General features: G+C 44.4%; 3 protein-coding genes across 4 annotated transcripts in view; 2 read left to right on the top strand and 1 right to left on the bottom strand.

Annotated features, from left to right (window-relative positions):
* The first annotated feature begins 3,367 nt into the window (after positions 1-3,367).
* On the top strand, positions 3,368-16,253 carry TALDO1 (transaldolase 1). Its single transcript, XM_084631413.1, has 8 exons — positions 3,368-3,604; positions 10,968-11,091; positions 11,995-12,102; positions 12,915-13,046; positions 13,373-13,548; positions 13,719-13,916; positions 15,187-15,332; positions 16,138-16,253. The coding sequence occupies exons 1-8, from the start codon at positions 3,508-3,510 to the stop codon at positions 16,168-16,170; spliced, it is 1,014 nt and encodes a 337-aa protein (XP_084487539.1). The 5' UTR covers positions 3,368-3,507; the 3' UTR covers positions 16,171-16,253.
* A 7,542-nt stretch (positions 16,254-23,795) lies between these two features.
* On the top strand, positions 23,796-54,962 carry LOC311521522 (uncharacterized protein). Its single transcript, XM_084629850.1, has 14 exons — positions 23,796-24,307; positions 26,771-26,949; positions 32,717-32,875; positions 34,698-34,836; positions 38,112-38,307; positions 41,073-41,214; positions 42,587-42,748; positions 42,881-42,918; positions 43,898-43,924; positions 45,093-45,259; positions 45,969-46,357; positions 47,643-47,742; positions 48,521-48,689; positions 50,413-54,962. Exons 1-14 carry the CDS (start codon positions 24,167-24,169, stop codon positions 50,535-50,537), a joined length of 2,133 nt encoding a protein of 710 aa, XP_084485976.1. The 5' UTR covers positions 23,796-24,166; the 3' UTR covers positions 50,538-54,962.
* Positions 54,963-59,998: 5,036 nt separating this feature from the next.
* The window catches only part of GATD1 (glutamine amidotransferase class 1 domain containing 1), a 14,117-nt gene continuing 2,919 nt past the window's right edge, over positions 59,999-71,196 (bottom strand). For both annotated transcript variants that reach the window (XM_084629851.1, XM_084629852.1), the window contains exons 3-8: positions 68,479-68,584; positions 66,872-66,979; positions 66,106-66,200; positions 63,494-63,587; positions 61,507-61,618; positions 59,999-60,183 (exon numbers count right to left, since the gene is read on the bottom strand). In XM_084629851.1, the coding sequence (XP_084485977.1) occupies positions 60,174-60,183; positions 61,507-61,618; positions 63,494-63,587; positions 66,106-66,200; positions 66,872-66,979; positions 68,479-68,584 (525 nt within the window). In that variant the 3' untranslated portion in view covers positions 59,999-60,173. The remainder of the gene's footprint in view (positions 60,184-61,506; positions 61,619-63,493; positions 63,588-66,105; positions 66,201-66,871; positions 66,980-68,478; positions 68,585-71,196) is intronic.

Raw genomic sequence — 71,196 nt, forward strand, 5'->3', positions numbered from 1 at the left:
ACCGTGAACAGGTCCTTTAATCATCTAACAGAGAGTAGCAACATGTCTAAAAATGGGTGAATTTTGTTAAAATTAGTGGGCATACTGGCAGCTATTCTTAGCGTCTCTTTGTTTGGAGGGATGCAAAACCCCCAGAGTGGTCCAGTGCACAGTACCAAGGGATCCACAAGCAGGGCAAATACATCCCTGCCTACAGTTGTGAAGGGGGAAAATGGGCATGTTGAATGTCTTGGGCCAGCAGGTACAGCCTGAATCTCGCTTCATAGGTACTAAACAAATAAATGCAGCCCACATACATCGTACACCTATCTTTTTGTTCAATATGCAGCCTGCTCCAGCATGAGGGGGGAAAAAAAAGCAACTACATCTGCATTGTGGCAATGCTCCAAACGCACAGAGCCAGACAGAAAGGGCCAGCTGTAAACGGGGAAGACGCCTTAAACAGGCCTTCCCTACAATCTGCCTCCTTTCACCATGCCAGTTCACTCAGTACCTGAAGTTACCAGACACACAGGTAAAGTTGGCTTGGGCAGTTGAGTGCACCTGTTATTAACAGCATAAAGAAGTACTTGTGGCACCTTAGAGACTAACCAATTTATCTGAGCATAAGCTTTCGTGAGCTACAGCTCATTTCATCGGATGCATAAAGTGGAAAATGCAGTGAGGATGTTTTACACACACAGACCATGAAAAAATGGGTGTTTATCACTTCAAAAGGTTTTCTCTCCCCCCACCCCACTCTCCTGCTGGTAATAGCTTATCTAAAGTGATCACTTTCCTTACAATGTGTATGATAATCAAGGTTGGCCATTTTAGCACAAATCCAGGGTTTAACAAGAACATCTGAGGAACAGTGCGGGTGAGGGGGTAGGAAAAAACAAGGGGAAATAGGTTACCTTGCATAATGACTTAGCCACTCCCAGTCTCTATTCAAGCCTAAGTTAATTGTATCCAATTTGCAAATGAATTCCAATTCAGCAGTCTCTCGATGGAGTCTGGTTTTGAAGCTTTTCTGTTGTAATATCGCAACTTTCATGTCTGTAATCGCGTGACCAGAGAGATTGAAGTGTTCTCCGACCGGTTTATGAATGTTATTAACTTAGGCTTGAATAGAGACTGGGAGTGGCTAAGTCATTATGCAAGGTAACCTATTTCCCCTTGTTTTTTCCTACCCCCTCACCCGCACTGTTCCTCAGATGTTCTTGTTAAACCCTGGATTTGTGCTGGAAATGGCCCACCTTGATTATCATACACATTGTAAGGAGAGTGATCACTTTAGATAAGCTATTACCAGCAGGAGAGTGGGGTGGGGGGAGAGAAAACCTTTTGTAGTGGTAAACACCCATTTTTTTCACAGTTTGTGTATATAAAAAGATCTTCTGTACTTTCCACAGTATGCATCCGATGAAGTGAGCTGCAGCTCTCGAAAGCTTTCGCTCAAATAAATTGGTTAGTCTCTAAAGTGCCACAAGTACTCCTTTTCTTTTTGTGAATACAGACTAACACAGCTGCTAAAACAGCATAGTAACTCTGGGTCTTTATTCTTTCCCCATACATCCCCTAAAGCATTAGCTACCCACTAACATGGGCGTACCAGCATTCTCCCAGCAACAGGGCAAGGGGTGCTATCTTCCCCAACGAAGTGGCATCTTGTCCTGTCCTATAAAAGGGCATCCAAACACCCTGGTTCCACGGAAGGGAGAAGTACCACCTTTCCCTCCACATCAATGGGAAGCCAAACTCCCCATTTCTCTATGGAGAGGAGCATCTGCTTTCACACCTCAGTAAAACAGAGAGGGTTTGTAACACTCACCACCACCTGCCTTTAGTATAAGTCCTGTCCATGACTGCGGTGGATCAGCTTCCTGAAACCACAAGCCTCTGGCAGTACAAGCACTGCCTTCCAGGCCTCCCTCTTGCTGCACAGGTAGCGATAAGCACACCCCACCCAACGAAAAGTACGCCCCAGCCCCCAAGTCCTTGGAGCATTCCTGGCAGCATCCAGCCCCTTATCCACTGAACACTCACAAAATTGCCAGCCCTGCTGTTCCCAAAGGAACAGTGCAGACCAGTTTGTAAGATTCAACTCGGGATCACCACTTAACGCCACAGCACAGTGTTGTATTTATAATGAAAAGAAAGAGTAAGTTTATTGTCAAAGAATAGCGATCCAAGTGATTGCAGGAATATTGGAAACAAAGGATTACCTCTACAACAAAGTCATAACACGCTTTCTAGAGACTAACAAGCGATCCTCCTGGCTAAAGGATCTCATTTCACGCAGAGTTCTTCCCAAAATTTTCCACCAACGCTGGCTGAGGCCCCCCCCTTCTTTCATGAAGTAAACTTACTGTTTACTTCCCAGGGCCATGGGTTACAACCTTTTTTCATTTGCAGACCCCCCCCTAAAATTTTTTTTCAGATAGAGGTGCAGAGCCCGTTGGAAATCTTAGGTTTCAGAGTAACAGCCCTGTTCGTCTGTCTTCGCAAAAAGAAAAGGAGGACTTGTGGCACCTTAGAGACTAACCAATTTATTTGAGCACAAGCTTTCGTGAGCTACAGCTCACTTCATCGGAGGCATACTCAAATAAATTGGTTAGTCTCTAAGGTGCCACAAGTCCTCCTTTTCTTTTTGGAAATCTTAGACATAGACTGCGGGATCCACAGGTTGAAAACCATACTGTCGCCAGGGTGTCTTCTTTGTCCCCCCCACTACATGAAACCTTCTGACGCCCATCTCAAGCTCGGGTTTCCCCCCTCGGTTAGTTCTTCCTGTTCCCTCTTTGAAGTTTCCACAGCCCTTCATCCGCGCCCAGGTCGGGCTGGCGCGCAGAGCCCCATTGCGAAACGCGCAATCCTGAATGTCCACGTCAACAGCCCGCCAGGGGAACCTTCCTCGTCTGACAGGAAACCTGCTTCCCCGCGTCCCCGCTGACCGGGGCCTAGCCCCGGCCCAACAACAAGGGACCTTTCGGGGCAGCTCCGCCACTGCCCGCGCCCTAGCCGCGGGGGCAGAGGAGCCGGAACCACCCAGGCCCTGCGCGCCGCTGTGACCGGCTGCGTCCTCCCCTGGGGGGTGGGGTGTCTCTCCCCGCGCTCCGCCCCCACAGCAGGGGAGAAGTCCCCCGTCCCCCCCCGGAGCTGAGGCGATCAGTCACCAGGCTCGCGCTCAGGCGCCTTCAGGAAGTATTAACTCCCACACGCCACCTACTCACCCAATCAGAGGCCTTCTTCTGCCACCCCCGTCCTGATTGGCTAGCTCCCTCTCGCCTCGCTGTTGATTGGCTGTCGCCTTCTCCCCCCACGGCCGTGATTGGCTGTCAGGGAAGGAGGCGCGCGCCGCCGCAGGAGTCGCTTTTGCCCACCGCGCCGGTCTCGCGCTTCGTGGGTCCCGCCTCCTGCCCCTGGCGCTGCTGTTGTGCGTCTGCTGCTGCTGCGGCGAGCGCGCGCGGGGCGGCCCCTCGGCAGGTATATAAAGGGTCTCTGGGCCAGCGCCCCCAACGGATTATGTCCGTGTCCCCCGTGAAGCGGCCGAAGATGGAGTCGGCGCTGGAGCAGCTCAAGCAGCACACCACGGTGGTCGCGGACACCGGCGACTTCCACGGTGAGGTCACACCCCGCCCCCCCGAGGCATGAGGGGCCCGTTACCCCCGTTAGGGTAGGGGGCGGTCCCAGTCCCCCGTGGCTGCTTCCCTCCCGCCACTCCCAGGGACAGTGGGCGAGGCCGCCCCACCCCCCCACCGGTCACGCGCGCGCGCAGGGGGTGTGGGGGAGGGGAGCCCGGAGTTCTGGCGGGCTCGGCTCTGGTGAGGCGGCTGCTGCAGGGGTCTGAGCGCTGGGCGGGACGTGCGGGCTCCCCGGCTCGCTGTAACCCCTGGGTGCCGCCGCCCTTCCCGCAGCAGGCGGCTGGGGGCCCGGTCCTTCCTCTGCGGCCGCGGGCGGCTGCCGCCCGCCCTGTAAGGGCCGAGCCCTCCGGCTCATTCCCTCCCCCGTTCCCCGGGGGGAAGGGGGGCGGCTTTGCCACTCAGCTCGCGGGGTCCAGCAGCAGCAGGGCAGGGGATACCTCCCGGCGTGGGGGTGGGGAAGCTGCTTGTAAGGGGAAGCAAGGTCTGGCCACTTGCTGCTAACGTCCTCTTCCTTGCAGTGACTTCCTGTTCGGTGAAGTGTAACCGTGCTAGCGAGCTCTGGGGCCTTCGTGGGTGGGCTCAGTGTTTCCCACATACACGAACCTCCCCACGTGTTAACTGAGAAAAACGTGAATGAAACACTGTGAACGTTCACCATGGGAGATAATCTGTAGTGGGAATTATCCATTCCCTGATGGAAGGGAAGAGTTAGGATTGGCTATATCTACACTACCATTTATGGTAGCAGAACGTATGTTGCTCAGGGGTCTGAATATCCCACTTCCCTGAGCAACGTAAGTTACACCCGCATAAGTGGTAGCCTGCACAGCGCTATGTAAGCGGGAGCGCTTCTACTTCTGGCATAGCTACTACAGTACTGCTACTTTTTTGGGGTGGATTAATTATGTCACTGGGAGCAGCTACACAAGAGATCTTACAGTATTGGTACAGCAGTGCCACTGGGAGCTCTCTAGAGTAGACAGCCTAAGTATTTTGGTTTAAGGTAGAGGTGGGCAAACTACGGCCCGTGGGCCACATCTGGCCTGCTGGACCATCCTGCCTGGCCTGGGAGGCTAGCCCCCGGCTCCTCCCCTGCTGTCTGTCTCAGCCCCCCCACCCCACCCCCAGCCTCAGCTCACTGTGCTGCCAGCGCTCTGGGTGGTGGTGCTGCAAGCTCCTGCCAGGTGGCATGGCTGCCAGTCCTGCCGCTCTGAGCGGCATGGAAAGGGGGTGGGGGGGGGTTGGATCAGGGGCAAGCGGTCCTGGGTGGGGGGCAGCAGTCAGGGGACAGGGAGCAAGGGGTGGTTGGATGGGGCAGAGGTCGTGAGGAGGGGAGCAGTCAGGGGATGAGGAACAGGGGAGGTTGGCTAGGTGTGGGAGTCCCGGGGTGCCTGTCAAGGGGCAGGGGTGTGGATAGGGGTCTAGGCAGTCAGAGACGGGGGGGTGGTGGTGGAGGTGGGGTCCTGGGAGGGGGCAGTCAGGGGAGGGGGCCAGGTTGTTTGGGGAGGCAGAGCCTTCCTTACCTGGCCCTCCATACAGTTTCGGAACCCCCATGTGGCCCGCAGACCAGGGCTGGGCAAATTTTGGCCTAAATTGTAATCTACTTGGAGAACATAACCTTGTAATAAAAAGAAACCCCTTTGTTAAACTTGGCTAAGAGTTATTTGCCTAAAGCTGTTTTGTCACTTGTGTGCTGTTATGAAAGACTGAAACGTCCCAGTTGCTTAATGTGGGATTGCACCTATTGAGGGGTGGTGAGTCTGCAGATGGAGAGAATAAGTGCCTTCTGCAAATTGTGGTCAGTCTTGCAGGACACAGTGGGATCCTATGGTTATATGGAAGTGCAGTTTGCTAGTACAGAGAAGAGCTGGACTCAACACAAGAACACTGAATAAAACTATATAAATGCATCAAGAACTGAAAAGACTTCAAGAGGAGAGAGGCTGGTATTGTGGTGAAGGCCCACTAGCAGGAATCACATACATAATACCATCTTTTCTACACACTTCCTTTGTGACTCACTTGGGAAGTCAGCTGTCCTATGATTCAGTTGCTTCAGGTATAAAATGAGGATAATATCTGTCTCATGTTGATTAGTTTTGTAAAATAATTCTAGCTCTCTGGATGGAAGGGACCATAGAAATCCAAAGTAGTAATATGAAATTGTTAGCCTGGCATGTGTGGGTACATGTGGAAATGTGGCCTCACTGCAATAACCTGTGTAATGCGCCTATAAACAAATGTATAAGTATGACCTACCAGCACTGACTTTTGAACTGAGATCTTGAAAAATTGTTTGCATTATTAAAATCTAAGGATGGTTGTTTCAAAGTGCATGAAACTATTGTAGCCCTACTCTTCTAGTTACTGTTATTACCAGAACTCTTGAGTGCACCTATATTGATAATGGAAACAAGTGAAGGGCTCCGAGCTAGCATTTATTACCATCAACAAGTATATGTACCATAAATCTTGTTTAAATTATCCATTTGGGAAACTAATGGCCCTTGGTACTCTTAACACCCTGATTCTGATTCAAATATTTCATCCTGATCAAATCAGGGTTTGGTAAATTCACTGGAAATAAATTTTACTCAGATGGTTTTTTTTTTAATGTCTTGTATAGTTTTCTCATGGTGAAGCAAAACAGTTGAGAGGCACAGAGTAGTTAATGTAAGAGGAATTTTTGTTTACTTTAGCATGAAAATGAGTAAGCCCTTTTGCAAAAAGAAAAGGAGTACTTGTGGCACCTTAGAGACTGACTAATTTATTAGAGCATAAGCTTTCGTGAGCTACAGCTCACTTCATCGGATGCATATCGTGGAAACTGCAGCAGACTTTATATATACACAGAGAATATGAACCAATACCTCCTCCCACCCCACTGTCCTGCTGGTAATAGCTTATCTAAAGTGATCATCAGGTGGGCCATTTCCAGCACAAATCCAGGTTCTCTCACCCTCCACCCCCCCACACAAATTCACTCACTCACAAATACTCACCAACAACCACATACCACACAACAGAACCACTAACCCAGGAACTTATCCTTGCAACAAAGCCCGTTGCCAATTGTGCCCACATATCTATTCAGGGGACACCATCACAGGGCCTAATAACATCAGCCACACTATCAGAGGCTCGTTCACCTGCACATCCACCAATGTGATATATGCCATCATGTGCCAGCAATGCCCCTCTGCCATGTACATTGGTCAAACTGGACAGTCTCTACGTAAAAGAATAAATGGACACAAATCAGATGTCAAGAATTATAACATTCATAAACCAGTCGGAGAACACTTCAATCTCTCTGGTCACGCAATCACAGACATGAAGGTCGCTAACTTAAAACAAAAAAACTTGAAATCCAGACTCCAGCGAGAAACTGCTGAATTGGAATTCATTTGCAAATTGGATACTATTAATTTAGGCTTAAATAGAGACTGGGAGTGGCTAAGTCATTATGCAAGGTAGCCTGTTTCCTCTTGTTTTTTCCTACCCCCCCCCCCCCCCCCAGATGTTCTGGTTTAACTTGGATTTAAACTTGAAGAGTGGTCAGTTTGGATGAGCTATTACCAGCAGGAGAGTGAGTTTGTGTGTGTATGGGGGTGGGGGGGATGTGAGAGAACCTGGATTTGTGCTGGAAATGGCCCACCTGATGATCACTTTAGATAAGCTATTACCAGCAGGACAGTGGGGTGGGAGGAGGTATTGGTTCATATTCTCTGTGTATATATAAAGTCTGCTGCAGTTTCCACGATATGCATCTGATGAAGTGAGCTGTAGCTCACGAAAGCTTATGCTCTAATAAATTGGTTAGTCTCTAAGGTGCCACAAGTACTCCTTTTCTTTTTGCGAATACAGACTAACACGGCTGTTACTCTGAATCCTAAGCCCTTTTGTTAATTTAAAAAGGGTGTGGCTAGATTTTTTTCTGTACAAGAGATCTTAAACACAAATGACTTTATACAGTACTCTTTAAATCCGTGTTAGTCTGTATTCGCAAAAAGAAAAGGAGTACTAGTGGCACCTTAGACTAACCAATTTATTTGAGCGTAAGCTTTCGTGAGCTACAGCTCACTTCATCAGATGCATTCAGTGGAAGTGAGCTGTAGCTCACGAAAGCTCATGCTCAAATAAATTGGTTAGTCTCTAAGGTGCCACTAGTACTCCTTTTCTTTAAATCCTGTAGCAATACACTTAAAATTGAGGATTTGCTTCACCAGCTTCAGTGAACTATATACAGGCTCAGTTAACTTAGTCTTGAATTATGTTTTAGTTTTGTGTCCAAAGGCTTTTAGTAATGGGAGTTTCCTATTTAGTGACTTCTGTTAAGACCAAGAGTATAGTACAGTAGTTTTGGTACAGTACTTGGGCTTCATCTAAGATCCAGAAAAAAGTGGGGAACAAGTAATTGCTGGGGTTCAGTATTGGTGACCCAAAATCAAAAAGACAAAAGTAAAAATAGTTTAAATGAGTTTTTTTAAGACATTAGAGTAGGTTCTACAAACCTGTTAACTCCTGATATGGCATGCTGGCTTCTGAGCATCTTAATTGACCCCAAGAGTAGGCCTTGTATGGTAGAGAGGACCATAGGACAAAATAATATAGAAAGAGTAGCCACAGCAAGGTTCCTGCAGCATGAACTCAGTTGTGCTGAAGGTAGCTGAGAGAGCAGGCCTTGCTGATGGGAATGGTTACTAAAGGTAAAAAATACAAGCAGTGAACAGTGGATACAAGTACCAGCAGGGAGCAATAGAGATTTAAGTGGAACAACAGGATCATAAGAATTTTCGGGGGAAGGCAACTACTGTGGAAACTACAGGAATTTTAAGGGAGAATGTCTCAGGCTCTGATTTGGCCAGGACACAAGTCCACACTCTGATCCTTGGGCAGAGGTGATCATCAAGAGCCACATGAGATCTTTAACGCTCCCCACCCCCCAATATCTTGGTTTTAGCTAATTGGACAACAAAATTTAATGCATGTAAAATTTTGAACCAATTTGTGTTTTGTGCAAGCCACAGTCCTCACAGGAGATGTCCAGCTGCTATGGGGACAAAGGGATTAACTCTCCTGAGCATTGGCTACCTTTCAAGTCAGTCTCATAACTTTTGTACAAAGAAAAATTAGTTCTTATAATGGTGCTGTGTCCTGAACCCAGATGTAACCCATTTATTTTGTCAATACATGAATTATTCATATATTAACTTGCATAAGGTGTCGATTTCTGAATCTTCAGCACTATCAAGTATGGCTAGTGGTGGCCCTTAACAGAACTTCTAGGACCTCATGTCTGAGCATATGGGAATTTAAAACATTGACTCTGTAGTCTTGTCTACAGTATGAAATACCTATTATCTGTTAGCAACAGGTGCTGAGCACTGTCTAGCTGCAAATTTTAACCATGCACTTTAAAACCGTTCTGAACGTAGCTTGTGCTTGGCTACATTTGCGGTTAGTGTTTGGGACTGGTTCAGCTGCAGCTGTTGACACCAGTCACCAGCATTGTGGTTTTTCAAGTGTTGACAAATATTTATTGCCTTATATAGGAGGGGAAATTGCTGGTGTAAGGAGCAAAGGACAGTCTAGTCCTGACCAGTGTGTTTCCACTGAAACATTGGGCCAGGTGCCTCTTGTCTCCATCTGCAGAAAAGTGATGTTCACAGCAAAAGCGAAGAACACCTGATAAATTATTAAACTGTTAGTTTCAGTCTGCTGCTCTTGTTGGTGCAGCAGTATGGGCCAGACCAGTATGTACTTATTCTTCTGCACATTTCTCCAGCCAATCAACATTAAACAGATGCTGTAGCAGTGAGCAGGATTCAGAATCCTTAGTTAAACCTTTGCTGAAAACTTGTTCTGGAAGGCTGAAATGTAGCCCCTTACTATAGGGAGCTAACTTTTGAACTCTGCCTTCAACTGTGACATCATAGTTAGTTACTGGAAAGTGCTGAATGACACTATGCTTCTAGTGGGAGGGGATACCGTAAAAGTCAGTCCTTATCATATACCCACATGACACATCAGAAGTGTCAAACATTTGCTTTTTATCTTTAGCATAATTGAATTTTGCAGACTTCAGTAACACATGACATGCAGTATATATGTTAGTCCTAGAAGATACTTTACCCAGATGTGTATTGCAAATGAGCTTTATCAGTACTTACCCATCTTGGAGTTGCATTGTGTTGTCAGATAAAACATGGAGAGTGAATGAAAACGTATTCTTTCCAGTTTATCTGAAGGACCTATGGTTAAGATGAATGTGTCCAGAGAACCAGGATCTTTACTTAAAGGAAGCTGCTAGGAAAGTGTAGCTTTCTGTACAGTGTATCCAAACATGATCTATCAAAATTAAGTAGAATTTTCTAAAATGAAATCTCCCTCCTAGAGTGCAAAGCATTCAGAAAAATGAATTGGTAATTTTTCATAATTTTGACATTTAGCTCTTTCAAGAAACCTTATGTCCTCTACAGTGACCTCTGCTTATAAAACTATTTGCTGAGTCAAACATTGCATGCCAGGCTGCTCAGCTACTCAGACATGTTAGAACCAGACAGAGTACAGTAAGAACCACTTTGTGGTAAACATCTAGTGTCACCTGAAACGGATTCTCAACTCTTTTCTTTGAGGTCTTCCCCCCCCCCCCCCACATGCTGTTAAACTCCATGGCCCACCTGTGTCAAACTGCTTTTTTGCATATAAAAGCCAGGGACAGCATTAGGGGGTAGCTATCAGGCCAATTGCCTGGGGTCCTCATACCACAGGAGCCCCCTCAAAGCTACATTGCTCAGGCTTTGGCTTCAGCCTTGGATGGCAGGGCTCAGGGCCCTGGCTTCAATCCCAGGCTTTGGCTTTCTGCCCTGGGCACCAGTGAGTCTAATGCTGGCCCTGCTTGGTGGCCCCCCAAAACCTGCTTGCAGCAGTGGACACAATAAGGACCTATATAAGATAGATGAGTAACTCCTACAGAATCTTGACCAATGGTTTGTTCCTCTTTGGAAACACTAGAGCTCAAGTACTAAATAAATTGATCTTGTCACTATAGCTTTCAGTCACCACTTTGTCCTGTGGGTCTCAAACTTTTTGTATTGGTGACCCCTTTCACAGAGCAAGCCTCTGAGTTTGAGAACCTCTGGTATAGACCCTTTTGGCACCATTCCCCGGACTTGCAGACAGCCTCTTACTGCACCATTCCTGCCTCAAGAAAACACTTAACTCTGATATAGATTTTATTGCTTAAGAGGCATGTTAACTGATCCTACTACTGTAACATAATACTTCATTGGTCAGGCTGGGTAACCTGTTTTAAACTAGGAATCTTTATTTTTGTAGCAATTGATCAGTACAAGCCTCTGGATGCCACTACAAATCCATCCTTGATACTAGCTGCTGCTCAAATGCCAGCTTACCAGGAATTAGTAGAGGATGCTATTGAGTATGGAAAAAAACTTGGTGGGTAAGTAAGACCATTAATTTAATTAGGCTTAGTTATGACAGCTGATGCCTTATGTAACTATTTGCAATAGCATCCACAGTGTTCTGTGGCCTTTTTATAACTTAAGCAAACATGAGTTTTACTCCTTAAAACACGCAGTCTAGAAGACTGGCTAACAAAGTGTGGGTGAAGGGATGCAACTTACAAATCAGCGAAGATGGTGACAGGCCACATGTGATAGGTGTATAATCCAGTGTGAGGTTTTATCCTTAGCACTGTAAAGACTATCCCTGATGAGTAGTTTCTGGTAAACATTATGTGTGTATCTACCTAGCAAAGAAAAACCCATGGCTTGCCTGTGCCAGTTAATTCTGGCTCCTGGGGCTCAGGTTATGGAGATGTTTCATTGCTGTGTAGACTTCTAGGCTCAGGCTGGAGCCCAGGGGCTCCAGGAACCTGAAAGGTGAGGGGGATGCACAGGGTCCTGAAGGCCAGGCTCCAGCCTGAGCTGAGAAGCCTACATAGCAATGAAACAGCCCTGCAGTGTGAGCCTATTGGCTGGCATGGGCCAGCCGTGGGTGTCTAGATGCTGTGCAGACATACTCTGTGAAGAGAAGTGAGTCTTCATTCTAATTCAGATCCCTTTTGAAGTAGCTTTGTGGGCTTGCTCAGGGAAAGCATTCCATGAATAGGCAGCATCATGAAGGAAAGCACAGATGTTTATGGGAGGAAGAAATGGCGTATGGACTCTGGTAGTATTGGTGAAACATAGATGGGACAAAAGACCAGAGTGGATAAATAGGGAATGGGAGAACTACTCAGTGATTTTAAAGGCTTGAACTGTATGTGGAGGGAGCCAAAGAGATTTAGCATACTAGCTGCAGTCTTTCATACATTTCACTCATTAAATTTTCATTCTTTCAGGTCAGATGATGAACAGGTCCAAAATGCAAGCGACAAACTTTTTGTGGCGTTTGGGGCAGAAATACTGAAGAGGATACCAGGTCGTGTGTCCACAGAAGTAGATGCAAGGTTTGTAGGCATGTTGTATGCAATTTGTAACCAAGGTGTTCCTAATCTTCTGATCTTGTAACAGTGAAATGTTCGGAGTTTAAATTACTACCTTTTCTGTTTTAATTGAACTGTGAAGTCACAATTTGCCTATCTAGGTTTTTACTGCATGCTAGACTAAACTAAGTGTGAAATAGGGTTACTCTTCAAGGCAGTTGTAAATAGGATTCACCTTCAGCATAGTTAAGGCACAGAGCACGTTCTCAATCTGTCTACCATTCTTCTGACTTAAAGAAATTCAGGCTTTCAATTTACTTGATTTAAACTTAAGAGTTGAGTTGTTTCTTTTCTTTGCCCTTCTCCCACCAAAACTTACAAAATGGTACACTGTGGTTTTGCTTTAACAGTACCTGCGGTAAGGCCTGTTAACTTCCTTGATTCTTTTCTACTTTTTCAGAATCTAAATTCTGTATGAAAATTAAAGCAATAACTTTTAATCTTTCCCTGAGAAACATCCTTGGGTTTTCTTGAGCTCTGGGCCCACTCAATCCTAGAGAATGTTTTACAATTTTTTTAATGCTTTGGTAGATTTTTAACTACAGCCCCAAGTAAAAAAAGCTGCTATTGGGTGTTAAATTTTAATACAGGGTGCAGGAGAGTTCTTCGGATTATTATGGCTAAATTAGAGCCACTCTAATAGCCACGATCTCGCAATGTGAGAGCATGTATCAGTCTACCATTATCTGTTGGTGGAAGCTAGAAAAAGATGGATCTGGGATATAGACTTAAAACAAATGTTCGTAACTTGGTTCAATCCCTTTCTTGTTTCAAAGGTTGTCCTTTGATAAGGAAGGAATGATTAAGAGAGCTAAGCGCCTCATTGACCTTTATAAGGAAGCAGGAATTGGTAAAGATCGCATCCTCATAAAACTGTCATCGACGTGGGAGGGGATTCAGGCAGGCAAGTAAGTGTCTGTAGCTGGTATTTACTTTAATGCTTCTAATGGCTGGTCATACATTTTAAAAAAAATCCTCTCAATGTGTTGGCTGTTTTGAGAACCATTCACCAGTAAATTCAGTTAGTGCGGTTAAATCTAACATGAGCAAGACTTTTTTTATTTGAGTTGTGGGACAAAGATACTCCTACTAGTGCTAGATCATTGCTTTAGAGCTCAATGTTATAGTTCAGTAACTAGTGACAGATTTATTTATGAAGTTTATTAAACTATTTGATTGTAGACTGAATGGAGGGGGAGGACAGACTCCATTCTAAGATGACCCTTTTTTGCAGGGTTCTGGAAGAGGAGTATGGGATCCATTGCAACATGACCTTACTCTTCTCCTTTGCTCAGGCAGTGGCCTGTGCTGAAGCTGGGGTCACCCTAATTTCCCCATTTGTAGGTCGTATCCTGGATTGGCATGTTGCAAACACAGACAAGAAGACTTATGAGCCCTCAGAGGACCCAGGTAAGCTTGCCTTTGAATATAATTGAAAAAGTTCACTACAAGTTATTTTTTTAAATCTTCTCTTATGAACACTACTCTGGAAAATACAGTATTTGGGTACTAAAATTTACAATGAAGAATCTTTGCATTTTAAAACATTGTCTTGAAAATCACCAGTGTTTTCTTCATAGGGGTGAAGAGTGTCACTAAAATCTATAATTACTACAAAAAGTTTGGCTACAAAACTATTGTGATGGGTGCTTCATTCCGAAACACTGGGGAGATTAAAGCACTGACAGGCTGTGACTATCTTACCATTTCACCTAAGCTTCTGGGAGAGCTCAGTAAAGAGAACACCAAGCTAACTCCCACACTCAGTGCTAAAGATGGTAAGTTAGTTTTCTTTCCTTGTAGAATACAGATTTGTTCCATAATCCTGAGACTCCTCTTTACTACTGAACATAGCTGATATATGGAAGAAGCCAGCTTTGGTAAGTGGTAGTACATAGCTTCAGCTTAAACTTAGTGCTTCTTGCCTCCATCCAAACTTTTTTTAAAGGGGTAAGACTTGGCTGATCTACTTAAGAGATACAGTAATTGCCTTGTACTGTCTTCATGACCACAGTGGCCATCAGCAGTCCTTGTGGCACTGCTGTTGAGGGAATCCAGTATTCTCCACACCTTTGATCTAGTATGTAACCAGTTATATTCCATTTATTTACTATCTTGGGTCCTTTTGAATGCATTAGCCAGTAACTAACCCAGATTCAAGTCAAGAAGACATTCAGTTTAAACAGTGATACTTCTATTAAATAACAATGGGGTGGAAGGGAGAAAACACCTCTAATTTGTATCCTGGGACTTGACAGTTTTTACAAAATCCTTTGGAGCAATAAACTTAGCTGAACACTAATTTTGCAAGAATGTAAGTCCTCTAAAGGACTTCAGACCAGGCTAGAAGAGATCATACACCTATACAACAGTCAACATTTGAAACAAGAGTTTTTAAAAACTGGTCTCTTTTGAAATGGTACTAAAGTGTTGCAACTTGTTTGGTTTAGCAATGTTTCACTGTGGTGGTTCTTGCATGTGGTCCTGGTAGCTGTACCATTCTTTCCTTCCTCTTAGCTTTATAAACAAATGTTAAATTACAAAATTCAGAATGGGAATTATGCACAGCTGCAATCATGAGCTCTATTACTTAAGGCTCTAAGCAGTTGACAGGCTTGTTATCAATTGAGCTTTTGTTAGGCATCTGCTGAATAATCAGAACCAATTGTTTGCTTGAGTCCTTGCTCACTCCTACAGAATATTTTGTGTAATTTTTTTTGTACTGTGGGCTGAAAGTTTAGTGCCATTTAGGAGCCAGATACAAACATTATAAACATCAATGCCTTAGCCTAAAACTTAGACTAACTGGATAACTTCCCCTAAGGTAGCAGTTCAGAATCAACAATATCTGCACTTATTCCCCCAAATGTGGTCACACAGTAAGTCTGACCACCTTATCAGCAATGTTTGGAAAAACCTTTCAAACTTCAGCTAATGTGGAGGGGGCTACATAAGGGAGTTAAAGGAGCATTTTATTTTTGGATGACAATCTTTTGTATTTGAATTAGAATATTTTATAGATTATCTATTACAACTCCCTTTGTATAGCTCAGACATCTAACCTTGAGAAGATCCACATGGATGAGAAGACATTCCGCTGGGAACATAATGAAGACCAAATGGCTGTGGAGAAATTATCAGATGGGATCAGGAAATTTGCTGCTGATGCAGTTAAATTGGAGAGAATGTTAAAGGTAATTGCTGAATTCTATGCTGAACTTGTATATGCCTATATTCCAGACCCCTCAGAATGACACCAGCTGATCCACACATGAGGTGTGATGCTGTCTTGATTTAAAGCAGTGTTTATTCTGGTAGCTAGGCTTGTATGCAAACCATATTTATCACAATTTGCATTAGGTCACCATTCCTATGTGCAAAGAGGGTTAGCTGCCTAGATAGCATATGAAATGCATACTGGGCGTCTTCCTTCCAGTGTATATGTAATTGTCTTGTTGTTGTGCCTCCTGTGAACACTGACTAATACAAGATGTAAACCAACATGAATGTTATCCCAAGTGCAAAGCAGTATTTATCTGGTAGCTAATCAAGACTGCACTACAGCTAGATGTGAGTCAGCAGGTGACATTGAGGAGTTGGTATGGCTGTCAAATTCCTGACATAGAATCTGAAAATTAAGTTTCCACCTCAAATCAGTAATCTATCAGTATTTGTGTCTGAGGCACACTAAAATTCAGTACTTTCATAGTGATTAGGGCCAACTTTGGCAGTAAAACACAGGATGCATGGGGGAAAATGAGTAAGGTGCCATTTTTATAGTCCACTATTTTAAAATGCCAGTCTAAATAATTAGGTGAATTAATAGTATCTTGACTGTACTAAATCTGCATGTATATTTTCATATCAGTTGTAGACACTGCTCATGTTGACTGCATAATTACTATTGTACTGGCTTAGTCTGGTGTAAAAGCTCTGCAGTTTTCAGACTTATCTAGGACTCCTATTGGAAATGCTAACTGCAGATTCTTTTTTTCCTAGGAACGAATGTTCAGTACTAAAAATGGAAAGTAGACAAATCAAAGTTCCTGCTGGATTGTGATGGCTGAATGAGTGGGATTATTAAAAATGGATGTACAAATACCTGTAAAGTCTTATGCTATGTGTGGAGAGTTTTCTGTTTTCCATGTGTTTTTTTATCAACTTGCAAAGGGACAGACTTCACTTTGTAGCAATTTTAGCAATGTATTAAAATAGTTTGTGTGAAGTTTCACTGTTCACTTGTTTAGATCAATATTTACATATTGCTGTACTCCTTGCCACCTCTTTTCAACTTAATTCTAGTGAAAGTGAGTGGCTAACTATTCTTAAACCCTTAAATGTACCTCCAGATGATACTAGGGAAACAAAGTATTTTATCCTGGAGATACTTACACAGCCTCCAAAACCACAGTACATATGTGAGTACCTTTCCATTTAAAATAACTAATCAAAATAACTTCTCCAGGCTAGGAAGATTTGTTAAGTTTTTTAATCTATTATGAGTATGGGTGTGATTTTACTGGAAAAAAGCTACAGACTTTTGTATTCTGGAAGTGGGGTGTAGTTGTCACTTGTAGCTGTGTTTCCTGAATCCCAGGCCAGCAGCCTGTCAAAATACCTCATTTATTGTAAGTGGACTTAATACATTTTTTGGTTTGTTTCTTTTAGATGTTGTGGCTGTAAAAGCATGGAATAGCAACTTACAAATTGTGTAGCAGTTGAGCCCATGGGTTTTCCTCACTCCTTTCACTGATCTCAGAACTGTTACTTTACGCTTCTAGGTGCGACCCCATTTTATAGCTGAAGAATAAGGTTAAGACTTGCTCAGACCTACACAATGATTTAGCAGTTGAGCTAGGTATAGAAGGTTAGAGTCCTGCCTTGGTCATACTTCATTTCTGAAGTAAGAGCAAGTATTTTATTCCCTGGGGGTAGTTTGAGATTACCAGTGTTCACTTGCATTGTGTGTGCACATATGCCCTAGCTCTAGCAAACATTTGAGGCAGCCTGTCCAGTGGTTTGGGACCCTCGTTTTACAGGGCCAGGACACACACCACCATATGAGTGCAGATTTCAGACCTTTTCCCCACTTGGTGTTAAATCTTACCAGTGGATTTACAGACTTGCTATTTTCAGTTGACTCCACTACCCCACCCCATTTCCTTATGTATTGGACTAATTGTTGCTCAAAGAGACAAGCTTTTGAGCTTACACAGAACTCTAACTTACACCAGTAAAGGAACTAGAAGACAGAAGCCTGCAGAAAGCCAGCTTTTGATGGTACAAGGCCCTGAAAGTCTGTTAAATCAAAGTTGCCAAGCTTGATTTCTTATATAATGCACATTCAAACATTTTCCTAAGGAGATTGGATATTGGGGAAGGAAGGAAAGAGGAGAGGGACAGAGTGTCAAGAAAACTCCTCACAAGGTAAATGGCTTAAATGTTTTGTCTAAGGAGCCAGACAACCCCCATTCTGCTGCAGAGCTTCTATACCTGTTCTAACAGCTAGATAATACTGCCTGGCTGTAGAATTCAGAGACAGTCCAGTGTTGCTGCAGACTCCAAGCTTAAACCCTACCATTCCCTTCAGGCCTAGACTAGAAGTTCTGCAGTGAACAGCAAAACAAGTTGATGGTTCTTTTTCTCCTGCTGCCTTTGGTTTTGTGCAGTAGTAACTTGGTTTCAGCTTCTAGCTCCATTGCTTCAGCTGAGGCCTCTAATCTCTGGTTCCTGTGGTGCAGCTTCCCCATACTCTACCACCCTGTACCTTAAGCCTGACCTGACAGGAACACCTTCTGGTGCAGAAGAGGTCTACCCCTATAGATACCATGTCAAACCTATTGAACTGCCACTCAGGAGGCCAGCCACTATTCCTCTGCAATGGTAGACTGAGACCAACTAGTTTCATCTATGTACCAAAGGCATTGCTGCTTTGGTTGTGAAACAAGTAGACAAAAAAAAAAAAGTTGGAAAAAATTTCTACTTGTCCTGAGAATACTGCAAAGATTCTAGCACAAATGTTTAATCATGTTCTACCACTTAATGACCAAAAATCAGACAAAATAATCAGTCCATGCTGCATAAAGCCTAAAACATTTAAAGGCATTTTATGGAAGTACATCAAAACCTTGACTTGACACTCAAAATCCCTGCAACTCTAAACAATCAAGCAGCTGAAATTATTGAACCATCACTCTAACCTGGTCACTTTACATTAACTTGAAATTCTGGAACAAACTACTCCATTGTTATTGCCTAGTAAGTGACCAGTTCCAACTAGTCCCATCTCAACAAGGTGCCTTTTTCCATTCTGAACAGCTCCCTGTTTATAGCTTCCTCCCCTTCCAAAAAATGAAGCCTTTGTAGCATGAGAGCATATACTCCCATTCCTCTAAAGAAAGGGCTATTCCTCCTAAAACACTTGTTAAATTCAGGGAGTTCTTTTTCTCTGGTGCAGAATGCTCAGTGGAGCTCAATCAGTGCATGGCTGCTTCTGTCCTTTTTGCTGTATTTTCTTTTCTGGTTCATAATTAAATCTGCCTCCTGTCTTATTAGTTTATAGGGGTCCAATTATATGTCAGGAGGATGTGGCCCTACGTTGACACAATTAACGGTTTCCTGATTAAATTGATGTTAACTCAGTAAATTTTATCTGAACTTTCAGCCTCCTAAAAAGCAGCACTAAACTTGTACATCAAGAACATCTGCTCTGTTATACCCATGCATTCACATTGAACAGTACTAGGAAAAAACCCAACAAGTAACAGGACTAGTCATCATTGTCAGTAGGTAACTGTGCAGAAGGTTGGCAACCTAATTTAGCTAAGGCCAGAGGGGGGAATGCTCCTCTTATGTTGGTGTTAGCACAATTCTGCTAGAGAAGAAAATGCTCAAGCACCCCAACAGCACAAGACACAAGGGGCCAAATTTTTCCCTTGAATGTGTACATGTAACTCACTAACTTTACTGGGCCCTGAGAGCAGAATTTGGTTCAGCAAGCCTTGTCTGCATTCAGGTGCTAGCACCATGGAAGAAGGCAGCTGACTGGTAATTTTCACTTTCCCTTGCATTCTGTAATTCAGTCACACTCAATCATAGAGCCTTTGCTGATCTCCATTAATGTTTTTAGAGGCAGCTCCAATTCCCACTAAAACCTAATAGTAACTTAAATGAATTTGGGTGCATAGAATGGGTAGTCAAGTGTTCAAACAGTGTCCCTGGGGGTGCTCCACTTCAGGTGCATCTGTGCCTTTGATCAGAGACTTTTCAGTAAGCAGTGTCTGCTCAGCGTAGGCATCCACATGCCCATACTGAGGATATATAGAGCTGCATGGGAAAACTGCATTCCTTCTCAGCTGCCCTTCAGCATAAGATGGAGCATCAAGTATCCCAGCTTCATTCTAGGCATAAGATACAGCAAGGCAAGCTTAACTTTCCATGGATAAATAGCCTCCAGAGGTCAAAAGCCAGCACCTTAAAAAGAGAAAAACCAAGCCCCTGAAAGGCAAAATCCTACTGGTTTTCCCCAACTGAAGGCCTAGCCAAGCTTTTAAAGGAGAGTTTGCAAACTGCCTGTAGTTAAACAGTAAAAATACATGTAGGACTCATCATGCAGGCATTAGGGTTGCAGGCTGTACTCAGAATCAGGACAGTCCCATAGATTTCAGAATGGCAGACACCTGCAAGCAAGAGCCAAGGCCCAGGAATTTAGCTCTCCCACAGGGCAGTAAGCAGCACTGCACTAAGAAGCTTCCCTAGCCCCAGAACCATTGTCAATCTCTGCCAAAGACATTACCCTCCCTCCCTTGGATGACCTTGGGCAAGCCACTTAATTTTTGTTTCCTGTGTAAAACAGATTGTTTTTCCATCTTGTCTCTTCAGAACATGAGCTCTTTGGGGTAGGGTCCACCTTTTTGGTGTCTCTCTGTAGAGCACCTAGCTAGCACAGCAGGATCCTGGTCCATAACTCAGGCTCCTAAACAGTACCACAATACAACAATAGAAATACTTCTGGAAATGGAGGTCACTGCAGCAAGGTCTTTCAAAGAAAACAGGACAGTGAGGTTTTCCTTAGAGTCAAGACACGCTTACAACTTTCAGGCCTTTTCTGAACCAGCCCACGCCTCAAGAGGCACCAATCTTGAACCAACTGCCTACCAAGGGCAGGGCAGGTCAAAAAGCAGACAACTTTCTGAGTGCTAGCACAGGTTTTAGGCATCTGCAAACCTGTGGAGTGTTTATCCTCTGCTAAGAAGTGAGCTGAATCTAAATTATAGTGAGGGAGAGTCTTCAGAAAACAACTCTGTAGGTTCTCTGGTTTTTGACTTCAGTTCTAGAATATACATTGAGGGGGTAATGCTCAGTTCCTACTAAGCTACTTTGTAAACTCTGAAATTCCAAAACATGCAGCCTTAATCTACATGTTAAGTGAAGTATACAGTAAGTTATGATTTCTTCCAACAAGAGACAGAGGCCTTTGTTCAGTGAGGATAAACTACTATTGTGGAAAAAGGAGTACTAGTGGCACCTTAGAGACTAACCAATTTACTTGAGCATAAGCTTTCGTGAGCATTTTCCACTGAATGCATCCGGTGAAGTGAGCTGTAGCTCACGAAAGCTTATGCTCAAATAAATTGGTCAGTCTCTAAGGTGCCTCCTTAGAGTACTCCTAAAAGTACTCCTTTTCTTTTTGCGAATACAGACTAACACGGCTGCTACTCTGAAACCTACTATTGTGTGTGATCGCTGTCATCCAACGGCTGCATTGCACCATACATGAGAGCTGCAGGCATGTCTGAGCTGGCAAGGGGTACAGCTGCCAAGGGACTAGCCAAATTAACTGGAGACCTCTTAGAGCACATAAAGCAAGAGCAGGGATGTAACTATGAGATATTTTTAAGAATGTGGTTCTATATATTACTGTCAATTAACAGAACCGAGAGTATGGGGCAGGAACCAGATCCTTGGCTTCTAGTCTGATTATCTGTGTTGCTCTACCTTGTTAAGAGCTGGATCCAGGAAGCCATTTACAGGACATAACAAGCAGCCCGCTGAACATACTAATTAGTTAAAATGCTATGTATTAACAATACTACTACAAACATGGCTATGACAAACGCTTCCATAGTATACACCAGAGGTTCTCGAACTTTTGTGCTGGTGACCCCTTTCACATAGGAATCCTCTGCGTGCAATCCCTCCTTATAAATTAAAAACACGTTTTAATATATTTAACACCATTATAAATGTTGGAGGCAAAGCAGGATTTGGGGTGGAGACTGACAGCTCGCAATCCCCCATGTAATAATCTCACGACCCCCAGTTTGAGAACCCCTGTTATACTCTTATCTACTCCCACGTCTCTGTATAGGGGGCATGGCAGGGATGTGTCCAAGGCAAGGTTGGCGTATACCGTGACTCCAGCTGATCCTTGGCTGTTCTGAGACCGAGGGCCATTTCGGCCTCAGTGATGCTAGGATTGGTGTAGAAAGGTGGTTTACAGTAACCTCTCTACCCCATTTTGCTCCCGCTGCCCCATTTAACCCCCCCTTCCACTCACCAACCGACACACTTACTTTTCTTCTTAGCAGTGAGCTCAGCAAAACTGACGATTTGGCCGCAGATGTTAAAAGCTAGATGTGTGCGAATAAATAGCCATGGTTGTGCTTTTCCTCTTGCTTCCTCCTGAGAGCCACCAGTGTTTGCTGTGGGGGTGTGTGTGTGTGTGTCTTATTTACATAAAGCAAAGCAGTGGCAATACAAGCCATTAGTAGCAAACCAGAAATCCCATGCTGGGGGGGGGCGTTTAGAATTCGGGAGTAGTGGTTTAAGGACTTGACATTATGGTGCTGTTATTCCTCTATGTTCCTTCTACAAATCTAAACGATGGGAACTAATGGCACCACAGCAGTAAGACACCATCAGTTCCTACCAATGGGCAAAGTGGAACACTATCACAATGCAATCTGACCTGCTTTAACACCCTTGAACGCAGTGGGAGGTTTGGGGATGCAAGGCATACAAGATAAGGCCTTTTTGTTACCTCTGAAGTCACTAAGGATAGAGACATTGCTGCACTGGAAGAGACCACTGGTCCAGCTAATCTAGTATCCTGTCTCCAGTAATGTTCTGTATAAAGCACATGGACATTTTTGCAGCAGTATCAAGGAGAGAAGAAAGAGTTCCCTTCTGAGCCATCCACAAGCAATCAGCTTACCTCCTCTGGTAAGAAGCTTTTATTCATGCCCATAAAACAGGGTAATCCATCTCTGAACCTAGCTCACCATGGACCTGATCTGAACCCCACTGATGTTAACAGGAATCGTACCACTGATTACACTGAGCTGGGGATCAGGCCCTGTTTGGTGTTCCTGTCCCAGTGGGTTCCACAGGTTACTTACATGGTTTTAAAGAAACGTATAAATGAATTTAAAATGGGATTGAGCCCTGGGGCCTGACAGCCTCTCGCTGCAGAAGAGGTACAGCATGAACAGCTGCAATGCAAGTTTCCTGGCCCTGCCACAACAATGCTCTTCGTTCTTGATCATCTCTAGGGACAAAAGGGTAGTCCTTTCTCCACATCCACCCCATGCTTTGGTTCTCTGCTGCCAGGACCAGCTAGCATCATAGTTTGTATGGCATCTTACCACTGAGAACAGGACTAAAATCACCCATGTGTTTCATCTAGACCAGAGTCATCATGTAGAATCAACATTTGGTCATTGTCAAACTGGGCCAGAGTTCAAGTAATCGAGAGAGAAATCCTGTTACCCATAAACTTTAGCAATCCGGTCCCCTCCCTCTTTCTTCCCTGTTTACAGCGTATTGCATTTCTATTTCATTGACCATCCTTGCATTGTAGGACAGGGTAAATAGGAGCACTGAATGGCCTTGGTAACATTCCCTGGGCTCAGCTGGTGAAAACTGGTAGAACTCCACTGAAGTCAATGTAGTGATTACAATTTAAACTTGCTGAACACGGGGTCCGTTTATCGAATCACATGCAGCTCTTCAGAATGAGAAGGGTTAATGTAATTGTAAAGTAGGATGGGGGATTCACATGGACGTGACTAAGTCCTTCTTTCAAACAGAATTAGGAAATAGACATTGAACAGAAAAATCTCAAGTGACAAATCTGACCTGCAGCCTGCAGATGGATTGCTGCTGTCCTTTCAAACAGTGTGAGGAATGTTTTTTCCATTACAATTAATTTAGCTTTTTCAAAGTCACTGTATCATATGGCAGGCAATCAAATGACCATGACAGCTAACCCTTACATGCCTGTTGTGAAGCTAAACATGAGCTGTGATGTTTGGCCCTAGAGCCACATTTCCAGCATCTGGGTTGGGCTCATCTCTGGTCAATTCTTTTCTTTTTCCCTACAAAACTCCAGGCCCTCTTCTACTAGTGTGGATTTCTGGAAGCTGCTCTCAGATTTGTTATATACTTATTCCAATGTACCACGTGCACTGTGGAATTGGCACTGTAAGGGAATAAACACCATGGACTGTGTCCTCTCTCTGCCTCCTCCCTCCTTTGAAGTACCAGGGCACATGAAAGCCACCGCTGCATGAGCTACATCCATCATACAGCACACACAAAAATCTTTAGCCTGCCTTTTGATAATGACCATAGACAACACTAGGACTCTTTTGTTGAGCCCTGGTGCAGCCTGGGGCTGTCTGGATTGTCTCTCATTTACAAGTAAACAAAATCATAAGTTGAGCTTGGCTGGCATCCAGTCTCCTTTCCCCACTTCCCACAGCTGCGTGCACCACCTCTGCTCCAATCAGAACTCGAAAGCCTCCATGTGCTGGAGCTGAGCTCGAGCCCTTAAATAGCTCTGTGATGAGGAAACAGCTGTTAAGGTCCATGGATCAGAGATGCTGCCATAAGCTCACCTGCCAGACCCTTTTCTCTCCTGCTTTCACAGCAGTGGTACTCTTCACCAGAGGCATTTGATCCCTGTCGTTTTCATCTGGGAGCTGTATGCTCGATATCTCTGGCTAGCACGCGATCAGCACAGAGCATGGAGATTCTGGGAAGGTGCGAGTCCTTTTCCCTCTGGATAACTGTGTTGTCCTTTGGAAGGGTTCTCTCAGTGGATTTCTCTTACCTGGGATCCTCCCTGAGCCTGCAGTCCTCCTTCCAGGAGGACAACACAACACAGGTGGGTTTCTTCTCATTTAGTGCATTTTGCATCTTTTGTTACTAAACGGAAGCCCAGTGTGGGTTCCCTGGACTTTATACTATGATGTTACTATTTAACTGGCTGCCTAATCAAACCCTGTGTTTTGCTGGTACATAGAGCTTTAGGGTGGGATTTTCAAGAGCACCCAAAATGACTTAGGAGCTCAAGTTCCATTGAGATTTCATCCCCTTTGATACACATTGCTAGGGTCTGGATTTCAAAAGCCCCATCCGTAATTGTAATAGTTATGCAGCGAATATTGTGCTACAAAGTATGTCATGTCAGCTGATGTCTTCCATTCCCAGAGCACGGGTGGCAGGAGCAGGCTGCACACCTGGTAAGACTGCAGTTTTTAGGCAAATGATGCAATAGATTTAAAAGACCCAGCCCCTGGAAGACTAATTACAGAGCTGCATTGTGCTGCTCCCACAGCTCTGAAGTGTTTTGAGTCGGAAGAATGTAGCAACTACTTAGGAATCCAGACTCAAGAGTCTCCCAGCCCGTCTGGGCTGACCATATGAGGAAACTCAGGGAGAACCCTCTGCTCCTGGCGCCCAACCCCAGAGCACAGACTCGGCTGGGCTGGGGTACTGTCACCACAATGTAGTGCTGTGATGTAATGATGAGTGCGCCATGGCAGGGCTCAAATCCGCTTTGCCGAATTTTGCAGCTAGATCTAGAACTTAATCAAATTCTCCCAGCCCTAAAAAAGAGCATGTGGATTAGGTCCCATCTTCCCAAGGCTCTCTCACACAGTCCTGGCATGCCCCAATTTGTCTTTAGCCAGCTCTCGTTACTACAGGCTTCTTCTATTGAGCCAACAGAGTCTTTGTCTTCTTTATTTACCCATCAGTCTAGTTACCGATCCTAAAGGAGTCCCTCTGTTCCACTTCTACACCTTGTCTTATACTTGTGTACAGTGCCGTTTACAGGGGGAAAAAAAATGGGCTCACCTCAATCCTCCAGAATTTCACCCAGCTACACGCCCACATGTCACATAAGCCCCTAGAAAAAAACATCTGGGAACATTGAACAGAATGGAAGCATTCCTGACTGATTTATATTTTCATGAGTGTTATTTTATTCTCTTCTTCCAGTCTGGAAGAGACACAGCCACCATCTTGACTGTGTTAAAGGGCTCACAAGAGCAGGAGGGGTCATTTTAAAGGAGAAAAGAGCTGAACACCAAAACTATTTAAGAGTTACAAGCTCTAGGCCAGATGTAAATGGGTCTCAGTGAAGCAAAGCCATTTTCCAACAGCTGAGCATCCAACCCTATGTTTTAAATAGTGCAGGGCTCTGTCACATCTCCTGCTGCAGTGGGTATATTAACTGATGCCTGTGCTTAAGAAGCACAGAAACCAAGAGAAATCACATTATGCATGAAGCACCAGTGAATATACTGGACCAGGTCCTCAGCCTCGGTGCCCACTGGGCTTGTGGAGGGGATGGGGTAAGTGTGTGACCAGAGGGGATTATTCATAGTTGCAGGATGATTTTGCAGAACATGTATCAACCTTTCCAGTGCACATGGCATGACTTTAAAGCAGTGATCCCCAAACTTTTGAGGTTCTTGCCCCCCTCACCCTTCCCCATCCCCACCCCCCCAGAGCTGGGGCCAGGAATGGGGCCACAGCTTGGGGGGGATACAGACAGGAGCAAGGGGATGGGTCTGGGGTTGGCAGCTGGGCCTGCGGCCAGGTGTGGATCTGCTCCTGGCCTTTCCCCCAGCCTCAGCCCTGGGCCGGAAATGGAGCTGTGACCAGTGGCTGTGGCTGGGGGCTGGCACGGGGCCAGGAGCGGAGCCACACCAAGGCTGGGGACTGGGCCAGGCGCAGGGCTGGGAGCCGGAGGTGCGGCTGCGGGAGGGACTAGAACAGAACTTGGGGCGGAGAAGGGCTGGGTGGTGCTCCTTCCCTGCTGTACCCCCGCCCCGATGTTCCTCCGTGCCCCCCTAGGGGGTGCGCCCCACACTTTGGGGCCTCTGCTTTAAAGATCTCATGAACATTTGACTGTATAGTGTGCGCCAGATCTCCAAAAGGTAGAAGCCCATTTGCATGGGCAATTGCATTTGCTACCACAAGTACCACAAGTGCAGGCGTGCACTGGGCACCAGCCCGTGCCAACAGCCAGGTGGGCATCTTGCAGGCCAAATGCCTGTGCGTTGCCCCAGCTGCAACCAGTTATTGATATTTGCACATGCCAGTCTCTGCCCTCTGGCTTGGAAAATTCAGCCCTGAATCTACAACCTGCTGCTAGCCAAAATTCAGCTACATGGCAGCTATAGCAGATCTCTGAATTCATAGCTGGCTAATTGCACATAGGGCAGGGATCCCACTCTGCAAACATTCCTCTGAGATTGGAAGCAAAGGAATGAAGTGCTGTAAGAGTCTCTCATGCTGCCAGGGGATGTGGTATTAATTGTTCACATGCCATTGTCAGGTACTTTTATATTACCGAGGGATTGCTTCTCCTTGTTCCAGTACTGAAGATGGGATTTGCAGGGCTATGAACTGCACTTCCAGGATCCCCGCCGCAGGTTTTCAGAACTCCACAGTCCCGTGCCAGCTAGAGGGAGAGGCGGCCATCTTCCCTGCTTCCCCAGGATCCTTCCCCATGAGGTAAGGTGGGTGGTGTTTGTTAACCTCTTCAGTGAATGTGGCCCTGGTGAAAAGTGCTTGGCTGACAGGCACAGAGCATGGAAGCTCCAGCTGCCTCACGCACTGCCCCACTGGCATGCCTCAGCCAGACCTGCAGGCAACCCTTCGAGGGTTGGAAAAGCCAAATCCAGCCGGTCGCTTCTCTGCTCAGACTGCAAACAAGGGTGATGATTGTGGTGGGGAGGTGGGTTTGCGATGCTAGTCAGGAACAGCCTTTGCCTTCCTTGCAGAGAATGTGGGGGGAGATAGCCACATCAAAGCTATTTTTGGCGCAGCGAGCCTGAAGTATTGTCCCAAACTGATGTGTCAGTAGAAGAGGTTTTGGAACAAACTGATTAATTTAACAGTAATAAGTCACCAGGACCAGCTGGTATTCACCCAAGAGTTCTGAAAGAACTCAGATATGAAATTGCAGAACTACTAACTGTGGTATGTAACTTAAATCGGCCTCTGTACCAGACGATTGGAGGATAGCTAATGTACCACCAATTTCTTTAAAAAAAGGGTCCAAAGGAGATCTTGACAATTACAGGCCAGTAAGCCTAACTTTAGTATCAGGCAAATTGATTGAAACTATAGTACAGAACAGAATTATCAGACACATACTTGAACATGATATGTCGAGGGAAGAGTCAACGCGTCTTTTGAAAAGGGAAATCATGTCTCACCAATCTATTAGAATTCTTTGAGGGAGTCAAAAAGCACATGGATATGGGTGATCCAGTTGATATAGTGTATCTGGATTTTCAGAAAGCCTTTGAAAAGGTCCCTCATCAAAGACTCTTAAGGAAACTAGGTAGCCATGGGATAAGAGGGAAAGCCCTCTTAGGAATCAGTAACTGGTTGAAAGACAGGAAACAAAGGAAAGGCGAGGTGAACAGCATGGTCCCCCAAGAATCTGTGCTGTTCAAAATATTAATTAATGATCTGGAAAAGGGGGTCAATGGTGAAGTGGCAAAGCTTGCAGACGATGCAAAGTTATTCAAGATAGTGAAGTTCAAAGCAGACTGAGTTAGAGGGATCTCATACAACTGGGCTACCAGGCTACAACATAGCAGATGAAATTCAACACTTAAAAGCGCAAAGTAATGCACATTGGAAAAAATAATTCCAATTATACAATGATGGGTTCTAAATTAGCTGTTATCACCCAAGAAAGATCTTGGGATCACTGTAGATTAGTGGTGGGCAGTGCAGCCCATCAAGGTAATCTGCTGGCGGGCTGTGAGACAATATTTACATTGATCGTCTGCAGGCACGGCTGCCCGCAGCTCCCAGTGGCCATGGTTCGCCGTTCCCGGCCAATGGGAGCTGCGGGCAGCCATGCCTGTGCACTGTCAATGTAAATACTGTCTCACGGCCCACCAGCAGATCACCCTGATGGGCCACAGGTTACCCACCACTGCTGTAGATAGTTCTCTGAAAACTTCCACTCAATGCATAGCATCAGTAGTAAAAAAGGCAAACAGTTTGGCAGGAACTATTAGAAGGGGGTAGAAAATACTATATAAATCCATGGTGCCCAAAGCCCACACCTTGAATACTGTGTTTTGAGCCCCACCTCAAAAGGATATAGTGGAACTAGAAAAGGTTCAGTGAAGGGCAACAAAGATGATGAAGGGTATAGTACCGCTCCCTCAGTCTCTCCTGTTGAAGCCATTCCACTTTGAATAAATAATGTAAACAGTCATTGGAGCAGGGAACTGGATTGTGCATCTCCCATGCTGCAGGTGAGTGCTCTGATCAGCAGGCTACAGAGTCCTTCTCAAGCTTGCTCTCTCTCTCTCTGTGTGGTCCAATCATTCTGTCACTCAGTGGAAAAGCTTCAACAGTCGAGGGAGGCTATATCAGAATACCTCAGAGGTTAGAGCACCCGCCTGAGAGGCGGGAGACTTTTTGTTCAAATCCCTTCTCCCCCTCAGGTGGAGGGGGGACTTGAACTAGGGGTCTCTCACATCCTAAGTGAGTACCCTAACCACTGGGCTAAAAGTTATAAGGGAGGGCCTCCCCTGGGCCCACTGCACCTGTCTGGCTTCTTGCAAAAACAGGCCCCTATCTCCAAGTGAGGGTTTGCAGCTGAGAATCCCAAGTAGAGGGAGGTGCCTCCTGGCAGTCAGGACTTAGGTACCTATCTCTGTGAGAGGGACAGGGCTTAGCACTCTTCCCATAAGGGTTATCTTAGGTTATCTAAGGGTTATCTTAGGCAAGGAGCACCCTAGCATGCTGGCTTTTATCAATCCCATTCTATCAGTCCCCTGTCATTGCATAGGGAGCCTGGGCGCCTAACCCCCTTTGTGAATCCCAGTGATTTTCCAGGGGCCTAAAAGTTTGGCATGGCGACGCTGAGCATCACCACACCTCAGTGTCTTTATGAGTCTAGCCCCTCTCCATTCCTCAGTTCCTCACCAGTTAAATGGAAGTGATAATACTCCCTTTCTCCCACCATCCGTCTTGCCTATTTAAATGGTAAGCCCTTCTCCTACTAGGTTCATGTACAGAGCCAAGCACAACGGGGCTCTGATCTCAGCTGGGGCCTGGAGGTGCTATTGTAATACAAACAGCAGTGCACAGCATTCTACTACAGTGATATCAAGCACTATGCCTCCTCCCTCCTTCCCCAAACTACCTTCTTCTGGTGCATCAGGCACTGCTCCCCAGTCTCAGAATGGCAAATCCTATATCCCCGGAGACACCGAATTGCGGCACAGTGACCACAAGGCAACAAAGGTCACTACTGCACCATTCACTTACAAGGTCTCTTGGACAACTGATAATATGATCCGCCCATGGGATTCCCATGAAACTCTGCCACTCTACTCCCACAGAGTGACAGCTAACTGCAGCCACAAGGGGCATTATACTGATTAGCTGTTCCAAGGCAGGCCCATTGTCATTTGCATATTTGTCCCAAGGCATGATGGGTACTGTTGGCTGTTCAGATTCACTGTGTTTCTTGTCCTGACTTTTTATTTTAGCTACTCTGGAAGGGTTTGGCACTTGGACCACCTCTGTTTAACATCGCTCGTATTTGAAGTAAAGTTTAAGTCAAGGTCCCTAGTAACTATCTTAATGAGGACTAGCTGAAGCAGACAGCTTCTCTGGAAATTGGTGTGAGGGACTCTCAGGCAGGGATTAATGCCAAATGTGTATCACTTCCTCTCGGTACAACTGTGTGGCAGGATTAAAGAGCGAGGTGGGGTGATTTGCATGTAACAGGGGTTTCGACAGCGTGGGCCAGATCCTCCACTGGTTTCAGTCATCCTGCCTCTGCTAAAGTCAGTGGAGCTGCACAGACTTACAGCAACTGGGGAGCTAGCCCTAGGCTTCTCCCCTTCAGTCATCTTCAAATCAGGAGTTGGTACCTTCCTGGAAGATGGGCTTTAGCCAAATAAGTGACTGCATTCAGTACAGGAGGGGCAGGGTGAAGTTCTCTGGCCTGCGTTGCACAGAAGGCCAGACTAGGCGGACTGATAGTCCTTTCTGGCCTTAGAATCTATGAGAAATACAGAAGCAACAAAAAAAATGTACCTTGGAAGGATATCGTTGACTATTGCTCTAACCCTGGGTGACATCTTAGCATTCTCATCTCCACACCCCAGACTCCCAGCTGCTTTCCAAATGTCCAAGACCAAAATTAACCATTTCCAGTTCAGAATCACCTGCTCTCTCCAATCCAGTGTCAAAGCACTTGCTCCCCTCCGCCCCCCAGGAAACACCCTGAAAGGCTCCTAACGCCAGACAAATCTAAATGGCTTACTAACTGCCTCCAGCCCCCAGACAGGGGTTTCCAGATCCTCAGTGTTAAAGGAGTGCGAGACACCCAAAACACCAGTGCTCAAGTGGTGGTCAACAGCCACTTTGCCAGTGCCCTAGCAGTACAAAGGTCCAGCGTCTGCAAGTCACTATTGACCAACGGCATGCCGGGACCCACGTGAAGCAAGCTCATGATCTCAGGCCAGGCCTTCAGCGATATTGCCCTTGCGTCAAGGAGCCCCAGCCCCACTACCACAGCTGGCTCTAACGAGCAGCCTTAGCTCGGATGCCAAGAATCAGCAAGAATCTAGAGACTGAACCAGCCACCCAGGGAAGCAATGGGCTGCAGGCAAGGGATACAGTGAGGGAGAACTGGAGACAGCATAGCTCCCCCTCCACTCCCTGGCTTGGGTCCCCAGCACACCCCCCACGCTCCCACCCACCCCTGCTTCTTTGGGTGTGGCCAAGGGCGCTCCCTCTCCTGCTCCAACCTCCTTAGGCACCGCTGGGACTCGATGACAGGGTACCACTGGGAGATGCTTGCCCTGCTGTTGCCCATGCTGTTGCCTGTTCTGGGACTCAGCAGACATCCTCCTCCAGAGCTGGCCTCTTTCACCAGCAATAATAATAATAATGTAAAGCTATTATATGATAAGGCTACTCTAAAGCAATAACGCAGACAGACTCCCTAGCTAATTGATAGCAGACGATGCTAAATAAAGAAATAAAATTATAAAAAATGATCCTCCTCTAAATAGATATCGCCTCTAATACGGATGAAGTCTAAGTAATGGTCATTTAATAGCCCTGGGCCCAAAGCACTTCCTGGTGGCTAATGGCCGCCTGGAAGTCAGGATAGCTTGAAATGAAACGAAGTACCACTCAGCCCATCACATATTAATTCCCCAGGAAATGTCTTGCGCTGAGACCAGTATTTCTAATGCAGTTATGTGCTAGGGGCCTGATGCTGTGAAGTGCTAAGCACTCCATGCAAAGTGCTGGGTTCCCAACCCCCAGTGAGGGTTGCGGGCTCTTAGGCCCAGATTTTTAAAAGGTATTTGGACATTTCTCCATTCAGCGTTGCACGGCGTAAGGTCCAGATCCTCGGACCTAAGAGACTTAGATGGCAAAGTCCAATTTTTCAAAAGCAGAGCAAAGCCTAAATACCTTTAAATATCTGGGCCTTAGCAGCTTGCAGGATCAGGCCCTAGTATCATAGGAAGAAAATGGGCACAGCTGAGTATTTTTAAAGTAGCACTGAACTGAGCGCTCAGCTGATTTTAATCCTCTCTCTAGGGAACTCAAACAACAAAACAAAAACATCACATCCCTTTTCATTTGTCAAAAGATCCCTAGTTTCTTTTCCCTTCATTTACAATGAAGCTGAAATTAACATAGCCAATCTGTTGTGGAGCCAGCATATGCCGCAGCCATCTCACCTCAAAACAACTTAGTTTGTACCCCATCCTGTTAACTTCTGCTGTTCCCAGAACTGCCCTGTTAGTTCACTGCTGCTGAAGAGGCCGCAGAGAAAGATGGGTTTTTGTAGGACCCATCACAAAAGCAGCTCGCACCATCTCAGCAGTGAGACATGGGAATGCAATAAGAAAAGAAACTATAGTGAATCTGGAGAACTCACTACACTCAAACAATATTAAAGTAGGTCAAATCTCCTTTTCAAAGGAAGGGTCAAATTTTGCACATATTTTAACCCACTGAAGTCAGTAGGGTTGTAGAGAATTTGCCCTAACAGGAAATGGAAACATCGTTGAACTAGATTTTACATTGGTTTTCTCGAATCTAGACAGCTTTTCTAGGGGTTCAATGATGATGATGAGGAGGAGTTTGGACACAGTAGTAGCTGGAAAAAAATCACTTCTCAGGAATGGCCAAGTCAAACTCTTATTTGATTTACAGCTAATCATGCAGATGCTTTCAAATATTCCCTCTTGTGCATTCCCGTGTGTTCCTCTAGACTCTCCAGCTGCTGCTGGTCCCAGACTGTGCTCCCTCCCAATGAGGATAACAACTCCAGTGTCCAGTTTGAGATGGTGATGACTTATACCCTGGGTGCTCGCTCTGATACAGGATCGACAAACACCTCTCCGCAGACGCCGCTGCCGCCTCCTCTCAGGTAACTCCCTTCCATTCAGTACACAGCATGTCAGCTACAAGAGGTAATAAGAAGAGCAGAGTCCAGCTAATGAATGCTGTACTCAGCTGTGCTCTGTGACAGAAAAGGCAGTTTCCTGCCATATCCCTGGAAATAACTTATGGAATTAAGTTGAGGCCTCTTTGGGGTCCATTGTACTAAAAGCAAAGTTTATGTATCATTATGGGCCAGGATTGCATGTAAGCTCTCTAGGCAGGTGATGGGATATAAGGCCTGGATGTTCAAAGGACTGTATTGAACAGTGTGCCAGGCACAAGTGGACTTTTGGGATAATGCGTGTGAAATGGATTTTCTACAAAACATCTAGGGTGAGGTTAATGCAGTCCCCCACCTTCTGTTATGGAAAATTCAGTCTTTTGAAGCTATGCCCTGAGGTGTGGGCCTTTGTCTGCTGATCCCGTTACATCAAGCCAAGATCAGAGGCCCAAGCTGTATAAAGGAAAATCATGGATAGTTCAGCCTGTTCTGTTCTGAGTCTGAGACAGTTATGAACTTGTACCACAGCAAAAACTCAGCTGTGGGTATGATATGTACCCAAGCCCAAGGTTGGAGTTGGGGTGATCTCTGGTAAGCTTTTTTGGCATCCATATTTATTGTTTTTAGTATGTTTTCTCTGTATGCTTTCACCTTAAGAATAAATAAGCTTGCTTAGAAAGAGCTGTGTGGTTATTCAGAACTACTGGCAACTACACTGTTCATAGCCATTGAAGAGAAACCAAAGCACAGACACTGGTCTACTCAGGCAGCCTGACTTGCTGGGGATACCAGTGTAGGCAGAGAACTGTGTAGCCCGGAAAACCCTCAGTCAAGAGGGGAGAGGCAAGTCTCTGCCCAAGAGAGATGACAGCTGAGGAGCAGGGAGCCTGGAGTGGGTGCCTTTGGTAGACCATGGAGGGGGAATACAGGTGCAGTTGCCCTGAACTGTGACACGCCCCTTCCTATAAACACACAGTAGGGTTAGAAATTCTGATCTCAGCACAGGACACTGGCAGCAGCATTAATCATGACAAGCTGCCAATACTCCACAAAGCTCTCACATTTGTGTAGTAGCATTAGGGTGCGTATCCTCTGTAGGCTGAAGCACTAGTGGCAAGATTTCACACATATGCGCACACACACGGTAGATATGTCAGCACTGGAGAATAGAGAGCAATATTTAGCCAGTAGAGGGAGACATGACATACCTGATCAAATCTGATATTTCACCCCATAGAAGGCACCAGTGCTCATAGTGAGGCAGGGTGGCCTAGTTAATAGAGCACCGGACGGGTACTCAGGAGACCTGGGTTCTATTTCCAGCTCTGTCACTAGCCTGCTGCATGACCTTGAGCAAGTCACTTCACCTCCCTGTGCCTCGGTTTTCCCCAACTGTAAAATGAAGGCAGACAGGCTGGCACATAAACCTAGAATGTTGATCGCTCATATTCATATAATACTTTCCATTTCAAAGGATCCCAAAGAGCTTTACTAAGTTTTTCTATAAACTATACACAGAGCTATCATGCCAGTCACCCTGAAATGCAGCCACTTCTGGGGGAGGGAGTTGAAGTGGCAAGTATTTAACAGTGCACATCAACATCACATATTCAAGCACACGTAACTACAGCTAGTCAGATAACGGGGACCATTTTTGAAAAAGGGTCATTGAAAGCGTTCACTTTCAAAAAACCAAACCCAAAAACCCAACACAAGCAGCCATGCAAGAAAGAAAGGGCTCAATGGAGAGCTAAATACAAAATCAGCTAGAGAGAGTTCTTCAAAACCATGGTGTTTGTTTTCACAGAGTTCCCCAAAACTGTGCTACATTGTATAATCTGAGCGTCTCAGACCAAGATGGGGATGTAGTGAGGTGCCGATATGGGCGTCGAGAGGAGCTTGCCTGTGCTTTCTGCAAGAAGTACCCTTTTCTGCATTTGGATGAGGCAAGTATGTAGGTCCTGTGCTCTCACACCCAGCAGCAGAAGCAACCAGGCAATAGTGGGACCAGTTACGTCATATACTTATAACAGAATTTGCAGCGGTCAGTAGTGAGATGTCATTACAGCCTTACACAAATGCAGCTGAAACCTTGTTTAACCAGTAGTAAAAGCCCACAGTAGTTAGTAATAGGCAAGCAACAAAAACCACAGAGGTTTGTCTCAGCTTAGACAATATAAATGGTCAACTCCAACTCCTCTTACTAACAGACAAGCCGTCCATCTTGAGAGGAGTCAAGAATGTGCAGGGCGAGCAGGATTTACCTGAAGTTTGAATACTCATTGTAACAAGTTCCCTTACCTTCGTTCATTGCTACCTCAGTTTCCCTCTGCCAGCACCTTGGGTTGTCTTATAGGCTGCTATCTTCAGTGCACTTGGAGCAGGGAGGTGACCTAGCTAAGTCACAAAGTCCACCCCATCTGAGATGGGGCAAGAAGTCCACCAAAAAGCAATCTTCTGCCCAGCCTCTTGCTGTTCCCCAGACCTTCCCAGTCCTGTTGACTCAGGACAGGACGAAAAAGGGCTTCTTCCCACCAATACAGGAAACCCCAGCCTAGGCCACTACCTACAGGCATCCACTCAGGCCTCAACCCCACACTGCATAATACTGCCCCTATCTCTTCCTCCAGCCCCCTGGGTCCTTCTGAAATCAGCCTGGAAGACGCTCCCAGCCATTTCCCAGGCTACCTACAGTGCTGCTAACTCTCACAGTATTTGGTGGTTTTTCGGAAGCCCCAGCCCCCTGGAATCATGTGATTAGGGGAGACTCTCAGTTTTCATTTTTTTTTTTTTAAAAAAAAGGGTAAATTTCTAGCCTTCGTAGCTGTGCAGAAGCGCACGGCAATGTGAAGGAAGCACCCTGCAGGCTCACAAGCCAGAAGGGAAATTAACAATACCCCAGAATTATAACTTTTAAACCAATCTCAGGCTTTTTGAATGTTTGGGGTTAGTAATACTGCCTAGACTCTATTGCAAGCCCCACCACTGACCCTACTTCACCCCTACACATACTGAGGGTGAAAGGAAGGCATCTGCTTTTATAGCAGGCCCTGCCTCTAGCCTGCAGTCACATGACCCCAGTCCATGAGCCTGCTCAATCAACTTGCTCGCTTTGAACAGTGGCATCACCTGGGGACTCCATCCCAAGTCCCATGAGAAAACCAAACACTAGTGGAGCTCCTGCTCTTAAAAGGCCAGCTCCTGCTGTCACACTTAGCCAAAACATTATCATTACTGCCTTAGGCACAGTAGCACTGAAAGGCCTCAGCCTATGTCAGGGCCCCATGCTGCTGGGTGCTGTACACACACAGAGTAAGAGACAGCCCCTGCTCCAAAGTGTGTGATCTAAATAGACAACCCAGGCAAAGGAAGCCTTGTCATCATCCCTGTTTTACACCTGGGGAGCTGAGGTGCAGAGAGATTAAGGGCCAGGTTTTTAGAGGTGTTTAGGTGCCCAGTGGGTGCCGATAGGTGGGATTTTCAAAATGCTCAGCAGTGGAGTGCCGTGACATTTCAGGAAGGCATGCAATGCTACATTTGCATGCCCTAGCAGGGGTCTGGAACCATTTGTGTAGTGGGGGAGCTGAGAGCCATTGAACCAAACTGTAAGCCCTGTATATAATGGAAACTACTTCAAGCCACAGGGTGCAGCAGCACCCCCCCACACACACACCCCTAGTTCCAGCATCTACATGCTTTATTGGGAGTCCAAAATAGCGTTCTCCATGCGCTACGACCTCACATGAATGGTGCATGGGATGGGAAGTCATGCTGAGCAGAGGACACCATTTTGTTCTACAATGCACTTTGGGGGGCCAGACAGGACTGTCCTCAGGGCTGCCAGTTGGACCCCGTTTTTGGGGAAATGTAGGGCATGCCCTGCACACAGAGACGGCACACAACCACTGCCGAGTCACTTGAAATCACTGTTGAAAACCTTACCAGGCATCCGTCTACAACTTTAGATGACTAAGTACTTTTGACAAATCTGGCTCTAAGAGACTTGTCCAAGGTCATTCTGGGAGTCCGGTGACAGAACCAGGAATTTAACCCCAATTTTGTGGGTCCTACCACAGTGCCTTAACCATACTCAGTTCTCCTGGGTCCTTCCTTAACTTTGTTTAAATCTCAAAAGAGGCTTGGTTTGAGATTTCAGAGCAGATCCCGTTTAGTTTTCTTTCTGAGCCTGTTCACTCCTTCTAACAGCAATAGGTATTGTTCCTGTTAGAACACACCAAGTGCATGTTGGTCTTCTCCATCTCTCAGCTGGATGAGTCCACGTTCTGAACAGAGACAACATCTCAATGTGGCAGCTCATTTGGCAAGTCTAAGAGGCACCCCTGTAAACATCTGGAGAGCAGAAATATGTCCCAGAGATCTCCATGCCAATTCTGGCAAAGTGTGGCGAAAATGTAAAGCTGGAACTGGGGAAGATTTTCTTGGTATCTTCATTCAAGTGACAAGTACCAAGCAGGTGGCTGTGCCTTCCTACCTACAACACGTGCAGTACCTATTACAACAAGGCCCTGATCTTGACGGGGGCCTTTGAGTGTTTTTGCAAAACAAAAATAAAAATAAAAACAAAAAATACAATAATAATCTGATAACCTAATCTTTTAGTTTTTTATCTACATGCACATTTTAAAATGCTATTTTAATTGCAGTTCTCAGGCAGTTAAATATTTGATAGTAATATGATTAAAAAAAGAAAGCACATCAGGAAATAGCACTAGCCTTTTAATATACTCAATAAAAAGTAGTCAAGTCCTTTGCTTAGGAGATCCTGCCTGAGGCGCTCCTATTAATTATTATTATTATTAATTTTTTATTACAGTGCACCAAATAGCCCCAGCCATGGAACAGGACCCTATTGTGATAGGCCCTGTACAAATAGAACACAAAGATTCTTCCCACCCCAAAGCATTTACTCTAATGCCAGCTGCACAGCACCCAACATCTAACCACTCCATCAGGTTCTCACCTGTCCGAATTCACACTGGGAGCCTTGTTTTTGGGCCTCCTGCTCTAGTCCGCATGTCTTTGAATTGGGCTCCATTGCAGAGCTGAACACAAGGTGCTGAAGCCACAGTGCTCCTGCTCCAATCCATCGTGTAGATTGCGAAATATGGGTTTGAGACCGTGAGCTGAGATTGGCATCGAAGGATAAAATTGAGGCCCTGTAACCTGCACAGCTTCTGACTGATCTTTCTTTTGGCTTCAGGATGGATGCACCCTTATGTACGACGGAATGGGCTCCGAAGGCACCTACCCGGTGGAGCTGATGGTGGAGGATTTCCCCAGGAAAACGGTGGTCCTGAAATTTGAGGATGGGATGCATGAGATTCATCCATACAATGCTTCAGGACAGGGCTGGAATGAAGCCCTAAGTTCTGTCCCACTTCAGTTCACCTTAACAGGTAACAGTGCCAGTCCCAAGTATGTGCACTATAAGGACTGAAGTGTCAGCCCAGGGAACTTCTTCCCCAATTAACTTCCATGACTTATCAAAATTGTGAAAAAAATAAATATTTATACGCCATTCCTGTGTCTATCTATTGGGAATTTTCTCAGACAAACATTGACTTATTGGGAAATCTTATACGGAAGCAGAATTTGTCTCCCTAACGATTGGTTCCTTCTGCCTACCTCACAATGTGATGTCACACCTTCTTTGTATGACATCAGAACTATTAGCAGAGCTGTGGTATCAAATTTTACATTCATGGTATCTTAGTTATTGTAGTAATCGGTTATGATGTCATCACCTTCTACCTATGACATTATATGTTACTATTAACACCTGATGGTGCATTGTCACAGGTTTGCCCACTTCAGTTTTCTAAACAAGAGGAGAAAATGTATATGTGTATGTGTGGGGAGTGGGGGGAATCAAAATGTGCCATTCATCCCACAAACTAGTTTAATGATTGGAGGAACAAACATCAAATCAGTTACTGGATCTTCAGGAGATCACCTGTGTACTAAAATAACTGAAATAGAAATAAAACTATTTCTGTTATAACTTGGAGCAATAGCTCAGCATTCCTGTCAGCCTATATCCTCTGTCAGAGGTATCCTCTGGTGTTCATCCTGAATTATATTCAGATGAGCCAGGATGCCCATCAGGATGGAGAATGAAAGGAGGACACTGGAGATGGCTGTATTACTGTAGGTAGGGGGTCCCAGGTCCTCAAAGGCATTTAGGTGCCTAACTCCCATGATATAAAAAGAAAAGGACGACTTGTGGCACCTTAGAGACTAACAAATGTATTTGAGCATAAGCTCTTGTGAGCTACAGCTCACTTCATCGGATGCATTCAGTGGAAAATACAGTGGGGAGATTTATATACACAGAGAACATGAAACAATGGGTGTTACCATACACACTGTAACAAGAGAAAAGGAGTACTTGTGGCACCTTAGAGACTAACCAATTTATTTGAGCATAAGCTTTCGTGAGCTACAGCTCAGAGTGATCACTTAAGGTGAGCTATTACCAGCAGGAGAGCGGGGGGAGAAAATACCTTTTGTAGTGGTAATCAAGGTGGGCCATTTCCAGCAGTTGACAAGAACGCTGAGGAACAGTGGGGGAGGAAATAAACATGCGGAAATAGTTTTACTTTGTGTAATGACACATCCACTCCCAATCTTTATTCAAGCCTAAGTTAATTGTATTCAGTTTGCAAATTAATTCCAATTCAGCAGTCTCTCGGAGTCTGTTTTTGAAGTTTTTTTGTTGAAGAATTGCCACTTTTAGGTCTGTAATCGAGTGACCAAAGAGATTGAAGTGTTCTCCGACTGGTTTTTTAATGTTTTTATTCTTGACGTCTGATTTGTGTCCATTTATTCTTTTACGTAGAGACTGTCCAGTTTGGCCAATGTACATGGCAGAGGGGCATTGCTGACACATGATGGCATATCACATTGGTGGATGTGCAGGTGAACGAGCCTCTGATAGTGTGGCTGATGTGATTAGGCCCTATGATGGTGTCCCCTGAATAGATATGTAGACACAGTTGGCAACGGGCTTTGTTGCAAGGATAGGTTCCTGGGTTAGTGGTTCTGTTGTGTGGTGTGTGGTTGCTGGTGAGTATTTGCTTCAGGCTGGGGGGCTGTCTGTAAGCAAGGACTGGCCTGTCTCCCAAGATCTGTGAGAGTGATGGGTCGTCCTTCAGGATAGCTTGTAGATCCTTGATGATGCGTTGGAGAGGTTTTAGTTGGGGGCTGAAGGTGACGGCTAGTGGCATTCTGTTATTTTCTTTGTTGGGCCTGTCCTGTAGTAGCTGACTTCTGGGTACTCTTCTGGCTCTGTCAATCTGTTTCTTCACTTCAGCAGGTGGGTATTGTAGTTGTAAGAATGCTTGATAGAGATCTTGTAGGTGTTTGTCTCTGTCTGAGGGGTTGGAGCAAATGCGGTTGTAACGTAGAGCTTGACTGTAGACAATGGATCGTGTGGTGTGGTCTGGATGAAAGCTGGAGGCACGTAGGTAAACATAGCGGTCAGTAGGTTTCCGGTATAGGGTGGCGTTTGTGTGACCATCGCTTATTAGCACCGTAGTGTCCAGGAAGTGGATCTCTTGTCTGGATTGGTCCAGGCTGAGGTTGATGGTGGGATGGAAATTGTTGAAATCATGGTGGAATTCCTCCAGGGCTTCTTTTCCATGGGTCCCCCCCGCTGTTCCTCAGATGGTTCTTGTCAACTGCTGGAAATGGCCCACCTTGATTATCACTACAAAAGGTATCCCCCCCACCCCCGCTCTCCTGCTGGTAATAGCTCACCTTACCTGATCACTCTCATTACAGTGTGTATGGTAACACCCATTGTTTCATGTTCTCTGTGTATATAAATCTCCCCACTGTATTTTCCACTGAATGCATCCGATGAAGTGAGCCGTAGCTCACAAAAGCTTATGCTCAAATACATTTGTTAGTCTCTAAGGTGCCACAAGTCCTCCTTTTCTTTTTGCAGATACAGATTAACATGGCTGCTACTCTGACAGCTCCCATGATATAGTAAGGGAATATACCTTTGAGGATGGGGGTTGGGAAGACGTAGATGTCCTCCCCTATAAGCCATCACAGGTATTATTGGGATGTGTGTGTGTAGGGAGGGGGATAAAAAGGGTCTCAGTAGACCAAAGGAACTGGCTTTAAGACAACATGCTCCTGTTTTGTTTCCCAGTGGAGAAGCCAGTAGATGACTGTGCCTTTGGAATTAGAAGGCCAATATTTATCAGCCCAACCCCAAGCGATGGGGACAGGATCAGCGTGCTGCCCTATGAGGACGTTTCCTTCACAGCGATGGCCGTCAGCGCAGGAGAAAGGTGACTGAAATGGAAGAGAGGCCGCATAGCTAAACTGAACCCCACAACAGGACCAAGGCCTACCCAGCCCAGAGAACACAATGCCAGCCCTTGCAGGCTTCATCATCGCTAACATGCTGCGCGTTCAGAGCTTGATCCTGCAAGGCGCTGAGTGTCCTTAAGTCCCACTGGCTCAGCAGACACCAGAACCTTACAGGATCTGCAGCCACAATCAGCAAACCAGTGTGTGTGTGGCAGGTCTGCACCAGAATTTCGTGTTGTGAGTTAACGCATGTTAAAGCATGGCTCAGACTGGGGAAAACTGCACTGCAGCCACCTGTTCTGTGGGTAGTAGAGGAGGACTTCATTCTCCAAGGCGAGCAACTTGGTACCTTCCACAGCACCAGTTGTTCTGCAATGAGAGGATAAATAAATGTCATGCACTTATGCGCCAACTTGATTTCTGGTTTGTAATGCTTGTAGGACAACATGCAGTATCAGTTCAATATCTGATGTCTACTTAATACAGGGACTATATTGTGCCCTGGCCGACAATTTAGAAGGGTGATCTAATTGGCCTTTTCCTTCTCTAACCATTACTGATCCAATACACTGACAATAAATTGATCACCTTTGTCTTTCCTATCTGTTGAGCATAGACAGACATTATGCAACTGTAGGGCCTGATCCAAAGCCCATTGGTCAATGGGAGTAGAGACTCCACTGACTTCAGGGGGCTTTAGATCAGGCCCTAAATTTCCTGGGTACGTTTCTCATGGCGTGTTGCCCAGACTATTAGTTCTTCATCAGGCCCGTTAGTAACACGCTGTTAGAGCTCTCTCTTTCTTGTTCTGCATCTGCTGTGGCAGCAATTGGATTGCATATAATGGCATGTCTTACCCTGGGGGATTATAGGTGCTGTGTGGGCAGAGCTGGGGCAGTGGATCAGCCAGCGTTGACTGCAGTGGAAGCTCCCATTCTTTTTTTATTCCTTTCTGCAGAGGAGTGTTGGGTTCTGTAACTTTGCTCTGAAAGTCTTGGAAAGGCCGCTCAAAATTATATTCTCTAGCACTTATTGAAAAGCAAACCATACCTTACCCAGTGCCTGGGCTGCAAGATAAACTAGGCACACCTGGTATTTTATGCCCATGATAGTGACCTGTAGGATATCGGCAGTACCAGTGCAGACAGGTCTTGCACAGCATTATTCATGACCCTGCACAGAAGGTACAGGTGTGCAGCTGAATTAATAAATCCAGCCTGATGGCAATCAATACTGCATCTATGTCATTATCTGCTGCGCTGACATGATCTGCCCTCTCAGCTCAGTGCCAGGCTCACATTTGGATGATCCTCAGGGCTTGAAACGCAACCCCTTGATCTTTTCCTGCAGGATGGCGGACTTGCAGGTTCTGGGTCCTTATGGGCTGCACACACTGGGTCCGTGGATGGCAGACGATCTCTGCACTGTGTCTGTGAATATCACCTGGGAGAGCATGAACCCTGTGAGATTGCGCCAGGTTCCTGTATGTTTTGTGGCCAGCACATTGTCTGGGTGAGAACTGTCAAAGGCCATTGTGAGCACAGCTGTTCTGCATTAATTTCAGGGTAACTAGGGTGGCTTAAGGTCTGACCTGCTCTGCTTGGCATGTGACTTTATCCTCTTTGCTTCTTCTTTGGTGTCTAGATTACAGTCTGAGCTCAGATGCATTTGGATTGTGCAGAGTGAGTATCTGAGAAGGGTTGTTTTCTGTCATCTCTCATATTTTCCCATCAGTCTGTGTGATAATTGCAAATCCCTCGTCATTAGGGCAGCAGTCTGGGTCAGTTCTACATGCAGAAATGCAGATTTCACAGGAAGCACGGTATATCTTGAGCTTGCTGCAGCTTGAGCCCATTTCAATCATAAGACACCGCTGGATGTTCAGTGTGATGTTACATTGCAGGGATGAATAGGAGCTTTCTCCCCTGGGTCAGTGTAAAATCACATTCCTTAGCTCCAGGTGACTTGTCGCTCCAGTGAACTCCTTTCCCCTAGTGCCCTCACCACCTCATTGCTGGTTGCACGTTTGTCTAGGACAGCAGGAGATCTGTTTTACCTTCAAGCTGATTCACCATAAAACTAGGAACTCATCAAACAAACTAAACTGCTGACCTGGCCCCTTACCCACAAGGGTTGCGAGTGAGTGACTAGCCCAGATATGCTGGCTCTAGGTTTTGTGCACAGAAAGAGGTGCGGGTGGCAGGCAGGCAGGCAGACATACGTAACCCACGGGAGAGGGCGTATTTAGCAGTTTAGCTGGGTAGGTCAGGGTTGGGGGGGCTTGCCATTAAGGCGACGCATGCAGGCTAACTGTGTCAGCGGGAGGGGGCGGGGGAGTGTCAGCGGGGCTGGGTACATGTTATTATAGGGCACTGGGGTAGGGAAGCCAAGGCTTCTGTCACTGGCTGAAGGTTTGAAAGGTGGGCATAAGAAAAGCGTAGGCAGTTGACTTCATGGCTAGTGAGCCTGCCCTCCTCTTCCCTGTGGTTCTGGAGAGTGGGACTTAATGCAGCAGCAGCCATAGCACATGGCAAGGGCCAGCTGTGTCTGCAACCCCCCGCTCACCAACTGAGTTTAATATTAATTGCAAATGAATACCTATTGCATACTATTGCCAAAGGGGGTTCTTTAATAGGTTTTTCATCTTCCTCTCTCTTGCAGAAGCTGCTGATTACCCACAGGGCACAGGTAAATAAAAGTAGCATTTAACACGCTAGGAATTAGTAGAGAGAAGTTTACTTGCAACCCCTAACACTTTGCTTCTGCATTTCATCTTTTATTAATCAAGTATGGCATTGGCTGACTATAAATGTAGAGGTTTTTGTGGTGCAAGAGCGCCAGCTTGTGGGGTGTTTGAAAAATCCCAGTCTGCCTTTCCCATAGATGCTCCAGGCCACAGACAGCTGCTTTGTCTATTTAAAAGTAGTAATCCAAAATCAGAGGTTTCACCTTTCTCTCATGTTTGCAGAAAGCTCAGATTTTGCTAGATTGTGCCCAGCCCTGTGTTGATGTGCAAGAAAGGAAGGAAGACGGTGCAGGAAACCTCCCCCCATTGCATCCCGAGGAAAGGGGCTGAGCACAATCCATTGAGGGAATAGAGTTGCTGGTACATGGTATTGGTTTCAGTCCCACTAGGCTTTCTGGGAAGAGGCCACCTACCACAACAGTGCTGGGGGAAAGGCAGAACTGCCACGATACAAGACTAGAGGGCCCGCTGCTGATTCAATATGGCTATTCCTATTTTACGTTCTGTTCCCAAGGAAGAAGATCACTAGCCCATCCCCAGGACAAAGTGTAATAGCCCAAACCTCCAAGCACCTTCATACAGCTGCCATTAAAAAAAAAACAAACAAAAAACCCAGCAGAGAAATATTTCTTCCTTTCCTGAAAATGTGGAATGTCTCCAAAAACGACACTGGGCCGAGGTTAGCCAGTCCTTAATGTCGAAGAACCAGTGCAGAGAATCAAGAAAGGAGGAGACTGAGAGAATCATGCTAAAGTTTCCTTCTGTTTAATAGTACTGAAGTAGATTAAATGGCCCACATCCTCAGTTAGTGTGAATTAGCATGGTTCCATTGACTTCAGCAAAACGACACTGATTTCCAGCAGCTGAGGTGTGGCCCATTGCATCGCCTTCAGAACAATTAAAGAATGAAACTTTAGCAGAATCTAAGGTCCTCCACTATTTAATGCACCTCTGTTCCCATTTTTAAAAAATTGTGAATGCCTATTGACAGCAGAAGAACGCAGTGGATCTCATAAATGAGAACTGCTACGCCCTCCTCCTTGTTTCAGCAGTGGACTTTCTCCCTTTTGAAAGCTTTTTCTCTCCTTGTTTGGCACCTCCTTTTCTCAGTTCTGCTGTGTCTTGAGGATCGAATGCAGCTCTCTGTTCCCCGATCTAGTTTAGGAGACGTGCAGGAAAGTGATCTTCAGAAGAATAACCCTGAATGCCTGATCAGCAGCAACAGCACGCACCTTCTAGTCAAGATCCCACTTGATGTGTGTGGAACCAGGGTGAAGGTACTGATTGCCAGAGCACTCTGCTGGGGGTTTACAATTGTCTGATATCTGTGTTCACCATGGGTGAGTAGCCCAGGGTGGGGAGAGGATTTGGTGGAATACAGCAATAGTCCATGGGTGCATGGAGTTAAGTCTGCTACACTGGTACCAAACAAAGCTTCTGCACCAGCAGAAGCACTGGCCACGGCCAAGCCAGTAAGCACTGGAGAGACAAAGCGCATAACCAGCAAAACGACATATGTCAGACCCCCCAGCTGCTGGCTGGATTGCACTAGGTTCTGTATGGGTGTGTGTACATGTACACACAGACACAGACACAGACAGGCAGTCCCTGTCCTAAAGAACATACAGCGTAAACAGACAAGACAGACAAAATCTGAAAGAACTGGAGTGGTATTATTCCTATTATACAAGGGGCAGGGGGGACTAGGGCACAGAGTTTAAATGACTTGCCCAAGGTCACACAGAAAACTTGTGGCAGAGCCCAGAACTCCAGATTGAATCCTAGCCCAGCGCCGTAGCCATGAGACCATCCTTCCTCTGAAACCCTCTGCACCATGAATGCTGTTGAGATTTCTGTAAACGCTAATGGGAATTCCCTGGGGAAATCCCTCCTGCATCAGAGAAAGTGTTCCCCCAAGTCTTTGGGGCATTAACATTCAACGCCTCACTCTTACTCTGACATCTCTGTCCCTTCCTGTTTTTGCAGGAAGATCCACCTTTCTTCATCTTCACCAACAAAATAATTGGTCGACACCAAGGAGCATTGTCCAGTCCATTCAAGAAAACCCTGGCCATCCCAGTGAGCTGCAAATACACCAAACAGGAGGAGGGAGCTGGCAGCAACTACTGCCCTTTTGTGGGCCCCACAGATAAAGGCTTTGGCAACTTCAGCTTTGATATTAGATTCAGCACACAGACTGCAGGTGGGATGAGGTCATTAGAACAGGGGGCTTCCATTCATGCCAGCGTCAATGACCAGTTATTTATCAGTGTGTCGGCCAAGAGCGACCTGGCTGATGCCCAGCTGGTGGTGCAATCCTGTCAGGTGCTAGGCAGCCAGGACTCTTCCAATGGCATCTTCATCATACAAAAAGGGTAAGAGCCTTTCACCTCCACATCCCTAGTTCAAATCCAGCCTAAGTCACTAAGTGCCTTCATGACCATCTCCGAGGTCTATCAGTGGCCTTTGTGAGAAGAATTGGTTGTCTCAGTCCACTTCCATCTGTACCACCAAAAACCACCTTCACTGTTGGCACGGTCAGGCTCAGTAGAGGTGCTAAGGACTGACAGGGCCAGGCAGACAGCACTCCTCCCCTCTTGCCCTAATATTGGTCCCCGCATGACATATGAAGCCTGTACTCCCATTGGCACAGGGGATGTATCAGGGCAGTATGGGTGTGACTAGAGTGGATCTGCAGCTGGCAGATGGTCCCTGACAGTCTGTAACCAGATGGTGAAGGTTAGAGCAAGCCAGTACTGTGGCCAGAATGCAACAAGCTAGAGCAGGGATGGGCAAACTTTTTGGCATGAGGGCCACATCGGGGTGCGAAACTGCATGGAGGGCTGGGTAGGGAAAGCTATGCCTCCCCAAACAGCCTGGTCCCCGCCCCCTCCCCCTCCCACCTCCTGACAGCCCCTCTCAAAACCCCCAACCCATCCAACCCCCCCGTCTGCCCCCTCCCTGGACCCCCCGCCCCTAACAGCCCCTCTGGGACCCCACCCCCATCCAACCCCCCTGCTCCCTGTCCCTGATTGCCCCCCACCCCTAGCCACCCCTGTGGGACCGCACCCCCTATCCAACCCCCCCTGCTCCCTGTCTGCCCCCCCGACCCCATCCACACCCCTGCCCCCTGACAGGCCTCCCATGACCCCACCCGCTATCCAACCACCCCTGTTCCCCATCCCCTGACTGCCCCCCCAAACCTCCGCCATATCCAACCGCCCCCTGCTCTCTGCCTCCTAACTGCCCCACCCCCCCAGGACCTCCTGCCCCTTATCCAACCCCCACCCACCCCTTACCATGCCGCTCAGAGCAGCAGGAGCTCAAAGACCCACTGCCCGGCAGCATGACTGCAGGGGAGGGGGAGACAGCAGGGGAGGGGCCAGCCAGGAGCTCCCTGGCTAGCCTCCCCGGCGAGGAGCTCAAGGGCCAGGCAGGACGGTCCTGCGGGCCACAGTTTGCCCACCTCTGAGCTAGAGAATACAGCTCCCTGGCTGGCGGACACACCTCTCAGCTGCACAGCACAGAATCTAGGCTGTGCATTCCCTGCATATGTATATAGAAATAGAAAAGTCAAGACTGATTAATCCCTGGTTTGAGGTACCAATTGTTAATGACCACACTGGTCGCAAAGTTATTCATGGTACTTTTTCCTTGCAGATGCTTGAATTACAAGGCAGCCAAAGAAGTGATTCTGGAAGATTCCAAGGACAAGGTGTACAGCCTCAGGCTCTCCTCAGTAGCCGACACCGTTCCTGAGGTGATTCACCACTTTGCTCCTTCTTATATGACTACAGCTGACAGCTCAGTACTGCCACACCCCTGGGCTCTTGGGAGATATTGGGATGAAAACCCAGGGTGTTCCACAGGCCTTGATCCTGGGCAAATAGGGTATAAAGGCTCCTCCAGAATGGACACATTAGAAACATGAAGGACACACCTTCTCCCATCCACCTCCTACAAATTAATACAGAGATAGTTCCCTCACTGACACAGAGAAAAAGAATACACATCCATGCCTCTTCCTACATACCCAGAGAGCTCCCGCAGGCACACAGCCATCCATGCATGGCGCTAATGTAAGTTCTCATACCCCATACACTTCTGAAAAATGTGTGACCTGGTTTCTAGCTTCCTCCTCCCACAGAGCATATAAAACATGAAAGAAACTCTCCTCCATCCAGCTCCTGAAAATTAACTCCACTATGCCTACAAGTCACTCCCCACCCTGCACATGCACAGAAATACAGGCGCAAACAGTGCCGCACAGAAACATCTGCAGCAGAACTGGTTGAAAAACGGGACAACCTTTTCACAAAAATGGTCTTTGTTTCATACACACCCAAAATACAGGAGTATGCAGGAGAGTGAGTGACACAAATGGCAAAACTGCAGTGTGTATCCAAGGGGAAAATTCTGCCACAGAACCATGAATAGTCAAAATTCCCAGGCTGTGGTAGAGGAGGCTTGCAGCTACATTGCTGGCTGAGAGTTGGCGTAGGCTGCTAGGACTTAAAGCCAGCTGTCCTTGTTTCTAGGTGTTTGTAACTTGTGATGTGAAGCTGTGTCGCAGCTTGAGCAGGTCCAGGCTATGCCCTTCACGGTGCAGGTCCTTCCAAAGCAATGATTCGCCATGGAAGATACTAGAAACAAAGATCCATCGGATCACTGCTGGGCCAATCCGGATCACCAAGGGCCCTTCCAGTGGTAAGAGGTCATTCAATTTCTGAGGCATTTGTCTCTTAATAGGCTCTTCTAAAACAGGCTGTTAGAGGGAAGGCTGGGGGCAGTTGGTGTATTATCCCAAAGCACCAACCTCACCACTGAGAATATAGGACTGTAGATCTCATAGCCCTTATGTAACAGAAACAAGCAGCAGCTCGCTCTAGGAGTGCACCTTTTGCACAGGGTTTCACGCCACCACAAAGACTTTGGTTTTTGAGGACTGCAATGATCGCCAAGAACATGATTCTACAAAAATGGCAGAGTGGGCTTATGCCCAGAATATAGAATTGTGGCATTTGGACCTGTCTGAGTTAGCGGTCACTCTACGTTTAGACTTCCAAGCTGTGCAATCTTTAGGCATCGTAATCTCCACAGTAATGGAAGAGCCATAGGCAATAGTGCAGACAACCCCTCAAAATTGGAGGGAGCTTGCCTCTTGTAAAATATTAGATATTCCTCATTTTAGTTTTTTTTTTTTTTTTTTTAAACAAAAATGGGATCATCCCGATGTCCATCAGTGTGTGAATCAGGTTTACACGGCAAAGAGTCCCCCGGATTGTTTTGAGCATTGCAGCTTTTTGTGTTCATCGGTAGCATCACAATGTTGCATAATCTCATCAAGATACTAGATAAGTCCGTGATGCTGCAAGGTCAGAACGTGAAAATATGAAACTCAGAGGCAAGTGGGCTAGCTGACTCTATACCACTGAGCAGAGCAATACCAAGTACCAAATACTCCCCATATCAGTCATCTTATCTGACAAAAAGCTTCTACAAGCCATAGTAATCAATGCCGAGTACATCAGTACTCAAGCTACAGGGGATGCTGTAGCCAGATAACAGTCCTGAAGCCTCCCGGTAGCACTATAGAGGTAAGGAAGGGATATATAGGGATCATTCCATCAATTACTGAAGAAAAGCCACCCCTTTCTTAGCCACCTGAGAAGCAGCAGCAGAGTTTGGCATGGCTCCAGAGCGTCGATGTAGTGAGATGGCAAAACTTACATGCCACCCACTATCAATGAAGCACAAACTGCCATATTAACGTCCTTTTCCTTTAGCTGCTGCTTTGGATACTCCAGGTAAACCTGTACATCTTTAAATATAGAGAGATGTTAATACAAATAATGATATCCATTGGTGGGGTATGGAAGGCCTTATTGCATGTGTGTGAGGGCATGGGACAACCTTATTAGGGAAAATTCTAACTGGGCCAAAACAAAAAGGTGCCTCAACAACAGCAACGAACATCTATAAAAGGAGAGCAGCCTCTTCTCAAAAGAAAAGAGCTTCCACCTACACGAGAGCTTCAACCTACACCCTCTGACAGACCAGCTAGTTAGGGTTTAAAGTACCACCTAACTCAAGCTAGAGATTTTTGTGTGCGGACAGCTGTCAGGTTGGGAGCAACACTTGAGTTATACCTCAAGCTAACACTGGTGCCTCACTTTCATGAATACCACAATGCACCCAAAAATACCATTTGAACACTAGAGCTTGTTGGCAGCTTATTGGATTTTTGCCTCTTCATGTTTCTTTTCGAGATAGAGACGGTATCAAAATAAACCAGTGGTTAGCACTTTGGTGTTTAGAAGATTTCACAGGGTGAAACAGTAGCTTCCAGCACTTTAAATCTCCAATGGTTCTCCCCTAGAGGCTCCTGAATACATTTATCACATCTGCCTCCTCTCCCTCCTCCCTGCAGGTACCAACTACACTGCCTTAGTGGTTGGGATAGTGCTGGGCTGCACAGTGGTGTGTGTCGTCTTTCTGCTGGTGAAGAAGTCCTTTGTGGGGGTGCCATACAGGAATGTATCCCTAAGAATATGAGACTATCACTGCAAAGGGCATTTAAGGAAGTCAGATGGTTGGGAAGATTACTGCACTTGAAGGACACAACTGAAAATTCCGAGAGAGAGCAACATCAAAGTTTGTGGGAATCCGATGCTGAGCAGATTGCTTATTGCAGCATTTCTGAGTTTGGTACGGGTACCACTGGTGGCACTAAGTCCATAATCAAGTGGTGTATGGGTGCTTCTAGGATCCACTATGACATTGATTAAAAAAAGAATGTGGAAAACACCGGATACTTGTGACTTTTAGATGTGGTTTGCTTAAGGACTTGTCTTCACTGCAACAGATAGCTTAAGTTATTCCTCTGAAGTTCGCCTAGCTCAAGTAAGTGTAACCACATTGTGAAAAAACACTCAAGCTGCACAGAAGATTGGATTAGCATCTAATGAATTGTGCTAACTTGAGTTGCATCCCCAATGCATTGCTAGCTTGAGCAACAGACACACTAGAGCTTCAAACTACACCCCCTAACGGACCAGCTAGCTAGGGTTTAAAGTATCACCTAACAAGCTAGAGATTTGTGTGTGTGGACAGCTGTCAGGTTGGGGGCAATACTTGAGTTATACCTCAAGCTAACACTGCCGTGAAGACAAACCTTCAGTCTTAACCTCTAAGAACTGATGACTTACAGGAAACATCTTATATAAACAAGCTGCTCTTGAATACAATCCAGGGCTTAGTGATCTGGAGCACTTCCTGGTGGGCATGTAGTATTTTGAGTACCAAGTAGAACCAAGATTTAGCTGTTGGGAAGGAAGGTGCTTTATGAAAGATACTCTTTTCTGAAGTGATATGCTTAAGAAGAGTTGGAGAACCAACGGTGAAATTAACATGCAGGGCTACATAAGCTTATACAAAATACATGTAAGCTTGGACCAAAGCAAGAAAGATCATCTTCAAAGCTGTTGGATTTTGCGGTGAGTTCAACGAGTACCTACTCATTTTGGAAAGAAATCAGTGAGGCTCACTGATATCATTTATTTCTCTCTCTCACTCAAAAACCTTACAAGGCAGGCTTTTACAGAGAATATAGCTAGGTCTATTTTCATCCAGATTGATAAAGATTACAGTCATCCACTGACAATTTAATTTTTATTTGTAAATTGTTTTTCAGTAAGAGGATGAGAGCTAGGAACTCAGCGATGGATAAACCTTGCTAACATGGTTTTCCTCCCACCCCTATTGGTCCACCCTGCATGTGTGTAGGGACTCAGGTATTATGAGTTGATCAGTTTGGGGATTTTCCCTCTTTTCTCCATGAGAACATTTTAAAAAATCAGAAGTTTTAAAAAACGTCAACATACATATCAAGGGATCCATGATTGTATCAAAATGCAAAGAGAGAAAGAGAGGGAGTTATCAGCTGCAGAAAATATAAAACCAAGATACTCCAAGCCACAGGCTCGCAAAGGAAAGAGTGGGCAACTGCTTTGTCCATCACATATTCCATTTTTCAAGCGATGTGAATTCAGCTGTGCCACAGTGAGACAATTACACTAGCATGTGCTGCATCTACAGACTCCAGAGTCCCACCCTGAAAGCATGAGCTACTTCATGTATACAGTATTGTTAGCCCTAGGGCCAACAGGTCGCCTAAAGGCAAGCCCATATGGATGAGAATCAGGGTCAGGGTATTTTCTAGCTGTAGTCTGTTTATTGATAAAATGTACACAGGGTTCAGTTTCTTTGATGAGTGGTACAAACAAACCACACACAGACAGCACTCTTTTGCAGAAATCTCAAGTGAGCCACTCCAGCCCTGTACCAAGTTGCCGGCCTTCTGTTTCTCTTCACTCATTCCAACTGCTCACTCCCAGTCCCACCTCCACAGACAACAAGAATCTAACCTGAGTTCAGGGCTCCAGAAAATCTGTTAGCTCCAAACCTCTCAGCTGTAGCATCATGGGCTGGCCTTTGAGCCTGGACCATAAGCCCCACAATATTTCTCAATGACCCTCTGTCTGATTACCTGCTTGTATCCACCATTTCTATGAGGAACTTCTCAGGCCTTGTCTTCACGATGAAAAAAGGTGCATTCTTAATTTGAGTTAGCTAACTCAAGGTAAAATCCTCGAGAAGACAAGACACTTTGTAATTATTATTTGTATTACCATACTGCCTAGGAGCCCTAATTATAGATCAGGACCCCATTGTGCCAGGTGCTATACAAAGAGAACAAAAAGACAGTCCCTCCCCACAAAGAGTTTACTAGCAAAATATAAGGCAAGAGACCACAAATGGGTAGAGAGACAGATAGGGGAGTATGAGGAAACAATGAGGCTATTCTGGTCAGTATGACAGGCAGGGGTATCACCACACAAGTGGCCTACCCATTGTCAAGTCTTTTGTAAGCACCATGGTAAAGGAGAGCTTTAAGGAGGGATTTGCGGGAGGATAATCAGTAACTTTGTGGATGTTTATGGGGAGTTCTTCCCAAGTGCGAAGGCCGGCATGGGAGAAAGCAGAAGGTGCATCTGAAAAATTGTAGTAAGTGGGCAATGGAGGTTGGCATCATTGGTTAATCAAAGGAGTTGACATCTTGATTGTGATTAAAAGTGGATAGGTCTAGGGATAGGCCTTGAAAGTGAAGACAAGCAACTTCCGTTTCCTGTGATAGAGGGGGGACGGAGAGGCAATGGAGAGCTGAACAGAGAGGAGTGACACAGTCAAAGCAACAGGCTAGGAAAATGATTTTTACAGCAGCATTCTTTAACGTGACCTTCTAACTTAGGTGGAAACTACAGACTGCCTTGTCTTTGCTAGCATTTTATCTCAAGTTAGTCAACTCAAGTTAACACACCTTTTACTGTCCTGTGAAGACAAGGCCTCATATCTCAACAATTCTTAATGACAAGCCATTACAGTATCTTAAGTCAATTGCTTCATGGAGTCAATTTCTCTCCCTCAATTATTGAAACCTCCTGCTCCACAAGGGGGGCATCACGCACATCCAGTTCCCACAAATCACAGCTGGTAAGATCAGCTTCCTTACACCCTCCCCCCCACGTCATCCTGTCACCACCTCTTGTAATCCTTCCCTGGCCTCCCCTCCTCCACCATTTCAAATACGAAGTTCTTTAATCAAGGCTCGGCATTAACCTACTCCTTTTTATGCAGCCACCTCTCTCTCTCATTCTAGAGCTCTCCGTTCCACCAATGCCAGCCTCAGTGCTCCATTTGTTTACTCCCACGACAAGTTCTCTGCCATGTCACCCTGTGCAGAGGGCACTTCCTCAGCTGCTCTGTAAGGCCACTAATTTAAATCCTTCCTGAAGAGGCACTTCTAACGTACCACTTACAAGAAATAATCCAATTAAAAAGGGTTTAGGCAGAAGGGGCAGACTGGGAGAGTTTATAATTAAAATATAACCTGGGACTGTATTAAAGCATAGGGTAAAATTTTCAAAAGCACCGAAGTCCTATTTTCAAAAGTGACTTAGGCACTTGGGTGCACCAGTGCCCAAAGCCTGGTCTATCCAGTCTTTGTAGTGGCATAAAAAAAAAAATCGCTCCCTTAACTGAAATAGTTAACAGATATAGTTTCCTGTGATTCCAGTTTACCGGTACAACCTCGAGTGTGGCTGGAGTTATACCAGTATAAAAGTGCCTTATACCAGGAGAGCTTAAGCTATTCTCATACAGAAACAGCTATATTGGTATAAAGCTCCTCTATTCTGGTCCGACTGTCTCCACACTAGAGAGCAGTACGACTTGTGGGTGTAGAGAAGCCCTGAGTCACTTTTTGAAAATGAACTTCAACTCTTAAGTGACTTGGGAGCTTTTGATAATTTTACCCATGGCCAATTTCCAGTTTGACCATTTCTCTCACCCTTCAGTGTCATGTTAAATTGTAAACTCCTTGTGGCAGGGACAGTGCCTTCCTATATGTTTATATAGGGCCTAACATATTGGGAGATCAGAGAAAAGAGAACAGGAATTTTAAACAATTGATACAAGCATCTGGCAATGTTAGAGGGTGAAAGCTAAATGACTCATGATCCAGAAATGTACTTCCTGCAGGGTGACAATGCATTTATGAAATATAATGTTCGTATGAAAGAACCCCATCAGGGCTGTGTATTCACTGGGCATATTCCACACCTGTAGTAGCCAGAATACTCTCATTATGGCCAGAATTCTAAAGCCACTTGATAACTAACCCCATACCAGATCCAAAGCAGCAATAAAATGGCTATGAAGATTTCAGTTTTCTTCACCCCACAAAGGGCCAGTTACAGTGTTAGCAGATGTCTCAACTACCATTGCAGTGGAATCATAAAAGCTTCTTTGTTCAGGTGAGGCACTGCCTTGGCCAAAGGAAGTATCTGCTACATTTGCAGAGCTGCTACAAGGTCTGCAGCTGTGTTTTACTACACCATTAAGCCAAAAGAAAACTGGATTTTAAGAGGCATTACAAGTCTAATTTTAAACTGAGAAAAAGAAGGAAATACACACTGAAGGTTATTATGTAGTATCCACCTCTCAATTTGGTGAAGTCCAAGTGTAAGAACAAGACCCCTCTAAGAAATAAGAAAAAAAACAGCAGAAATGTTCAGAATGTGAGAGCCTTTTCTTTAGAGTGACACTGGCACGGTTTTATGACATTTTACAACATTAAAAGTACACTTGCCATTTGTGAAGCATAGGGACAAACTTAAGTCTCCACTGAGGGAAACTTGACACGCATAATAAAGGTCTGCTTGGATGCGAGAGCTGAGATGCCTACTATGCATACTTCTCAATCTGCCAAGACCCAAACACAGAACAATACTCTGCATAACACAAGGTGTGGCAGATTCAAAAAGGGACAAAAATTATTCAGACAGGAAACTTAAAATGTCATGGGATTTTTTTTTTTTAGTGATACTCTTTCCACAACCTCAGTTTCATGATTATTCATGTCTGATGTAAATACACTTTCAACAATAAAATGAGGCGGATGTCAAATTTGTGTGGAATGTGACTAACTTTGGGACTAAATGAGTGACAGCTGATACTCCAACAGCTGGGCACATAACAATGACTTAACCTTTCATTTTTTTCTCTGTGCCGGTACTTCAACTTTGTTTGCATTTAACTAATTTCAAAATGGAGTGTTAAACATGACAGTAGTTTTGGTGCCAAGAACATAACATATATATGCATTTGAGAAGCAAATTCAAGAGACGTACTGATGTTTTGAAAACATTTTCCAATAGTTCTTTGATTATGAAAATTGTAACTTTGAGACTATCAGCCAGTCCGGGGCGATGGGACCGGATAGCGTGTCATGAGACAGAAGCCGATTAAAAGTGACATCAGCTCTCTGTGGTCTGGCATGTGTGAGGGAGAGGAAGGGATAGATGGCACTAACTTTTGTAACAATGTTCACCCCAACATACTTTAGTAATGCAATGATACAGGAGCCCCATTTCTATATAAATCAAATATATTTCACCGTCTGAAATCACTGCAATGTTCTCTCAGTCCAGGATTTCTTCCAAAATTTAAAGAAGTCTGAGGCAAACATTATCTACAACTTCCTTTGTAGAGTTACCTTTACCCCCTTTTTCATCCTGTTACCCCTTTCATTGCTCCACTCAGCAGAAACAAGTGTCCTTGCACTTTTATCCAGTGACCAAAGAACAGGAAGGCTCCTCCCAAAGCTAACATGCTCTCTGGATATGTTTTGTAAGACAGCCTGACATTCTTTCCACCCCAGTGTAGACACTCACTAGTGACAGGAGGGGTTCTTCCATCACTGTAGTAGTAAATCCACCTCCCTGAGAGGCGGTAGCGAGGTTGATGGAAGAATTCTTCCGTCAACCTAGCACGGTCTACACTGGGCCGTCCATCAGCTTAACTACATCCCTCAAGGGGTGTGAATTTTTCACACCCCTGAGCAATGTAGATGGGTCAACCTTTCTAGTGTAGACCAGCCCTGAGTTTAAACTGGTCACATTGTATGAAAACTATATTTTTTAAAAACAGCGTCAGCATCAGTTGTTCACTATTTGTCACTATAATTTCTAAGGCTGTCACTTGCTCGTCCACCATGCATATTAGGGTGAGGGTTTCCTTTCAAAATCACTTGCTTTGCTTTGCTTTTAGAAATCAGGTCACTAACAAACAGCCAATGTTCTTTTTTCAATCAGACAGTTCAAATAGACATTATGCATCACCTATCAGGCCACGAAATGCCTACTCCCTGTTTTGCAATAAAAATGGCTCCAATATGGGGACTATTTAGATCAGAAAGAAAAAGGGCACACAAGAGGGAATAATGAAAAATAGGGAAGACACCTCTTCATCTAGTCCCGTCAAAAATATTAGGTAGTACATTTAACATATACATATTTTTTACAATGATTAACCTGGAAAACTTCTTTGTACAGGTGCACACAAGGTTTAGTAGATAGTCACAAGAGGCAAAAGAAATACATAAGCAGTTACAACAGAAAGTGTTATGATGGAGAGTTAGTTACCTTTTTAATACTTTGAGCTCATCTAGCATCTTCAATCCAAGGTTCACCAAACACATTGCCAATTAGGAATCAAGCCTCAGCATTCCCATGAGATTGCAACAAGTCCCTTGTTCCAGATGGGGAACGGAGATGTTAATAAGTTTGCACAAAATCAGGTAGGAAGCCCAAGGCACAGCTTGAAATAGAACCAGTTTATTACCCAAATCCAATCAAAAACTATTTTGAATTAAATTATGTTTCACTTTCTGCTTTCAAAACCACAAGTTATTGCCATCACACTTGTAGTTCAAGCTGCCATTGGGGAAAAAATAGTACTTGGGACTCTAATTTTGGGTGAAATCAGACTTGGTGAAATTACAAGTCTTCTCTCCTGGCCCCTAAATGCTTCAATTCAGAAAAATAAAAGCAGAAAAGATTGGCAGTCTTGAGAGCAACTTTCAGTTTCCTGCCCTTGGAGAACTAGATTTCTCTCAACTGCTTTTAAATGGGGGTGGGGGAATGAAGGAAGAGGCAGGAATATGGACTATCAAAGCTAGGAACATTCTAGAGAGAGATGGGAGGCAGCGTAGGCTGGCGCAGTATTTCTCAAACTTGTTTGATCGCGCCCTTCTTTGTGTCTGTAGTAGTTTATGCCCCCTCCTCTCACCACACAAGTATACAATACACACATCAATAAAAAAAACACCACCACCACACCTAATATGCAGCTCTCGTTTAAATATTAAAAGCATTAAGGCTTTGATCCAAACAGAGCCAACGATCCATTGTAATAAGAGCAAAAGCAAAACAGTGATTGTGGTCGATGCTTACAATGAAACGTGCATGCCGTGTTGTAGCAAACAGATTAACATACAGATGGCAACGACTTTGTATAATACAAGGTTAACAGAAATCCATCAATATGCACAGCGCCATCTGAGGAACTATGATGTCTGGAGGAATCAGCTTTGCTAATTATTCACTGCTGTGGGTAAAGTGTGCACAGTAAATTTTTTTCCCCACGAAAGCTGCTCATGCACACCCCCCTCCTAGGGGCCCGCCTCCCAGTTTTAGAACCTCTGGTCTAGTGGATAGGGCTTTGTCTGTTTTGTCTATTTAGACTGTAAATTCTTTGGGGCAAAACCTATCTCTTACTCTGTGAGAGTACATTACCCGGCACAGTGGGGCCCCAATCTCAGTCCTGGTCTATTCTGCAGAGTTAGGTAGACACAAAACAGCTGACGTTGACCTATGTAAACAGCTACACTAAAATTTTGCTCCCACAGACGTAACTGGCCTGCTACATCAACTTAACTCTACCTTCACGAGAGGCGTAGAGTCAATGTTGATGTAGTTAGGCTGACACAGTGTGAGTGTAGACACTGTGTTGCTTACATCGACTGTTGCTGGCTTTCAGAAGCTGTCCCACAAGGATAGTTCAATTGGTGCAAGTGCTGCTGGTGAGGACATGCACTGCTGACATTAAGTAGCAAAGTGTAAACATGCACAAGCGATATAATTACTACAACGACTGTATGCTGATGTAATTTAGGTCGGCTTAATTTTGTAGTCTAGACATGGCCTCTGTCTGAGCCTCTACATGCTACTGAAATAGATGTTCCACATCATTTCACTGGATGGTCCACTGAAACTGCAGCTGAGATGTATGTTCTGGCAGCAGAGAAAAAACTAAAAGAAAATCCTTGACAGAAGCTGACAGGGATGAAGATTTAACCAACATTTCCATCACAAGTGCAAATCTGAAAACAGGGATTCAGTTTATAACACAGCCAGAAATCCTAGAAACCCCATGGCAAATTATTTAAGCTCACACAGCAGTTTTGAGAGGAAGTACAGCTAATAAACATTTCCCCTCAGAAAAGGGAACAAGGCTGGTCTGCCAGATGACTATGATTACAGCATCTGATGCTCCCTTTAAGGAAGAACATAACCAGGAGAAACTTTATGAGTTCGGCTCCCTAGAGAATACTGCAGAAAAGGGTGGTCTCAATTTCAGTCATGAAAAAAAAAGCCACCCATGAATGCATCCACCTTCCGGCAACAGCTTTCGCATAGTTAGGACTAAGGTGGAGGGAAAACCCTTCTTTGTGGTCTGACTGTCCCCTTTCATTTTTTAAATGGATGGAAAGGAACAAATGATATGCTCAATATGAAATGCAAAGAGAATGAGTCATTGATCTGCTAAGAAACTACATACAGGATGAAATCTATTTGGTCCAAGTAAATTCATTTTTACTTCTGTAATAAAATTAATTCCAAGAACAGACAATTGCACTGTATTTGCCAGAGATCAATATTTCTAACAATCCAAACAATACAAATTCATAATACATGCTGCACACAACAGTATTGCAAAGGACTTTTTAGAGGGTCCTTTAAAACAACCTTTGAGCAGATTTTTTACAGAAGTGCACAATGAGAAAAGAGCACATTATGTCAATGGTATCGCCAAGGTGAGCTGCTTCAGACTCAGTTGTTCAGTTGCACTCATGCAGGATTTATCTAAGCATTTTCCTTTATATCTCAAATTTGTCTCACTTTCAAAAATCCATTTAGAGAGTCTGGAGCCAACTTTATGACTCATTGAACAGAGGGCTAGAATAGATTTCAAACTGCAATTCAATGCAGCATTAATTGTGGAGTTTGAGATCTGAACCACAGGCACCAGCTGATAAATGAATGGACCTAAATTGAGAGCATTCCAGAACTGTTTTGCTATAGAGCTGAATTACCAGGTTCCCAACTAAGGGCTGACATTATATCGCCCTAGAGTGGGGTCTCCGCCCTTTAGCACAAGGAGAAGTGTTGGTATTATAAATATAAATGCTCTTTTTAGGATGTTTTCCCATGTAAAATGTAGGAAACTTCTTTTTTCAAGGGCGGGGGGAGAAATTCTGAAAGAAAAGTTTCACTACCAGAAAGTGAAGTGAGACTATTTCAGGATCATCTTTAAGGAGTGATACACGTAAATGCTTTCTTGTTCACAAGTTTTATCCACTCTGCATGTACATTGGTACTTCCTCTTCACGATCACAGAGTCAACAGAAGTGCTGATGGCCCTCTCCATCAGCAAGACATCCCATTCACAGACAAAGTCTTCAGTCTCTCTGGCTCTTCATCTATCCCAGCTACAAGGAGGCCTGCTCCTTCATTTCCTGCTGAATGAAACACATCCAACAGCATGACATGGCTAGCTAGCCCACAGCTGGAAAGGAACTTCTCACCAATATTCAACTAATCCCACTCAGATTTTTCTTATTTGCCGTCTTTCATATTGGCAAATCCAAGAAACAAATTAAACCACCAACCTATTAACAACAAATATCTGAAATCTGTTCATTCCTACTATACAAAATATATGGAGTTGCCCAAATAGTAACTTATCATAGCTCAAAGTGTACTAAGTGTGACAGATATTGCAATCCCATGCAGTATTTTGCAGGACATTGTAGTAAATTTACAAATCGTTTATGCATGATTGTGTTCTACTCCTACAGAAACTAAGAATAGTGGGTGGTGATTTAGTGGAGTCACTGAGACTAAACTTTAGAAAAGTACTGGCCCCATGGTGGTTTGCATATCCTGGTTTATGATGAGTTTTCCAGAGACTAAGAGACAAAGAAATGGCTTTTGGTATAAAAGGATGAGCTTGAACCAACACTGGGTTTCTTTCTGATTCAGCAAATGGACAGGAGCTTCTCTCCATGGGGAACCCCCAACCCTTGTGAAAGGATTGGAATGATTTTGGTCTACAAGGGTCCCTGGGTGACTCCTGGTGTGTTTAAATCTGTGTATTGTTTTTATTATGTTTTGACTGTAATGCTTTTACCTTAATAATAAAGGTGCTTGCTTAGCAAGAGCTGTGTGATAATTTCTAATTGCTGTCAATATACCGTTCATAGCCCTCAGAGGGAAAGCAAAGCACAGGTGTTGGCTTTTAGACATACTGGCTAGCTCGTGATATCACAGTGTCAGGTGGGGGAGCTATGCAGCCTTAAAACCCCTTGGTCAGAAGGCAGTGGTACAAGGGTCCCTGCCCAGACACACGTGGCAGCTGGAAATGCGATACCCAACTGGGAACTCCTGGAGCGGACCATGGGGGGTGGGGGTGGGGGGAGAAGAATACAGATGATGTTCCCCTGAAACTGTGACACTAAGAATTTACACATAAAAGATTAATTTATCCTAATGAAAAGACTGAGTGATCCCAAATTCCATATTTCCCTTTATCAGTCTGTGTGTGTAGCTGTGCATTTCAAACCCAATAACTGTAAGTCAAAAATGCTGTTAGTAAAAGGAAATTAAAAGACACAAGAGACAAAACATGTAGTTAAGCAAATTGCAATTTAAAAAGACTCGTACTTCTCCTGTTATATCAGAAAAATGGTCTTCTTTGTGGCACTATTCAGAGTTATTCCTGAAACGTAAATATTTCTGATCAAAGAATCCATTCCCATGGTGCTTTACGCATATTTCCTCACCTGCCATTGAAGAGAAGAATAAGGTTCTGGACAGCTACAACAGTGGAATTCTCATTCTGTCCTGTAACAAGGTGCCTGTCCAGAACTACGTGTACAGCATCTGGCTTGCTGGCTGAATCAGAGAAAAATATTCAAATACTGATGTCAGTGGACACTGCTTCATAATTTCGATTTCACACATCCAATGAGACTGCAGTACAGAGGTTAACTATTTCAAATAGACATAGTGTTTGGTGACTAACTGATATGCCGAGCTGTTTACAAGGTAGAGATAAACCTGACCTACCATCAAAGCTTCCTGAGGATTTCAACAAGAATTCCCTGCATGGAATGATTGTCAGATTGGCCCTTTATTTGTACCAGTCCTCTATCAAGTTCCCTATGTATTTCACGAGGCTATCCTGGGAAACAAATTTTGAAGTGCATTTCTTTAACTTCCATTCACCCATGCAATGCATTATAAATACCCCTCATGTAAGAAACCAAGGTTAGCAATCACTGCCTTACAAAGAGCCTGCAATGATACAGATTTTCTGTCCAGTGAAAATACCCTGATATACTGGTATTCATTAGTAACATGTTGGTATTTCACCAACCACTTTGGTCTTTTGTCCTTGATCAAACTTTTTAAAGTACTATTTTATGAAATTCCATTAACCTGTCATTCTTTGTCTGTATTCCACCCCCTACCTGACAACTGATGATGATAATCCAAATGCGTGGATAGGAATAAATGGCTTATCTCGGAACATACTCCTCCTGCTGCTCAATCCACTCAGTAAAAGCTTCAGCCAAATCTGTATGACATCACAAGTAATCACCATGGAAGTGACTGTGACATCAGATGCTGGAATATCATTACTGAACTAATCTGGAAGAGGCAGCTAATTAGAAAGGGGAAAGCTGCTATTTAAACACACAAAAAGCTTGATTAGCAGCAGCAATGGAAAAAAAAATAACCATATTGTACATGGCAGTTCAAAGAGACATTGGCATCTCTTTTTTTCTTGTTAAAGAGTGCACGCAGTGTTTGTTCTTTAAGGGTCTGTCACTGTTTCCATTATAAATCCCTTTTGTACAATTTCTAACTCAGCTGTTTCAACTGCATCAGCCCAAAGCTTGGCAGTTTTGTTTACAAATAAACCCAGTGGCTTAAATATTGTGGGTTTCTCAATTATTTTTCATGTATAGAGTTCAAAAAATTATACCTCTCTCTCTCCTGCTTCTTCCCTAGTTTCGGATACCAAAGGTGAATGTGACAGATGCTTAATTGTAACAGAGGACTGGAACCTTCTACAGCATATTATTTCATTCTCCCCATGGATCTTGGGTATAACAATAAATATGGCATATTCAGCAAAATGAAACACTCTTCTGAGCCTTCAGCAATAACGAAGCAGAATTACAGCATTCAAGATAGAGTGGCAGACTCAGCTCAGAATTTTGTGTGTTAATGCATTTTGGTGCTCACAAATTACAGAAGTTGAGGCTTTGCAACTGAAAGTCAAATTGTTACACTGCAATTCACAAAAACATATTACTTGGAAAAAAGACTATATTATTTAATGATAAACTGATTTGGTATTTTGTTCAAAGACAGCCCACAAGCAATAAATCAAAACAGTCAATAAACCAATTTTATGCATAACTAAGCTTGAATAATGTAAACTGGACCCAAGATCAGAGGTGTGTTAATACGGCTGTGTAGGTGGATGCTATGGTACTAACTTTCCTGTGCAGTCACATAGGGCTCTGTCACAATCCAGCCTGCTAGATATTATTACTAACGTTGGTAAGTAATTTGGATTTTAAAACATTTTTAACTTTCCAGGGTCTTTTAGCATGTGTTGCATTGTAATTTAACAGAGTGTAACAGAGCACATTCTGCAATGGTCCTTCTCACATGTGTGGCAAAGGAATAAAAGCTATTTCACCACCACCAATCATTCATAAGACATGAAGGGCTAACAATCAGAAAGTGACGTACCACTAAAGGTAGCTCCAGAATCTTTCACAAAGTCCTCCACAATAATGGACAAACTGGCAAAACTGGGCTGCCTTATCAGCTCATACACAGAGGGCTGAAAAACAGGAGAATGAGATAAGTCTGCTTAGCTTTTACCTAAGATAGATCCAAGCAAAACCAATGAGGAAAATATTCTGTCACAATCTATTCTTCTACCCACTTCCTTCTTCCAAAAATTTTAATAAAAACATGCAACTGAAGTTATTTTTGGAGTACTTAAAAAAACCCCCAAAATATCCAATTTCCTACAGATATCCAAATTAGGGCGCAAACTGGAAATTCTCATGGGAGTCAATCTCAGTCTGCATAGGAAGGTTAAGCACACAAGTACCTCATAGTGGCACTAACAGTACATGACTAAGAATTTGGGGCTTCTATTTTAGGATTTGGTGCTGGTACCATCTGAGAACCTCACACTTAATTAGAATAGCAAAGCAATGTCCCTAGAGGATGTCCTGGGTTTTTCTGCTCTTCTCCCTTTCTCTGATTCTGCAGTCTCTGCAAATCTTAAATAATGAGAGGTGAAAACAGTCTTCCAGTGTCAGGGAAAGAGTAGAACATCATGCCCAGAAACCAGGAGAGAAGCTTCTGAGAAAACAATAGTTGACTGAGAACTGCATTATACCAATGCACCCTCAAGCTCTCTAATTATAAATATAATTCCACTTAATTAAATTTCCAATCGATTACTTTCAAGTTGTTTTGCAATAATGGTAACAGCAAGCTCTCTCTGATAAAAGTTTGTTACTTGACCTCCATCAGCATTAAATCCAGCATAATCACCTACATGAAGAGATAAGCAAAGCTTTGTACCCACAAAGCATGGTAAGTCGGACTGGAATTACAGACTCTGTTTTGTAAAAAGCTAGAAATGCTTGGGGCCATTTTATAGCTACAGTGAAATTCTCCACTAGGATGTTTAGCTGGGATTCTGTAATTCTGGCTAAAAGGCATTGAACACCACCTCATGATTTGTAACACCACAAAGCCTGGTGCTATTCCAATCTGACACATTGTACATTACATCTGCTTGCTTACTCACACGGATAAGTTAGTTTTCCTATCATTTTGTATCTTAATGGAACCCACATGAGAATATTTTTGAAACCTAGAACTTCATAAAGTTAAAACAAATACACCACACTAACGAGAAAGTAACCCACTATGGGCAGGCAGGTATATTAACAATTCTCAAACCATGACATTGGGGGTCACAGAACCAATCCAAGACCTCAGTGCAAATGTGAGAAAAATTACCTTTCAAATAAAACACAGCCTGACCTTCAGTTCCTTATTCACACTCAACCATTCATGCATACAAAATCATCACACAAGACATTTTTTCTTAAATGAAAAACCTAGATTATTGGACAAGCCCTTTTGCCCTGTCCCATGAGCGATCTACCTTCTGTTAGCTACTGCTGTGGCACTTTTACCTGCAGTGCTGGCTAAAGGGATGTAAAAAGATAGCTCTCCACTGTGCTGCTTTTGGGGTCCGCCCATTCAACCATGATATAAAGGAACTTCCCACTTCTCCATTCACACAAGAGCATGATACAGACAACTAATTTAACAGCAGAAAATATATGCCTGAATCCAGTAAACAACATGCAAGAGATTAAGCCCACTGAAATGTCACCTAGTCGTGATCTCCATACCGCAGAGCCCAGTTACTTGGATTCCGTGCAGGACACGGTGTTTGTGTCTGATTGCACATTTCAGTGTACAACTGCATCATCAATTTAAACAAATCTGCATCTTTAATGACCATAACTAGGCCACAATGCACATATTATATTAAAAGTATCAGCATACGCTGTGATATCAAATATATATATGCACAAGGAGTCTGTGTTACACCTTCTGTGGAAACCATAACTTTAAATTTCCTGACTCTGTGTGTAAATTTTCAACTACAAAAGTTGCATTAAGAATGTTTATTATGCATTTTATTGATAAATGAGTATAGATCCTGCATAAATCCGTGACAGTCTGTGGGTGATCTGAGACATTACAGACTAGCGGCACAACAGGATAAGAGATCAATAGCAGCAGCCTGAGTTTGAATTTCTTTTAGTTTGTACAAATAGCTCTTTTCTGAGTTAGATTCCTTTAACATTTAAAAATCATTCACAGAAATAAAATTCACAAGCAGTGTTATGGCACCAAATTGAATAACCATAGTATCTAGGGACATTTAAAGCCATGAACGATCAGCCAGACACACTATGGCAAATTTGTTTAGAGGTTTTATCACCTTCATTTGGTATTTATAAAATACTGAGACTGACAGCACTCACCAGAACAAGGCTGAATTACAGCAGAGCCCTCATATGCAGTCTTGGGCCCCTACACAGCTCATCATTCTGGCCTACAGCACCCTTTGCCAATGACAGTCCTTCAGCTCCTGAGTAACAAGTTGTTGAACTTATCAGATTGATTATTTTGATTTGGACCAAAGTCTCTTAAGACCTATGACGACGCCAAAATCCCTGGCACTACCACACTGAATTACACTGCCCCACGCACAGTGAAATCCTCACTTTGGGAGGAGTTTGCTTCACGGTACCTACCCCTGTCAGGCTGTATCCCTGAAATACCCAGGATTTATCCTCATTTGTGGCACAACATAAAGCAGCAACTCCATGTCCCACAGCACAAATAGGCTCTAAAAAACAAATAGATTTAAGAAATTAATTTAATTATAAATACCCTGAAAGTTACAACAGCCAAAATAATATCCTTTAAGTTACTGTATATTACCTTTCTGAAAATAATGTTATGAGACATTGTTTGCATTGACTCTGGCTTTACTGTTTTCTCTGTGCACCAATTTACAAGATTAGGGCCCAATCCTTCAGAGTTACACATGTGCTTAACATAGGTAGTTCCAACAGGACTATTCACGCTCAAGTGCTTAAATTAAAGTACACATGCGATTCTTTGCAGGATCAGGATCTTATTGAAGAGGACTCTAGAATATTGTGTAACTGGCTATGAACTAAGAGTTCCATCTGACTCACAGGGAGCATCACTCCAGTTTTGGACATTGGTAAGGCAGAGGAATTCTCTTCTCTCTCTCAAAAGATCTTATTTTTAATCTCTTTCCACAAGGAAGGTTTTGTTATTTTTTAAAGTTCTGATGCTGCTGCACTCTTCCAGTTGTGTAAATAATTTGAAGTTTGCTAGCTACATCACCACTTCTTCCATTACAATGCCTACAAGTGTTCACTGCAAGATAAATAGACTTTTGTATGGACCAGCAATGAAGTAATGAATTAAGTACAGACTCTGGATTTTATTAAAACAAAATAAAGATCCCCAATAGGGTTTACCTACTGTTCTCATTGCTGAAGTGCTGCAATATCCTAGCTAGGTATCCACTGTTTGCAAGGTCAGTCAAAGCCCCAGGACAGTTAGGAATCAACAGGGCATGGTATCTAGCACCTAGTCAGGAAGAGAGAATAATACAAGTTTGGACTATAAACATTAACGGGCAAAAGTATCTGAGCATGATTTCTTTTCAAAATTTATTTGACAAAGCAAAAAATACTCCACAAAAGAAGTCAGTCACATACTACAATATGTAAAAAAACAAACCAAAGAAATTAAATAAAAATAAAATATCTATTATAAAGTCCAGCGCTCAGGAAGGAGAAAGCTATATTGTGGTATATAGGCCTACAAAGATCAGAAGCTTCTAAAGAGATATTCCTAACAAGCCAAAGATTTACCATTCTTCCTTCTACTATAGCAGAAGCCCTTTAATCGACCCCACAGTTAACAGTATGCCTAGTTTAGTATACCCTTTCTCCAGGGGCAAATGTATCTCACCAAAATATTGGCTTTTTATCAGTCTAACATTTTGACTGCTTGCTCATGACATGCTAGGAAAAACATTAAGATGCAAAAAAAACCCCACCCACCTCTGTTTAAGAGCGAGAATTTTTTAGCACAACTTTGATTCAATCAAGGGAAAGGTTTCAGAGTAGCAGCCGTGTTAGTCTGTATTCGCAAAAAGAAAAGGAGGACTTGTGGCACCTTAGAGACTAACCAATTTATTAGAGCATAAGCTTTCGTGAGCTAGTGAGCTGTAGCTCACGAAAGCTTATGCTCTAATAAATTGGTTAGTCTCTAAGGTGCCACAAATCAAGGGAAAGACATCTCAAGCCTAATGCTTCTTCCCAATCTCTACTAGGCAGTAGAGGCCCACTGCAGTACCTAGACAGGCCCCATATCTTGGCTGAAATGCATGGCAAAATCCATGATAAGAAAGACAAATTCAAGCTCCTGGTCCTCATTTCCAACAAGGCTCTGCCCCATCTCACTTCTTCCCTACATCAGTTCCTCAGTCTGACTTTACAGCCCCTCATGCTCCTTCCACAGTGTATGAGCTTCTCTTCTTATTGATCCTTTTGACTTCTTTGCCCACTCCTGACTTTACACCTTCTTTCATGAACAACCCTATCATTTAGCATACGATAAGCCTTTTCCCACTCTTCCTTACTAAATTTTCTCAAGACCCAGTTCATCTAGCTACAACACACTCAATAATTTTCCTGTATTCTACTGGATTGCATCCACATGCCTTGCTATTGTAAGTGCTTGGGGGAAGGTCCTCTGTTAGGCATATTCTGCCTGAACAGTGCTCAGTACACACATCAATAAAAACAGAAGAAAATACATTTTATAGTTGCATCTCGTCCTGTAGTTTGTGTCTCAGTGATTACTTACGCAGTCTGTTTGGAACAGATGATGCAGCTTCTCCAGGAAACTATAAGGGGGAATAGCCTGAGCAATTAGGGTGGGAAGATAACAGTGATGCCCATTATGCATACAGACAGACTCCAAAAACATTACTTTTTTTGCTCTCCTCTTCCCAAAGATTTAACAGTCAGAAGCATTTGTTTTCACAATATAGAGGGGAAGACATGTAAGATACTCACCATCAATTGACTCCAACTTGGCAGGATTTGCATAAGATTTCATACGGAAGTCCTGTATCCAACGCATGTTGCTCTCATTCACATCAACAAAGTCAATTAACTTCCCCTAGTTGAATCATTGTTCAAAGACAGTGATTAATCTCAGTGCACAGTTTTTTGTCTAGTTTGTTTCTAAGTGTGGACTTTCTTTCTTTCTTTCTTTTTTTTTTTTTTTAACATGGACTTTAGTGCTCATTGCAACCAAAAGTTCTTTCTTTGTTCACAGAAAAGGTATTTCTCTCTCCAAGATGACTTAATCCTGAAATCAAGAAGCCATATCTAACAGGAGGTCTATACTCAGAGGTGAAAGTAGGCCGGTATCGTATACCGGTAAGAAGCCGATACCGGCCTGTACGCAGCCACGGCAGCGCTTTAACATCGCTGCCCCTTTTGCCCCCGTCAGCGGCCCTGCCGGTAGGGACCCTACCAGCAGGGTCACCAATGGGAGGTGAGGGGAGGAGTGGGAAGAGGCAAAAGGGGCAGCTGCCCCAGGACCGGTGATTTAAAAGGTCCCAGAGCTCCCAATCACCGCCGCCGCTACCGTAGCAGCGGCTGGAGCCCCAGGTGGCACAGCCCAGATGGGCTAGCTGTGGGAGGCTGACCCCCAGCCCTGCCTCTTCTGCCTGAGGCTCCACCCCTTCCATGGGCCCAGCAACGGGCCTCTGTACTGGTAAGAATTTAATACTACTTTCACCCCTGTCTAAACTACCTTCGTTGGAACAGATGTATCTGTCAGGAGTGCTATGCCAGCAAAAGCCTCTAGTGTAGACATGTTTTTGCCAGTATTGTTTATTTTGCTCAGGGTGGCTGAAATAAGCTATACTGGCAAAACCTGGTATACTGGCAAAGTATTATTAGTGTAGACCTGGCCTCTATTTGAGAAGAGGATATTTCATCTTCCAGGGCCAAGTTAATCCCTGGCCTTTTAGAGGCACAAATTAGAGCACTGTTTAGTGCCAAACTGTGAGGCAGATTTATGTGACCTGTTAGAAATGAACTTGTTTCAGTAATAAAATGGTAATAATTTTCAGTCACTTCTGTCATGGACAGGATTTTAACTGGTGATCCAGAGACAAAGGCCTCTCCCAGTACTATGTCTGTATATTTGTCAATTTGACAAATTATGTGAATTTTTCCATGAAAAGTCTTTTTCACTCTATTCTGCCTATTACAGAACAAAAACTCTTCCATGAATTTCTACACAATTGGGTCTTTTTAATTTTTGTAGTGAGTCATGTTTATATGCTTTTAAAACTATTGGAAAATTATGTTTAAACCACAATTGTACATGTTGCATTTGTTTGTTGTGAGGAAGCCACAACAAGCAACTAGATTTAACAACTACTAATCTCTCAAAAGTGATGTCAGAAATTTGAATTCCAGTCTGTTAGAAACAGAGAAAACATCAAACATTTGTCAGATGGTAATTTTGAAGCTGTTAGCCTGCAGTAAATTTGAACTACTGACCCAGAGGTGAGCAGATTTACTTCCTAGTATCAACCTCCTGATGTATGTAGTTATCCATTTTGATGTATTTTACGGTAAACCCATCTAGAAATTTCTGAAAAACTTGCTAATCAAAATAAGTTATATGAATACAAAATTTTTAAATAAGCCCAAAGGACATTACATAAGGCTCAACTATCCACTCCAGGTTTTGCCTGATGAGCAAGGTAAACATAGCACAGGGATGGAACAGTATTGGGGAAAGTGTCCCTTTAGTTTAATATTAATCAGTTCTGTGTTATTAGTTTTTATACATGCATTTAGAGATAGTTGGATCAGCACATTTTATTTTGGTTTAATTGTTTGTATCTGAGGCAATAAGACAAAAATCTCAGTGCAGAATGAAAGTGAGTCATTTTCTTTCTAACTTTGCAGGAAAGCAACTTTTCATTGTTTGCAACTGAACGGAAGTGTTACATTGGTACTTTTTTGCCACACTAAATGTAAAAGTTGCTTATTTGTCCTTTTATGATCCATTTGAGTGGGTACTTTGCAATCAATCATATGCATGTTTGTTTTTCCAATAATTCACACAACTGAGCTAGGGAAATATTAGACTGAATATCAAAACTTAAGGCCTTGCTCCTGTGCAGGCATACACAATGTTTTTATTAAAGGTTTTAACACCTTAAATGAAAGTGAAGAATCTTTAATGAAGACGTCCTTTAACTTCAATGACGAACATGGTCAAAGTGTTAGCAAAAACCACAAAGGGTCAGATTTTCTGTAGGAATTCCAATCGCTCTGCGCCATCTAGAAAACAGCCAGATCTGACAACTGAGAATTCCTCTGTTGCACAGGAACTGTCAGCTGGTGCAAACCTGGTATACCTGCCTCCTATGCTAAACACAAACAAAAACACACACTCACTCACTCCTGTCGCCCCAGGATAGGGACAGAAGCAGAGGAGCATAGCCAGAGCTGGTTATCATATGGCTATACCCAGCTGGGTTAGTAAACACAGTGGACTGTTGCCAGGTAATGCAAGTTAGAGCTGCCGTTGCTCTAAGTTACACCAGGACAGGCACAGTTCAACCCTGAGAATCAGGGAGATGCAACAGGCTCCCTGAGGGCTTCCCCTGGCTGTATTAAGCAGAAACTAGGTGCAGCAGAGAATCTGGGTCAAACAGTTTTTTAAAGTTTGATAAAAACCCCTTCCCATTTCTATTGCTC

The sequence above is a fragment of the Lepidochelys olivacea genome, assembly GCF_965140295.1.
Source record: "Lepidochelys olivacea isolate rLepOli2 genome assembly, chromosome: 6".
Classification (NCBI taxonomy): Eukaryota; Metazoa; Chordata; order Testudines; family Cheloniidae; genus Lepidochelys; species Lepidochelys olivacea.

What these genes read in the sequence shown, in the direction of transcription:
- TALDO1 (XM_084631413.1), top strand. Translation starts at nt 3,508, where the DNA reads ATGTCCGTGTCCCCCGTGAAGCGGCCGAAGATGGAGTCGGCGCTGGAG. An exon ending in GGACACCGGCGACTTCCACG is followed by an intron (nt 3,605 to 10,967) that starts GTGAGGTCACAC and finishes TTATTTTTGTAG; the next exon opens with CAATTGATCAGTACAAGCCT. An exon ending in TGAGCCCTCAGAGGACCCAG is followed by an intron (nt 13,549 to 13,718) that starts GTAAGCTTGCCT and finishes TTTTCTTCATAG; the next exon opens with GGGTGAAGAGTGTCACTAAA.
- LOC311521522 (XM_084629850.1), top strand. Translation starts at nt 24,167, where the DNA reads ATGGAGATTCTGGGAAGGTGCGAGTCCTTTTCCCTCTGGATAACTGTG. An exon ending in ACTTCAGTTCACCTTAACAG is followed by an intron (nt 38,308 to 41,072) that starts GTAACAGTGCCA and finishes TTTGTTTCCCAG; the next exon opens with TGGAGAAGCCAGTAGATGAC. An exon ending in GTGGCCAGCACATTGTCTGG is followed by an intron (nt 42,749 to 42,880) that starts GTGAGAACTGTC and finishes TTTGGTGTCTAG; the next exon opens with ATTACAGTCTGAGCTCAGAT.